The following is a 71,115-nucleotide window of genomic DNA, read 5'->3' on the forward strand; positions in this document are numbered from 1 at the left end:
CATCTTTTCATTTCATGGCTGCAGTCACCATCTGCAGTGATTCTGGAGCCCAAAAAAATACAGTCAGCCACTGCTTCCCCATCTATTTCCCATGAGGTGATGGGACCGGATGCCATGATCTTCATTTTCTGAATGTTGAGCTTTAAGCCAAATTTTCACTCTCCTCTTTCACTTTCATCAAGAGGCTCTTTAGTTCTTCACTTTCTGCCATAAGGGTGGTGTCATCTGCATATCTGAGGTTGTTGATATTTCTCCTGCAATCTTGATTCCAGCTTGTTTCTTCCAGTCCAGCGTTTCTCATGATGTACTCTGCATAGAAGTTAAACAAGCAGGGTGACAATATACAGCCTTGACATACTCCTTTTCCTATTTGGAACGCCTGTTGTTCCATGTGGAGTTCTAACTGTTGCTTCCTGACCTGCATACAGGTTTCTCAAGAGGCAGGTCAGGTGGTCTGGCATTCCCATCTCTTTCAGAATGTTCCACAGTTTGTTGTGATCCACAGAGTCAAAACCTTTGGCATAGTCAATAAAGCAGAAGTAGATATTTTTCTGAAACTCTTGCTTTTTCGATGATCCAGCGGATGTTGGCAATTTGATCTCTGGTTCTTCTGCCTTTTCTAAAATCAGCTTGAACATCTGGAAGTTCACAGTTCACGTATTGCTGAAGCCTGGCTTGGAGAATTACTTTACTAGCGTGTGAGATGAGTGCAATTGTGCACTAGTTAGAGCATTATTTAGCATTGCCTTTCTTTGGGGCTGGAATGAAAACTGACCTTTTCCAGTCCCGTGGCCACTGCTGAGTGTTCCAAATGTGCTGGCATATTGAGTGCAGCGCTTTCACAGCATCATCTTTCAGGATTAGAAAGAGCTCTACTGGAATTCCATCACTTCCACTAGCTTTGTTAGTAGTGATGCTTCCTAAGGCCCACTTGACTTCCACATTCCAGGATGTCTGGCTCTAGGTGAGTGATCACACCATTCTGATTATCTGGGTCATGAAGATCTTCTATGTACAATTCTTCTGTGTATTTTTGCCACCTCTTCTTAATATCTTCTGCTTCTTTTAGGTACATGCCGTTTCTGTCTGTTATTGAGCCCATCTTTGCATGAAATGTTCCCTTGGTATCTCTAATTTTCTTGAAGAGATCTCTAGTCTTTCCCATTCTACTGTTTTCCTCTATTTCTTTGCACTGATCAATGAGGAAGGCTTTCTTCTCTCTCCTTGGTATTCTTTGGCACTCTGCATTCAAATGGGTGTATCTTTCCTTTTCTCCTTTGCTTTTCGCTTCTCTTCTTTTCACAACTCTTGTAAGGCCTCCTCAGACAGCCAGTTTGCTTTTTTGCATTTCTTTTTCTTGGGGATGGTCCTGCTCCCTGTCTCCTGTACAATGTCATGAACCTCTGTCCATAGTTCTTCAGGCACTCTGTCTACCAGATCTAATCCCTTGAATCCATGTGTCACTTCCACTGTATAATCGTAAGGGATTTCATTTAGGTCATACCTGAATGGTCTAGTGGTTTTCCCTACTTTCTTCAATTTAAGTCTGAATTTGGCAAGAAGGACTTCATGATCTGAGCCACAGTCAGCTCCTGGTCTTGTTTTTGCTGACTGTATAGAGCTTCTCCATCTTTGGCTGCAAAGAATATAATCAATCTGATTTCGGTGTTGACCATTTGGTGATGTCCATGTGTAGAGTCTTCTCTTGTGTTGTTGGAAGAGGATGTTTGCTATGACCAGTGCATTCTCTTTGCAAAACTCTATTAGTCTTTGTCCTGCTTCATTCTGTACTCCAAGGTCAAATTTGCCTGTTTCTTCAGGTGTTTCTGGACTTCCTACTTTTGCATTCCAGTCCCCTATAATGAAAAGGACATCTTTTTTGGGTGTTAGTTCTAAAAAGTCTTGTAGGTCTTCATAGAATTGTTCAGCCTCTTCAGCATTACCGGTTGGGACATAAGACTTGGATTATCATGATACTGAATGGTTTTCCATGGAAATGAAGAGATCATTCTGTCTTTTTTGAGACTGCATCTAAGTACTGCATTTTGGACTCTTGTTAACTATGATGGCTACTCCATTTCTTCCAACGGAAGTAGTATATATAATGGTCATCTGAGTTAAATTCACCCAGTCAAGTCCATTTTAGTTTGCTGATTCCTAAAATGTTGACATTTACTCTTGCCATCTCCTGTTTGACCACTTCCAATTTGCCTTGATTCATGGACTTACCATGCCAGGTTCCTATGCAATATTGCTCTTTACAGCATCAGACCTTGCTTCCATCACCAGTCACATCCACAGCTGGGTGTTGTTTTTGCTTTGGCTCCATCTATTCATTCTTTTTGGAGTCATTTCTCCACTGATCTCCGGTAGCATATTGGGCACCTACTGACCTGGGGAGTTCATCCTTCCGTGTTCTATCTTTTTGCCTTTTCATACTGTTCTCAAGGCAAGAATGCTGAAGTGGTTTGCCATTCCCTTCTCCAGTGATATATGTATCACCTCCCTGTTGAGCTTCCCTCCCCTCCCCAGTCCCACCCTCTGGGTCATCAGAGAACCAGACTGGGCTCCCTGTGTTCTGGAGCAACTTCTCACTGATGCTCATGATAGTGCACATATGTTGATGCCACTTTCTCCATTCGTCCCACTCTCTCCTTCCCCCACTGTGTCCACAAGTCCATCTCTGTATCTGCGTTTCCATTCCTTCCCGGCAAATAGGTTCACCAGTACCACTTTTCCAGATTCTGTATGTATGCATTAATATACAACGTTTGCTTCTATTTTTCTGACTCACTTCACTCTGTGTAAGTCTGCAGGTTCTTCCCACCTCACTGGAATGGAGTGAGCTCTTTTTATGGCTGAGTAATATTCCGTTGTGCGTGTGCGCCACACCCTCTTGACTCATCCATCTGTTGGTGGACATTCGGGTTTCTTCTGTGTCTTGGCTATCGTGAACAGTGCTGCTACCAACACAGGGGGACACATTTTTAACCTTACTCAGTGGTCTCAGACTGAGAAGAGTTGCTGGACCCAGTTCCAATGACTGCGTGTGGAGGCTTCTCCTGACCAAGCAGCTCTCTGTGGCAGTAAGGAGTCCGTGAATCCCACTCAGTCTTGATGCTATCAACCCAGAGACAGAATCAGATCCCACCCTCCACTTCTGACAACACCCAACCCAGGGCCAGGTTGCTGCCTGTGCCTCTGACTGACTGACTGTCAACCAGAGGCACCCAAGAGCCTACCCTCTGGTCACTCCCTCAAGTGGACAGAATGGCTAGCAGAGTTCAGGGGACACTGCATTCACTCACTAGTTTAGTGAGTTACTATTAACAAAATTGAAGGATATGAATTAAGAAGAAGATGCACATACCTGCAGGGCAAAGTCCTGAACAAAGGCCTTCTTTTTTTGTGGAGCTGGGGGCCCAGCACGCTGGCACGTAGAGCCTTCCTGGTTCCCTGACTTGGGAATTCTCAAAAAAGGTAAGAAAGCACTCCTTTTTTTTTTCAAATGGGAGGATTCATTATACAGTCATGACTGACCAAGTCACTCACCAGGAGTCGGGGGGCGGGCCTGAAAGCCCCAGCTCTTCATTATACAGTCCTGACTGACTAAGTCCCTGGCCAATAGTGATTGACTCACCAGGAATCGGGGTCGGGCCTGGAAGCCTCAGCTCTCCAATAGCCTGGCTGGGTCTCCGAGCGACAAGCCTCCACTCTGGTTGCTGTTCAGTCGCTCAGTCACGTCTGACTCTTTGTGACCTCGCGGACTGCACGCTTCCCTGTCCTTTACTATCTCCTGGAGTTTGCTCAAACTCAAGTCCATTGAGTCGGTGATGCCAACCAAGCTTCTCATCCTCTGTTGCCCCTTCTCCTCCTGTCTTCAATTTTTCCCAGCATCAGGGTCTTTTCCAATGAGTCAGCAATTCAAGTCAGGTGGCCAAAGTATCGGAGCTTCAGCATCAGTCCTTCCAATGAATATTCAGCACTGAGTCCTTTATTTTTCTTTAAAATGGTATATTAACATGCAATAGGGGCTTCCCTGGTGGTTCAGATGGTAAACAATCTGCCTGCAATGTGGGAGACCCAGGTTCGATCCCTGGGTTGGGAAGAGCCCCTGGAGAAGGGAATAGCAACCCACTCCAGTATTCTTGCCTGGAGAATTCCATGGACAGAGGAGCCTGGTGGGCTAGCGTACTTGGTGTTGCAAATGATTTATATCTTCATTTTTAATTGAATATATTTATTTTAAATGTCTTAGTTTTAATTTTAAATGCCATAAATGCTGACAGATATAGCCCACATAAACCCAAGCTTCTGGGACCCCTGGTGGCTCCTGGATCATAAAGGCCCTGATCTCTGCAAGGTGGCCCTGGCAGCACGTGAGCCTCGTCCCACAGAATCCCTGGACACTAACATACCTGGAAACTTTGTATACTTCAATTTAAACACATATATTCAGGTAACTTATCCAGAGGAAATTAAAAGCTCAGAAGTTCCCGGAGTGATTGACAACAGGGAGATATGATGCATATCCAAACCAAGTCTTTTAAACTACTTACTGCTCAATCTAAATTCAAGTACAGTAATCAAAGAAATTGAAGCTATTCATCAACCTTATAGAATTCACATCTTTTTTTAAAAGAATAATCTTGCATTTAGACAGATATCCTTCATGACACAAACCCATGAAGTAAACAAAAGAGTTTAAAAATATATAATTTTCCCAGTGTCTTAACAGTTCCGTCTAAGCCTTTGTGTTGGTTTGGTCCATGGCTGTGAAGAATATACAGAGAGCAGCTGTGACGAGTAGACGCATTCCCTCATAGAGAAGTTTTGGAGAAAACACACTCCATATAAATAAGTGGTAACGCAGGGATGTCACCATAACGATATACACAGAAGCTGGAACAGAACAGACGAGCGCGTAGCAGAAGCACGCACGCCTCAGCGCCGAGCCGCTGCCAACAGAAAGGGAGACGTGCGTTACGGCACGGCACTCTGGTCGCGCAGGCCGTGAGCGCACGCGCAGCCGCCAGAGCACGAGCCCTGGGGGGAGTGCTCAAGCCCAGCCTCGTGTCCCACTTGGGACCCAGTCCCTCAGGCAGGGGTTCTGGGAGAGCTGGGCCTGAGGCAGCACCTCCTCCCCTCCTGGGGCCTCGGCTCCAACACCCAGTGCAGGAAACTCCTGGGGATGGGCCTGGTGGACGGGCCTCGGCTCCGCTGCCCTCCTGGAGTGCCAGAGCATCTGTGCTCAGAGGAAGCCTGCCGACCCCACGGCCCTCTCGACCAGACAAGGAGGTAGGCAAACTCAGGACACTGCCTTGCTTGGGTTTCAATGTCATGTGAGTGGGGCACGTGACCCGTTTGAAAGACTCTGACTGGGTTCCTTCCATAGTGACAGCCCCAGTGAGGAGGCAGTTCCTGTAACCTTAGCATAAGGTAATTTGCAATCGAGGGGATGAACGGAGGCCCTGCAACCAGGCTGTCCGTCCCCACTGCTGAGCTCCAGAGCAGATGCCAGCTCCTCAGAAGAGAGGCACGGTCTACCCAGGGCCGAGGTTTTGAGCCACTGGAGATGCGTTTTCAGAGCTTGCTTGGTGGCCCAGTGGTTGAGAACATAGACTTCCAATGTAGGGGACATGGCTCAGATCCCTGGTTGGGGAACTAAAATCCTTCCTGCTGCAGGGCAGGAAGACCCCGTGCCTCAGCTGGAGAGCCTGCTTGCAGGAAACCACAGAGCCCACGTGCCACAGTCAGTGAGAGGTCCGCAGGCTGCAATGAAGAGCTCATGCACCTCAGCTAAGGCCAGACACAGCCGGAAATAAAAAAAAATAAAAAATTTAGAAAAATCATCTCCCTCGTAAAAAAAAAAAAAAAAAGTGTTAGCTGCTCAGTTGTGACCAATTCTTTGCGACCCTATGGACAGCAGCCCCCCAGGATCCTCTGTCCATGTGATTCTCCAGGCAAGAATACTGGAGTGGGCTGCCATTCCCTTCTCCAGGGGATCTTTCCGACCCAGGGATCAAAAAAGAAAAGAAATTTTTTTCTCCTACCACTTTAGTCTGGTTATAGTTTTCTGATTTTACTGGAAAAATAAAAACAGAAACAATGAGCGAAGCGACTGAAAATGAAGGAGGAAAACCTTTTCTAAAGTAAAAGAGGAACACTTCTTAATTAGGGAAAACATCAGACAACACTCCCCAACTGACTAAAATGCTCTCAACTCACCTAAAAACCATGCTAACATCTTTTTTCTCCCCAATACAAGTGTAACAGATGTCAAGTGCCAGGAAAGTCAAGCCGTGATCTCAGCACCAGGGAAGCTGCTCTCCACAGAAGACTGGGCTCTACGGCCCGGCCTTCACCTGTTCTGTCCACCTGCTCAGCTGGCCTGCAGTCACAGACGTGGTGCGCGCCGAGCCGGTCCCACAGCAGGCAGCCCTCCAGGGCAGGGAGCACACACCTCACCTGCTCATGGCCCACATCTGTGAAGGGACCTGCCAGCTTCCTTTCCCAACCAAACCCACAGCACAGAATGTGAGGTGGTGGGAACTCCGTGGAGTAAACGGGGAGGGGAAGGATGGACGGATGGACGTGCTGGGCAGGACAGCATGGTGGGCTGTCCCGGCAGTCTGATAGGAAGGAGCCTTTGGGGCTGGTGACTGCCGGCTTCCGTGGGGGCAGGACAGGCTGACAGAGTCACAAGCCCACAGGGCCCACAAGCCCCTTGGGACCGTCCAGGCCACCCCCCCTCTCCAGCAGGGATCCTGGAGGTGAGAACTAGCTCCTGTGAGAGTGAGAGCCTCCTGCTCTCTGGCCCCCAGTGGACACCTGCTCCCTGGGCCCCAACCAGGTCTCCAGCAGCTAGATGGGATGAGAAGGGGCTTTCCATCCTGTCCAACTGGAGATCCCACTTGGTATGATCTAGAAGCAGCCAGCAGGGAGGTCTGAGCTGTCCCTTCACAGACCAGCCCCACACCCCACACGCCACGCACTGTGGACTGTTCATTCTTATTTAAGGAAAAGAAAACTGATGAAAAAGACCTCTGAGTTATTGGGAGCAGGAGTTAACCCACCATCAGATTAAAGATGAGGAGCCTCACCTGCTGGCTTCTGAGGTCAGGAAGTTCACCAGGTGGCTGGCCCACAGCACAGGCCCTGAGTATGTCGCAAATGCTGTCAGGAACATGGCTGGGATCTCCACGTAGGCATCCAGGCCCACGAAGCCTGCTGAGATGTCCACAGTGGCGATGCTGTTGGAGTTTCCCTGGACGAGGGCAGAAGCAGTGCTGATGCGGCTGGTCCTGTACCATGGCCACGAGAGACCACGAGAGCCGGTCGCGGGGACTTGGCCCCAGCAGCCCGGCTGGCCGTTCACTCCCGGCTCCGGGGCTGACCCCGGATGACGGCCCTGCACCTGCTCGCCTCGCTCCCAGGCTTGGGGAGCAAGTGGAGTGTTTTTTACCTTTAGGAAACTATACAATGAAAGTCTGCTGATGGAAGTGAAAAGCCCCGAACTTCTGTCAACTTCAGGCAGACATGCCAACCTCTCTCCTCCCTCCTTGGGGACCCTGTCTGAGGGGCTAAGGGCGGTGGTGCCACATGGCTTACGGGAGCGGCAGGACACGGCCGTCAGGGAGTACAGGCAGTGTCAGGCCCAGGATCCTGGCCGCTAAGAGGACAGCTCGTCCCACCAGGCAGTGGGGAGTCTGAACCCAAGTGCGGGTCTCCCGAGGTGTGGCCCCCACCTTTCAGTCTTCACTGACGCTGGCGGCCTTTTCTCAGACACTCGTGCTGTTTGCAGGCCTGACAGCGCAAGTGTCTGTCCCAGCACAGTGCAGGCCCTTCCCAGGAACTTTTCACCCATGGCCCAAGGACACGGGTCCAAGCTGGGTGAAGCCCACCGCCTCCTCCCCTGGCTGTGTGCCATTCTGGGCCATCGCTGGGTGGTGGCACCGACCCAAGCATCTCAGGCCACGCCCATTCCCCGTGTGCTCGCTGTGCACCGCTGGCCCATCCCTGACAACCTCCTTCGTGCAGCCTCCCCACGGCCCTCTCTTCTCACGTCCGTCTGGGCTTTCCCCGACTGTATGATTCCCTCCCTAGAGACCTCGGAGCTGCTGAGAGGAGGAGAAGGAAGAACAAGAACCTCAAACGCCATGGCAAGGGGAGGCAGGCTGACGACAGAAGAGTGGCTCTGAGCCCAGGCGGTCGCTGGCGGTGCTGCCAAAGCCGACTCGGCAGTCAGGGAGGGCTGGCCTAAGGTGTGGCCCGCGCGCCCTGGGGCTTCCCTGTGTTCGGTCACTAGGTCCTCAACAGTGCGCCGCTGTGTGTGTGGGTGGGGTGTGAAGGGGTGGCCTAGAGGCAGAGAGAGACTGAGGGGCCCATGGGGGCTGTGGGTGCCAACTGGGCCCCATGCTCCTGACCCTGTACCACGAGGAGTCGGTGAGCTGAGGGCTGGGGAGAGGGTCAGTGGTCTCCTGCCAGGAAGCCCAAGAGTGAGAAAAGGACGCCCCAAGGGAAGGGCTGCGGGAGGGGAGACGAGAGAGGCCCCGGGGGCCCACTGTGCTCCTAAGGCCACACCGCTGCCCGCTTGCCTGACGTGTCGTAGGGCCCGCCGTGGGAGGGCTGGCCAGTGCTGGTCTTGCCCTTTGGGGCCTGGAGCGTGTCGGACGATGCCTGCTGCAGGTGCCCCGTGGCTGTCAGACGCATGTGCGCTGGCTGCCTATGGGCAGTGCCCGAGATGTGACAACTTCACAGACTGCCACGGAAGCTCCATGTCCTGCTGTGGGATGAGGCCACGTGGCAGAGAAGCAGACTGAACGTGAGACTGTCTCCTTGCTTGGGGGCGCGGCCTGCAGTCAGTCTACCTGACAGTGAGGCCTCAGCGTTGGGCAGAGCTGCTCAGTTCGCAGGGAGCCTACGGGCACCTCCCTGATCAGGCGGCAGGTCTGCTGTGCCGCCAGGGGCAAGCGGGAGACTCTGGTGAGCTGCACTCCGGGTACGGGGAACAGGTCAAGGGCAGGGCTGAAGGCTGAGGTGGAACTCGGTCCCTCCAGGGCCAGGAGCTGGATGCTCTGTGCACCTGTCCAGTGCTGTCCTGAGTACACAGCTGCACCCTGAGGTCTATCCTGAAGGTGGCTGGGTCTGCCTCGATGGGCTCTTCAACACTGAAGAGGAGATGCAACAAGCACGGGTCCCAAGAGAGTAACAGCCAAGCAGGAGCCCCAGCAGCGCCCAGAGCTGACAGCCAGGGAGCAGGGAGAGCAGTCACCAGCCGAGCTGGCAGAGCTAAGCCCTCCACTCCCCTGACCGCCCAGGGGAGGCAGACCCGCACAGCAGCTGCGCGCTGCCACCCAGCACGCCTGTCTTAGATAACTAACTGCACTCTATCTTATAAATATGTGCATGACTTAAGCATAATTCACCTTGCCATGCCAACAGTCCCTTCACTAAACTACCCGGCTTATGGTAAGATTTTCTTAAAGAAAAACTAAAAGATAAACAACTCTAAAAATTAATAGTCTCCTGCCCACGATAATGATGAACCCTACCTGAAAATAGAAGAATGCTTGACCAAACCAGTAATGCATCACAGTGACCGCGGCTGCGCCGTGCCTCAGGGGCCTCCAGATGAACTGAGTCATGACAGTCTGGACCGCGAGGCTCAGCACCAAGACGGGCAGGTTGTGGGGTCTGAGGAGCAGTGCTGCCAGGAGGACTAGGCCGCTGTGTATCTCCCAGAGGCCCACAGTCCTGGCCGTGAAGTCTGCAGCGATGATTTGAGATTTAAGCAAGTCTTTGGTGCCCGTGAACAGAATGCCAAGGACAAAGACATAAACAAAACGCGCCTCAGTAATGCCCCTGAAGGAAGCAAAACAAGTCAGGTTCATTAGCACCAGCTACGAAAAAATCTAATACGTATTTTCCCACAAAAACCATGTGTCTCCTGAGCTGAGGTGACAATGCAAGCTTCGGGACCCACTCACTGCGGGGGGCTCTGTGGAAGTAGGGGTGTCTGCCCATGCACATCAGACCCCCAGGACCCCCAGAGGCCGGCAGGCCTGTCCTTTATGTGTGCACTTCTCTGACAGAGCCGGCTGACAGGGAATCGTGCTCATGAGGCCAAGGGTCACCTGGGTGAAAGATCAGAGCCATCACGTGTGGCCAAAAGATCGGTCCACCTGCTTTGCATAGATAATTTGAAAAACTGCTGCAGTAGGATAAGGTCAAAGAGGGAGAAATCCGCAAAGGCCCAAGTAATCAGAGACGTTTCAGGAAGAAAGGGGCTGGGACTCGTATCAAGGAGGACACTGGGCAGGCTGACAGTGAACAGGAAAGAGCAGCACTGATGTCTTTAAGGGTCCCCCTCTTGCCCTGACCACCCAGCTGTGCTGGATGTCCAGAACCACTGAAACCAGGCCTTCCACCCCAGCCAGGTCGGGGCTTCAGAGTGGAGAAGGAAGTCAGGAGTTAAATGTAGAGGATTCCAGAACACCGATGGACAGGCGCACCTGCGGCACTGAAAGGAGAGAACAGCTTTTAGGGAGATCTAGAATCGGGGCAGCTTTAGAATCACGGCAGACACAGAACCAGGAGGGAGTCTAGAATCAGGATGGATCTGGAACCAGGATAAACGGGGTGGGGAGTGGAAGCATTTCACAGGAAGAATGGGAACCAGGCAGTGCAGGCTGATGAAAGGGTGCACTGGTCTATGTTTTGGACGCCAATAAGGTACATACTGTTGTCTCCATGAAAGGTGAGGAAGTGATCCATATCTTGACGTGAGTGATGCTGAAATAAGGTGCATCCGAGAGGAAAGAGGAATTTACTCATGTATCACCCTTTAATTTGTAAATAAGCTCATTTGTATTATTTTTTAGATCCTACATATAAGCAACATACACTCTGAGATTTAAACAAACAGCCCTGAGTTGGATGCCCTCACATGTGACATTCAGTCTTAACATCTGCACAGAACTCTGAGGTAAACAGCCTTTAAGGCGTCTCTCCACCACGCCCACCCCACCTGACCTTCCTTCCGCAGGTTAAGGCCTGCCACTTGGCTGTCACCTCAGCCAGGCCCTCAGCATCATCTTGATTCCCCCACACCGGTTGACAGGCCCTGTTCCCAGGAGTGCCCCCTGTGCCTCTCGGTCACCCAGACAATCTGGCCACAGCTCTCAGAACTCACCCTGACATGCTTTCAGAGAGGGCAACACTTGCTTTTCTTTCTTTGACTAGCAAAGCAACACCAAACATTTAGAGAAAACCTATCCTTCCCAAACTATTCCAAAAAACTGCAGAGGAAGGAATGCTTCCAAACTCACATTATGAGGCAAGCATAACCCTGATATCAAAACCAGACAAAGATACTGCACACAAAAAATTATAAGCCAACATCACTGATGAACACAGATAATAAATCATCAACAAAATAGTAGCAAACCAAATTCAACCAACATTAAAAGGATCATACATCGTGATGAGGTGGGATTTATCCCAGGGACGCAAAGATGGTTCAATACCCCAAAATCAATCAAAGTTATACACCAAGCTAACAAACTGAAGAATAAAAACCACATGTCCTCCTCAACAGATGGTGGAAAAAGCTTCTGACAAAATTCAACATCCATTCAGGATTTAAAACATTCTCCAGAAAGCGGGTATGGAGGGAGCACACCTCAGCATGATAAAGGCCATGTGTGCTGAGCCCACAGCCAGCCTCATACTCAGCGGTGAAAAGATCCAGACTGAGAACGCGACAAGGATGGCCACTCGCCACTTCCATTCAGCCTGGAATTGGGAGTCCTGGCCGCAACAGTCAGGTAAGAAAGAGAACTGAAAGGGCGCCAAACTGGAAAGGAAGAAATGCAACCGTCGCTGTGTGCAGATGCCATGACGGGATACATAGAAAATCCAAAATACCACTAGAGCTCATCAATGAATTCAGTACAGCTGAAAAATACAAAGTTAATGTGCAGAAATATTTCTCATTTCTATAGCTATCAACAAACTGTCATAAATAAAAAGTAAGAAAACAATCCCAATGACAACCACATCAAAGTAATAAAACACTTAGAAATGAATCTAAGAAGGAGATAAAAGAACTGTACTCAGAAAACTGTAAGACACTCATGAAAGGAACTGAAGACAGCACAAACTGACGTAAAGGCACGTTTAGGCACACCATGTTCCTGGATTGGAAAGATTAACACTGTTGGAACGATCGTCTACCCAAGGCAATCTGCATATTCATGCAATCCTTCTCAAAATACAAATGGCATTTTTCACAGAACAGGAACAGGTTATTCTAAAATTTTAAAACTTGTAAGGAAACACAAAAGGTTCCAACCACCAATACAATCTTAAGAAAGAACAAAGCTGGAGGTATCACAAGCCTTAACTTTAAACCATAGTATACAGCTACACTAATCAAACCAGTATGGCACAGGCACACACACACACACGTCACACACACACACGTCACACACACACATCACACACACACGTCACACACACACACGTCACACACACACACGTCACACACACACATCACACACACACGTCACACACACGTCACACACACGTCACACACACACACGTCACACACACACATCACACACACGTCACACACACACACGTCACACACACACACGTCACACACACGTCACACACACACGTCACACACACACGTCACACACACGTCACACACACACACGTCACACACACACATGTCACACACACACATCGAGACTGGCGGAATGGACTGTGGAGCCAAGGTGAGCCCACACTTGTGTGGGGAGTCAGCTGACGACACAGGAGGCAACAATATACAGTGGAGGAAAGACAGTCTGTTCAATAAGTGGCGTCAGGAAAACCAGAAAGCCACATGCAAATGAAGCGAACTGGACAGCTCTGTCACACCACACACACAGACACACACACACAGACACACACCCAAAACGGACTAGAGACCTGGAACCATAGACCTCAGGACTCATCCACACACACACACACACACACAAATTCAAAACAGCCTAGAGACCTGGAATCATACACACCCACACACACCCCCACCCCCACCGCCCCCCCCCCCACACACCTAAAACAGACTAGAGACCTGGAACCACAGACCTCAGGATTCATCCACACACACACACACACACACACACACAAATTCAAAACGGACTAGAGACCTGGAACCATACACACCCACACACCTAAAACAGACTAGAGACCTGGAACCATAGACCTCAGGACTTATCCACACACAGAAATTCAAAATGGACCAGAGACCTGGAGCCATATACACCCCCACACACCACCACCCCCCCCCCCCCACACACACAAAATGGACTAGAGACCTGGAACCACAGACCTCAGGACTCATACACACACACACACACAAATTCAAAAGGGACTGGAGACCTGAAGCCATAGACCTCAGGACTCATCCACACACAAATCCAAAACAGATTTGAGACCTGGAACCACAGAACTCAGAGACTCATCCACAACTGCTGGCCAATCACCTCGTTTTTTACTATGTGCAACCGTAAGTAATGCTTCAGAGAACACACCCATATCCCAGTCTCTTGCTTCATGTCTGGTTGTATCTTGAGATGAATTCTGCAAGAGCACACCCAAGTCAGAGGGTTGGACAAAATCAAGATTCTTAACACATTTTATAAACAGCCTTCCAAAATAGGGTCTGTTCGCCCCAACCCTGTGACTGTTAAAAACAGAGAAAGCCCTGTGACGTGCAGAAAGTGGTATTGACAATTTGCAGGAGCCAGCTGTGGGAGCTCATGGAAATCATGGGAAAATTGGGCTTTCTGCCATGCTTCACCCCCAACTGCTAGGAGTATCCACTCATTATTATCCTCATTACTAGTTACTTCTTAGTGGAGCAAAATGAAATCCTTTAAATTCTTTATTTTTAAACAATCCCTTAATAAAAAAAAAAAACAAAACCTAAGTGACCTTACTTGCAAGTTATTTGTCTCTCTCCTACCAAAAAAAGAGGCTAACAGAACTGGCTCACTGAGGTGTTCTCAGTAACTGTTGTCACAATTCACAAAACCCCAACTCCAATGTTCTCCAGACTGCATGGCATTTTTAGTACGTAAAACATTACAAAAGGTCTGAAAACAAGTGCTTGTGTCTGCTAGTACACTTACTTTGAAATGTCTTTGTTGTCTTGTTGCCATGGGAACAGCACATTTCCAATGGCTGCCCGGTAGCAATAGATGCCCAGCAGGCCAAACGCCATGGCCACTTTTGATGTGAGGGAGCACCTCTTCTGAACCAACACAAAAATCATGGTGAGGGAAAGCGCGGCCAGAACAGAGAGTTCAGCCTTATGATCAGAGCTGGAATGAAATGCAAGATGCCAGAAATTACTACAAGGACAACTAGCGATGTCACCGATCTACACATGCGGCTTTCTAAGAATGGAACAAACGAAAGGGCTGTGAACCCGAACTCTCATTGCTCAGTCACAACCGGTCCCCACCATCAGCTCTGCACGGGTCAGGGCAACACTGCCTGCTGGCTCTCCTTCCTGGGGCTGCCTCGCTTTCCCCAACCACAGGTGAGGAGGTTCTGGGCAAAGGAGACATGTCCTGGCACCATCCTCTTCCATTCACTTGTCAGTGCAGAGGGCATCACTCGGGAGAGTCTGCCCCCTGCAGGTGCCCCAGCAGAGAGGCTGGCACACGGCCGTCACAGCTGTCTCTCTGCCTGGCCTTCGCCCGTGCCCCCTGCTGCCTTGGTGAGCCGTCCTGGGTGGCAGGGCTTTCCCGTTTTGGTCACTGCAGCTCATGGTCACGAAGCCCAAACACTCAGCACCTGTGAAGTGGGTGAGTCAAGATACACACACACCACACGGAGAAACTACTAGGGAAGACGCAGGGGACAGGAGGCCGGCGTCAGGCGGGCCCCGGGGATGGCGGCAGGGTCTCACTGGGGGCCCCACTGCTGCTCTGCAAGCTGCGCCGCATGCAGCCCCCGGGTCACCGTCACAGATGGAAGGCAGAGCACAGAGGAGGCAACTCTGGGTGTCTCTGGGTGCCTCCTGAAGGCGCTTAGAGCAGGAACCACTGAAACTGCAGCCTCCTCACAAGTGGGACCGGGAGAGTCATGCCCCGATGGGAAGGCGCAGGGGGCCAGTGTGCTGAGGGAGGGTCCCGACTGAGGCGTGGGCACAGCCTGGAGAGGGGACGGGGTGGTGGGGGTGCCCTTGCAAGCACGCCTGTTAGTGCGTCTGGGGGTGGAAACCACCAAGCCCCCCTGCAGTGTCCCGGGAGAATCAGAAAGTCACTGCGCTGCTCCGGCGCTCTCGCCCTCACACGCTCGGGCTCTGCCTGGCACGCCTCAGCTCCCCTCTGCTTCCGCACTCCAAACGGGGACAGGCCAGCACACTCTCTTCAAGGCTGCTGTGACAATGGAATGAGTGGGCACACAGCAGGCACCTGAAAATTGCTACCTGGGGTTACTGCGGTTGCCAGAGACTTGCTGTTATCACTGGGGAGAAATTTACCGTAAGAATGGTTTGCCCAGAGGAATGAATAACCTACAGCCTCTGGCATCCAGTTCCAGAAGGACTTATCCGAAAGGGCTGTGCCAGTATGTGGCCCCAGGATGCTCTGGTGCGCGCCAAGCCCTCACCAGGTGTAAAACTGCACTTTGTGATTTGATGCTCCCGAACCACCAGTGGGAGTGCGCCTTTCCCCGCCTTTCCTCTGGGCCTCCCTCCCTTAGCGGTGTGTCGACTACAGCTGCGAGTCTTGCGCTCTGCCACAGCGCTAAAGACGCTCTCCCCAGTGGTGCGACGGTGGCTCCTGCTGGTCTCCCTTGGGAACATTTTTCCATCTTGCCGTGCTCTTCCTTCAGTTGTTTCTCAGGCTCTGCTGGCAGTGAAATGCACGACAGAGCCAAACCCTGGCCTCCTCTATCCTAGCTTTCTCTCTGCACTGCGGTCCTCTGCACTTGCCATGCTTTCCACTGGGCTACCAGCCACCAGTGAGAGGCCTCAGGAGCAGCTGAAGCCACGCCTCCAGGCTCCAGCCAACGCAGCTGCCCCTCTGGGGATGGGGGTGGGGTGGGGGAGGCAGGGGGACAGAGAGGGGCGGGGGCACAGGGCTCCCGGTCAGCCTGTCACCCCAGCCCCGCACCATGGGGGACAGGGCAGCGAGTGATGAACTACATCCTGCTGCAACGATCATTATAAAACTCACTGGTTTTCAAACAGGAACACTTACAGTGATTCGGCAATGAAAAACCAAACTACCAGGCTAGCCTCAAATAAATTCGCCTTTGAACTCAATTCACGGGTTAGTCTCTTCAGATTTCAAATACTATTTCTATCCTGAGTAGGAAAAACAGGTCTTTGGAGAGTCTGGCCCAAGGCCACAACTCACGCCCTCACCTGGTGAGCCAGTGCCCCAGGTCGGGCCGGTGGGCCCACTGCACACCAGTCTGGTTCAGGGATCGCAGAAGCCGGCAGCAGGCCAGAACCAGCCAGGGGCTCGCCAGCACCATCCACCGCTCAGGGCCTCTGAGGGCGTCCAGGGAGGAGGGGTCCTTGGGCGCATGGCTGAGCTCCCACCCCTCAGGGCCAGCATGCTTGCCCTGCAGGGCCACTGCGACCCCGTCAAACTCCTCTCCCGTGTGTGGGCAACGCTGCGGGGCACAGTCGTCTCCCAGAAAGCAGTGTCTGTAGATTTGGTGGCACAGAGCTAAACACAGTGTGTTGACGAGGAAGTACCAGGTCTGGTGCTCCTCTTCGATGAAGCTGCTTGCGCCCAGACTCAACACATGGCCCACGGTTCCCAGGAAGCTGAGAAGATCTAACTCTGACCACCTTGAGGTGGACTGAGGTGGAGTCTGTGAAAAGGAAAATGCATTTTGTAAGAAAGAATCTGAACAGTTCACCTTCTTGCTGCACGAGCGCACAGTGCTCACTCACAGAAGATAACTTGCTGCTCCTCACGCCCCGCATCCACTTCACCCCGTCCCCCCGGGGGAACCAGAGGATGTGGGGATGGCAAGGCGACCCTGCCCTGGACGGCAAGCCGGCAGCTGAGGCACAAGGAGGCTGAGGACGCCTGGACCCCCTTCTCGGCCGTGCCAGAGCTCTCAGCCCGTCCTTCACCCCCCGTCCTTGCCTCTCACAGCCACGGCCCACCACTCGAGACCAAAGAACCCCAAGGGCATACTCCACCAAACCAGACATCTAGCTTCTCCGTGAACTTGCCGGAAATCCAGTTTCCATTACAGTGGTAGGGCATCACAGTACTAGCCCTTAGATACACTAAGATAAAGCATTTTAAGTTAAGATGAGGACCCATGGCTCTCATCTAACACTAGTTGGTATTCATTCTATTGCCTGTGGGCACCTAGTACATGATGGTGACGTGGTGACCCAGTCAAGCCCCGGAGGATCCACTCCTCTGGGGAGCCCCACGCTTGAGCAGGCATGGAAATGTGTGGGAAATGACAGCAGCACGTGAGGAGGGGTGGGTGTCCACGGCCCCTTGACCAGGAGCTGCCCTCTGGGGCCTGAAGTCATTGCCCTGGGTCCCTCAGGCCCTGGGCACTGTGAACGAACCAGGACTGCCTGTGTCTCTCTCACCAGCCCGCCACCACAACCAGCTGATGAAAGAAGGTGTCAGAGGCCAAAGGCTGCAAGGAAGTCTAGGACAGGAAACTGCATTTTCCGAGGCAGAATGAGGATGAGGGCTGAGTTTCCTCTCGATCCCCGTCAGTCAGCTGCTTGCTCCTCTCTGCAGCCACCCTAGAGAGGCCCCTGGTCACAGTTCCAGGGACCCCGTCTTCCCGACTGAGAGAGAAGGCATGAGGCCTGACAACACAGGTGAGTGTGTGAAGCTGGGATGGCCAGGGGCCTGGGGGGCTCGCCGCTGGGAGTGTGTCCCGTCAGCTCCCACGGAGCGTGGGCCCTTTCCTCAGCTCCCACCAGCACCGTGCCTGCTACACACTAGGGGTCTAACCCACATCTCATCAGTGGAGCAACAAGAGCAGCCCACCTGGAAAGCCAGTCCTACCTGAGTCAGACACTGCCCACCGGCAAAAATCCTGGTGAGAGCAGACATGCCGGCACAGAGCAGCGCGGCGGTCAGCGCCATCACTCCGCCCGCAGCCAGCCACGGGAGGCCGCACAGGTAGCACGAGCTGTCGGCGGCAGTGCACACGACGACGTGGAGCGCCGCGAGAGCCAGGAGCAGCAGGCCGAAGAGCAGAGAGGACACGGGCGACAGCAGGGGGACGTCCAGCTCAGCCCTGCTGCTCAGCGCCTGCGGGACGCCGAGCAGGAGCAGGGCGAGGGCCTGGAACGGGAACAGCGTGTGTCCACGACTGGGCCAACAGGGCGCGCTCCTGTCCCCTTCCAGAAACACCGAATCTCCACGTCCTTTAACTACCAAGCGCTGGCGGAGCTGTCCGCCCGGCGACGCAGTGACCCTGCCCGGGGACCCGTACCTCCAGGACCAGGACGGTCCCCACTGCCATGGAGTAGACGTCGTACTGGGCAGCTCGTCTGGTCAGCGACAGCCTCAGCATCCTCAGTGCGTCCAGGTACTGCCTGCGAACCTTGGCCCCCAGGTTGAAAAGGGCTTCTTCTGAGTTATTTCCCTCCAAGCGCAACCTGACCCAGTTTCTGTGCAGTCTTTCCGACACTTTAAACTGCTCAAATCCAGGCTCTAGGGAGAAAGGGCCACACGCACACGTCACCGACACGCACACACGTGCAACCCGAGTCCAGTACCGATGGCACGTGGCAGAGCCTGACACTCGTCAAGACGAACTCCCGGGAAGGGTGGCCGCCCCCCAGGAAACCCCGACCGCGGTGACGCCGGCCTGTGCCCGCCCCGTCCTTCCTCCCACTGCCCCACTCGCGTGGACGGAAGCCCCTCCTCCTCGGCCTCCTGCTTGCTGCCCCCTCCCTCTCCTCTCTCTCCACCCCCCTTCCCCACGGTGCGAGAGTGGGACGGCCGCGAAGCCAGAGCACTGAGCGGCCCTCAGTTCTACAGAAGCCCCAACCCTCAGGCTCTGTGTGATGACGGGGCAGGAAGGGCCCCAAGGCCAGTGGGCGCCCCCACTTTTCGCTGTCAGCGGCCCCTTTCACTTGCTTCCCTTCTTCACAGACCCCCTCTGGGAAGGGATGCAGTCTCTCAGCCCCTCCTGTCCCAAGGCTGACGTGCCCCGCCTGCTAGATGACCCATGGCTGATGCAAAGCCAGGGCAGCGAGACGGCCCGTCAGTGGGGCCCAGCCCTGGCTGCGGCGGGCTCCACCGGGACGGTGGTGGCAGGCTGCCCAAGGCTGGGGGCTGCCCGCTTCCTTTCAGGGCTGAACCAGACTCAGTCGTGACTCGACTGGCCGGCAGAGCAAGAACTTCTTTTCTGAGGCTCCCTGGTACTTAACGTGCTTTTCCAACTTAAAGCAGAGCTGTTTCAAGGTGGTCTGGGCCATGCCTTTCAGGAGCCTTGGCCCAAACCACCAGCAGCGGGCCCACTCCAGCCTTCCCCGACCATAGGCTGGCACCCTTGCTGCACAGCCCGAGCGTGGGCTCAGATGTCCACAGCCCCACCACCTCCACTGGAGCCAGGGGACCTGCACCAAGCGCTGGGGGCAGGCATGACCCCAAGCCCACTCGGTCCTCCCCAGGACCAGTGGGACTGGGATGACTACATGCCCATTTCAGAGAGGCACCTCAGACACCAGCTCACGGGCTGGCAGTGAGAGCTGGGCAAGCTGTCTCCCTTACTTGCTACCCTCGACCACCCCGAAGTCACAGACATGGGTGTGTCTGTGTCGGCTCCCTGCTGCCTGGAGTCACAGGGAAACGGGGGCCTATGCACGCACCCAGACGGGAACCGAACACTGACTACACGCTAGGCGTGTCGGGTTCAGGCCCTGCCAGTGTGGGCCTGTGGTCCAGCCGGGTCGTCACATGAGCGCAAAACCACACACAGTGAGAAATGCTGTGGAGGGAAAGCAGAGGGGCTAGCGAGAGGCCCTGGTGACACAGCGGGCACTGGCAGAAGAGGAGGCCAAGCGTGGGGGCCAGGGGCGGTCTGCCAGTGAAGCGGAAACGTGAAGGACGCCCGGGAGCCACCCCGGTGAGCAGGGAGAGCAGTGCCCACAGGGATGGTGCGCACGAAGGTCCTGCGGCGAGCGAGACCCCGCTGCAACCGTGACAGCCCGGTGGGTGCACCGCTCCCCTCTGGGGAGCTCTGTTTCAGGACACGCTGTCACTGACGGTGCAGATGGCGGGTGTCCTGGAGGCTGAGGCCTGGGGCGCCTCCTCACTCTGGGGACTGGCCTCCGCTCGTCTCAGGCTCGTTACGGCCACATCCACTGCAGCGCTCAGTTCCGTATCCTGTTTTTGGTTCCCTCTTTATTACTTCTTGGTATACGAGAAGGGCCGCACGGTGCCAGCAGCGACCCATCTGCAAGTTCCTTGCTTCTGGCCCAGACTGAAATAGGCATGCAGCTGGGCCTCAGCCCTGACAGAGCTCCCCAGAGGGAGGCCGCAGCTCTGACAGAGCTCCCCACAGGGAGGCCTCACGATCTTAGTGCTGGTGCTCCCCACAGGAAGGCCTCACGATCTGAGTGCTCGTGCTCCCCACAGGGAGGCCTCACGATCTGAGTGCTGGTGCTCCCCAAGTCCTCTTGCCATTCAGGATGCCTGGTGCCCAACCACTCCCTGCTGGCAGGTGTGTCTTCCACGCCCAGCCCAAGATCAGATTGTATCTCAGCACAAACTCATGGCACTCACTCTGCTTGGCAGTGCCCCACAACTTCAAGTAGGAAAACACGCCCACATCCCATTGAATGTTGCCTCAAACTGGGAAGTGATCTTCTCGGCATCCAAACAAGCCCAGCCCCAGCATTGAACACCAGCCTTGACACACCTGGATGGGCCAGAATGAACTCTCTAAAGCCATGACCCTCCTGTTCTGTGTCATCTCTCAGATCAGGTCAGTTGCTCAGTTGTGTCCGACTCTTTGCAACCCCATGGACTGTAGCACCAGGCCTTCCTGTCCATCACCAACTCCCAGAGCTTGTACAAACTCATGTCTATCCAGTCGGTGTCATCCCTACCAAGCTGTAAATACCTTGTTCTTCCTCCCAGCTCAAAAACAAGAACACCCCCTTCTTGGCCCCTATTCAGCTCAGACGACAGCCCGTATCCTGTTCCCGTGAGACCCGGCGCACCTGCTGCACCCACGCCAGCCAGGCATGTGACCCCCTCTGTCAACAAAGCTGCTGAGATCTCACCTGCCAGAGAAGTGGTCAGTTCTCAATTCCTCATTTTACTCTTGCCCATGCCCTGCGGCTTGCAAGATCTTAGTTCCCCGATAAGGGATCCGACCCGTGCCCCCGCAGTGGAAGTGAGGGGTCCTAGCCACTGGAGTGCCGGGGAATTCTCCTCAGTTCCTGACTTTATTTCACCTTGAACCCTATTCAACACATCTACTCGCTCCCTCCTTCTTGAAGTTCCTTCTTTGCTTGGCTTTGCCAACACCGGTCCCACCCTGGCCCTCCAGCACACACACACGCGCCCTGCCTTACAAACTCGCTCTTGACACAGCCTCGCCCACCTCAGTGATGGTCACTGCTCCCTTACAGTGCTCAGCTGAAAACCAAAGTTGCTTTTTATGCCACTGGCTAGTCCTCTTTGCACTACCTTCAAAACAGACCCAGAAGCAACCCTGTCCTGGATTCCACTGCCTGGGCCCTCGCCCTCCGCTTGCACTGAGCACCTCACCCTCCTACAGAGGAGGATCTCACACCATCCACCTCACCGTCCTTCAAGTGCAGCTCAGAGCCCTCCTCACGGGCACCTGCGGTGGCCTCTGAAAATGCAAGGCGAAGACTGCAGGCTCTGCACGACACCCTGCAGGAGCTCTCCACTTACTCAGAAGGGAAGCAAGAGCCACTGGAACGCCTAGAAGGCCCTCAGCCCTCATCTCCTTCTGGCTCCCCTCGGTTCACAGTGCTCCAGCCACGCTGGCCCCTGGTCACTCCTTGACTGTGTGGGCACGTCCTCAACACAGGTCCCTGCCTGGCCACAAGGCTCCCTCCCAGGCCACGTGCCCCACGGCCCTCACTCATCTGCATGCCCACCCTTCCCTGGTTCAGCCTTTCCCTAAGGTGCCCATCACCACCCGGCACCCTTTCCTGGCCACCTTCCTCTCTCTTCGCCTCTGGATGAGAAGCTTCCTGAGGGCAGAGCCCTCCTCCTGCTGCGCTGCTGGTGCTCCCAACCACCCCTGGCTGAAGAGGACCACAGTGAGAAACTCAGCATTCACCAAATGAGTGAACTGCTGACTTTTTCATACTGTTCATGGGGTTCTCAAGGCAAGAATACTGAAGTGGTTTGACATTCTGTTCTCCAGTGGACTATGTTTTGTCAGAACTCTCCACTATGACCCATCTGTTTTGGGTGGCCTACACAGTGTGGCTCATAGTTTTATTGAGTTAGACAAGGGTGTGGTCCATGTGATCAGTTTGGTTCAGTTCAGTCACTCAGTCGTGTCTGACTCTTTGCGACCCCATGGACTGCAGCACGCCAGGCCTCCCTGTCCATCACCAACTCTTGGAGCTTGCTCAAACTCATGTCCATTGAGTCGGTGATGCCATCCATCCATCTCATCCTCTGTCATCACCTTCTCCTCCTGCCTTCAATCTTTCCCAGGATCACAGTGTTTTCCAATGAGTCAGTTCTTCGCATCAGGTGGCCAAAGTACTGGAGCTTCAGCTTCAGCATCAGTCCTTCCAATGAATATTCAGGACTGATTTCCTCTAGGATGGACTGGTTGGATCTCCTTGTAGTCCACGGGACTCTCACGAGTCTTCCCCAATAGCTTTGACTAGACGGTCCTTTGTCATGGCAAAGTAATGTTGGGTTAGTTTTCTGTGATTGTGGTTCTCATTCGTCTGCCTTCTAATGGATAATAATAAGAGGCTTACGGAAGCTTCCTGACAGCAGACACTGACTTTGGGGGAAACTGGGTCTTAGTAACAGGCAAATTTGGCCTTGGAATGCAGAATGAAGCAGGGCAAAGACTAATAGAGTTTTGCCAAGAAAATGCACTGGTCATAGCAAACACCCTCTTCCAACAACACAAGAGAAGACTCTACACATGGACATCACCAGATGGTCAACACCAAAATCAGATTGATTATATTCTTTGCAGCCAAAGATGGAGAAGCTCTATACAGTCAACAAACACAAGACCGGGAGCTGACTGTGGCTCAGATCATGAACTCCTTATTACCAAATTTAGACTCAAATTGAAGAAAGCAGGGAAAACCGCTAGACCATTCAGGTATGACCTACATCAAATCCCTTATGATTATACAGTGGAAGTGAGAAATAGATTTAAGGGCCTAGATCTGATAGATAGAGTGCCTGATGAACTATGGAATGAGGTTTGTGACATTGTACAGGAGACAGGGATCAAGACCATCCCCAAGGAAAAGAAATGCAAAAAAGCAAAATGGCTGTCTGGGGAGGGCTTACAAATAGCTGTGAAAAGAAGAGAGGCAAAAAACAAAGGAGAAAAGGAAAGATATAAGCATCTGAATGCAGAGTTCCAAAGAATAGCAAGAAGAGATAAGAAAGCCTTCTTCAGCGATCAGTGCAAAGAAATAGAGGAGAAGAACAGAATAGAAAAGACTAGAGATCTCTTCAAGAAAATCAGAGATACCAAGGGAACATTTCATGCAAAGATGGGCTCGATAAAGGACAGAAACAGAAGCAGAAGATATTAAGAAAAGGTGGCAAGAATACATAGAAGAACTGCACAAAAAAGATCTTCATGACCCAGATAATCATGATGGTGTGATCACTCATCTAGAGCCAGACACCCTGGAATGTGAAGTCAAGTGGGCCTTAGAAAGCATCACTAAAAACAAAGCTAGTGGAGGTGATGGCATTCCAGTTAAGCTATTTCAAATCCTGAAAGATGATGCTGTGCAAGTGCTGCACTCAATATGCCAGCACATTTGGAACACTCAGCAGTGGCCACAGGACTGGAAAAGATCAGTTTTCCTTCCAATCCCAAAGAAAGGCAATGCCAAAGAATGGTCAAACTACTGCACAATTGCACTCATCTCACACGCTAGTAAAGTAATGCTCAAAATTCTCCAAGCCAGGCTTTAGCAGTACGTGAACTGTGAACTTCCTGATGTTCAAGCTGGTTTTAGAAAAGGCAGAGAAACCAGAGATCAAATTGCCAACATCTGCTGGATCATGGAAAAAGCAAGAGAGTTCCAGAAAAACATCTATTTCTGCTTTATTGACTATGCCAAAGCCTTTGACTGTGTGGATCACAACAAACTGTGGAAAATTCTGAAAGAGATGGGAATACCAGACCACCTGACCTGCCTCTTGAGAAATCTGTATGCAGGTCAGGAAGCCACAGTTAGAACTGGACATGGAACAACAGACTGGTTCCAAATAGGAAAAGGAGTATGTCAAGGCTGTATATTGTCACCCTGCTTATTTAACTTATATGCAGAGTACATCATGAGAAATGCTGGACTGGAAGAAACACAAGCTGGAATCAAGATTGCCGGGAGAACTATCAATAACCTCAGATATGCAGATGACACCACCCTTATGGCAGAAAGTGAAGAGGAGCTAAAAAGCCTCTTGATGAAAGTGAAAGTGGAGAGTCAAAAAGTTGGCTTAAAGCTCAACATTCAGAAAACGAAGATCATGGCATCTGGTCCCACCACTTCATGGGAAATAGATGGGGAAACAGTAAAAACAGTGTCAGACTTTATTTTTTTGGGCTTCAAAATCACTGCAGATGGTGACTGCAGCCATGAAATTAAAAGATGCTTACTCGTTGGAAGAAAAGTTATGACCAACCTAGACAGCATATTCAAAAGCAGAGACATTACTTTGCTGACTAAGGTCCGTCTAGTCAAGGCTATGGTTTTTCCTGTGGTCATGTATGGATGTAACAGTTGGGACTGTTAAGAAGGCTGAGTGCCGAAGAATTGATGCGTTTGAAGTGTGGTGTTGGAGAAGACTCTTGAGAGTCCCTTGGACTGCAAGGAGATCCAACCAGTCCATTCTGAAGGAGTTCAGCCCTGGGATTTCTTTGGAGGGAATGATGCTGAAGCTGAAACTCCAGTACTTTGGCCACCTCATGCCAAGAGTTGACTCACTGGAAAAGACTCTGATGCTGGGAGGGATTGGGGGCAGGAGGAGAAGGGGACGACTGAGGATGAGATGGTTGGATGGCATCACTGACTTGATGGACCCAAGTCTGAGTGAACTTCGGGAGTTGGTGATGGACAGGGAGGCCTGGCGTGCTGTGATTCATGGGGTCGCAAAGAGTTGGACACGACTGAATGACTGAACTGAATTGGGTCTTGTTCTGATGGGCGGGGCTATGCTCAGTAAATCTTTAATCCAATTTTCTGTTGATGGGCGGGCTGTGTTCCCTCCCTGTTGTTTGGCCTCAGGCCAAACTACGGTAGGGGTAATGAACAGTGTCAGACTTTATTATTTTGGCTCCAAAATCACTGCAGATGGTGACTGCAGCCATGAAATAAAAAAACACTTGCTCCTTGGAAGAAAAGTTATGACCAAGCTAGACAGTATTTTAAAAAACAGAGACGTTACTTTGCCAACAAAGGTCTGTCTAGTCAAGGCTATGGTTTTTCCAGTGGTCATGTATGGATGTGAGAGTTGGACTCTAAAGAAAGCTGAGCACCGAAGAACTGATGCCTTTGAACTGTGATGCTGGAGAAGACTCTTGAGAGTCCCTTGTACTGCAAGGAGATCCAACCAGTCCATCCTAAAGGAAATCAGTCTTGAATGTTTACTGGAAGGACTGGTGCTGAAACTCCAATACTTTGGCCACCAGATGAGCTGCCTCATTGGAAAAGACCGTGATGCTGGGAAAGACTGAAGGCAAGAGGAGAAGGGGACAACAGAGGATGAGATGGCTGGATGGCATCACCGACTCGATGGACCTGAGTGTGAGTAAACTCTGGGAGTTGGTGATGGACAGGAAGGCGTGGCGTGCTGCAGTCCATGGGGTCGCAAAGAGTTGGACATGACTGAGCGACTGACCTGAACTGAACTGACTGACTGAAGATAATTAAGACCTCCTTCAAAAGGATTCCTGCACCACTGCTGTATTCAGTGCCCTGACCCGGCAGCAGAGCAGGCCTCCGCCGGAGACTCCTGCACACTCGCAGGTAGGGCTGGCTCAGTCTCTTGTGGGGACACTGTTCCTTTGTCCTGGCTCCTGGTACACACAAGGTTTTGTTCGTGCCAAGAGTCAGTCTCCCCAGTCCTGTGCAAGTTCTGTAATCGAACTGCACTGGCTTTCAAGGTCAAATTCCCTGGGGGTTCTCAGTCCCTTTGCCAGATCCCCGGGTTGGGAAACCTGTTGTAGGTCCTAGAACTTTCTTACCAGTGCGAGCATTTCTTTGGTATAACTGTTGGCAGCTGTGGGTCGTCCGCTCGGGAGCTCTGTAGTGGGGCCGATGGCGCCCTCCTCCGACAGGGCTCAGGCCACATGCTGCACGGCCCACGCCTGCTGTGGGCAGAGCCCGTGCCCCTGCGGCCGGCCCCTGCGGACCCATGCCTCCACAGGAGACGCGCCCACACTCAGAAGCAGGTCTGGCTCAGTCTCTGTGGGGTCTCTCGGTCCTGGTGCACCCAAGGTTTTGTTTGAGCCCTCCAAGCGCCTCTGGCAGATATGGGGTTTGATTCTAAATGTGATTTTGCCCCTTGCTCCTTGGAAGAAAATCTATGACCAAGCTAGACAGCATATTAAAAAGCAGAGACATCACTTTGCCAACAAAGGTCCATCTAGTCAAAGCTGCTGGTTTTCCACTAGCCATGTATGAATGACAGAGTTGGACCATAAAGAAGGCTGAGCACCGAAGAATGGTGCTTCCGAACTGTGGTGCTGGAGAAGACGCTTGAGAGTCCCCTGGACTGCAAGCAGATCCAACCAGCAAATCTTAAAGGAAATCAGTCCTGAACATCCATTGGAAGGAATGATGCTGAAGCTGAAGCTCCAATACTTTGGCCACCTGATGCGAAGAGCTGACGCATTAAAAAGCAGCGCACAAGGACCACTGCAGCGCCCGGCACGACGGAAGCACACAGCATGACGGGCATGTCAGCGCTGCTGACTGGCTTACCTTTTTTATACGATGGAACGTTCTTCTGCAACAACTTGCTAAGCTGTACTGTATTTAAATGTAGAAACCTCAGCTGTTCCCGCATTGGTCTTCGTTCTACAACTCGGAACATAAGACTGCCAGTGTTGCTCTTCGGAATCGGCAGACCCAGGCCTATTGAGAGTGTTGCAGCCAGATCAGTCTGTTGAACGTGCATTGGATGTCTGACATCACCTAGAAAAAAGAAATGGTTTAGGTGACAGGCCCTAGGACATGTGTGATGGTGAAGGTAGTCATTCTTAAATCTGACCTTCTACAAGTAATGTTAAATCAAATCACCCTGTGTGCTTCCTACTAACCACAACCTGGCCTAAAACAATCAAAACCACAGGATCTAAATCTACTCGTGCCTCCAGGTCAGACGGGATTTACCAGGTGAATAGAGGACATGTTAACAGACCATGCAGAAAGAGACTCCACAGGACAACTAACCAAACTCTTTAACAATCACGATAAAACAGGATGGGGATGGAGACTTGTAAGTTAAAGGAGACCTAGAGACAAGTCAACAACAACTGAAATTATTTTAAGAAGAATGTGAGCAATTCAAGCCTAAGGGTGCTCTTGAAAACTATGGAGGTTTTGGAGCTAAGTAACTAAGAGGAAGCTGGCAGCTTCTTGAGAGCAACAAGCTGAACCACAGGTCAGTTCCAAATGTATAAGCCAAGACGGGCTCCTCTGGTATCAGAACAACCTTAAAGACTGGCCTTAGAAAGACTCTTGCAAAGTTGCCCCAATGTGATGAGACTGGACCATGGAGAACACTGCTTATCAGCTGTCAGAAGTGAGGGTGCGGTCAGCCTGCAGTGAGTGGGGCCAGCAGCTGGGTGGGCCTGCCAGCAAGAAAGGCAGCAGTTCAGAGCCACCGTGGGAGGGACCATCACAGAGCTCTGCCTGGCTCCGCCAGTTCCCAGGCTGCAGCGCCCTCACAGGGATGACGGCAGAGATTTCATGTGTGGGGGTCAAGGTTTCATTGCAGTGGTCTAGTCAAAGTACTCAATAAATCAACCAAGCTAGGCTTCAACAGTACATGAACCAAGAACTTCCAGATGTTCAGGCTGGATTTAGAAAAGGCAGAGGAACCCGAGATCAAATTGCCAACATCTGCTGGATCATAGAAAAAGCAAGAGAATTCCAGAAAAAAAAATCTGCTTCATTGATTATGCCAAAGTCCTTGACTGTATGGATCACAACAAACTGTGGAAAATTCTTGAAGAGACGAGAATACCTCCTGCCTCCCGAGAAACCCGTATGCAGGTCAAGAGACAACAGTTAGAACCAGACATGGAACAGCAGACTGGTTCCTAATTGGGAAAGGAATACATCAAGTCTATATATTGTCACCTTGCTTATTTAACTTATATGCTGGGCTGATTAAGTACAACCTGGAATCAAGATTGTCGGGACAAATGTCAGTAATCTCAGATACGAAGATGACACCACCCTTACGGCAGAAAGCGAAAGTGAAAGTGAAGTCGCTCAGTCGTGTGCGACTCTTTGTGACCCCGCGGACTGTAGCCAACCAGCATCCTCCGTCCATGGGATTCTCCAGGTGAGAATACTGGAGTGGGTTGCCATTTCCTTCTCCAGGGGATCTTCCCGACCCAGGGATCGAACCTGCCTTGCAGGCAGACACTTAAACCTCTGAGCCACCAGGCAAGCCCTAAGAGCCTCTTGATGAGGGTGACAGAGAAGCGTGAAAACGCTGGTTTAAAACTCAACATTCAAAACACTAAGGTCATGGCATCTGGTCCCATCACTTCATGGCAAACAGATGGGGAGAAAATGGAAACAGTGAGAGACTTTATCTTTTGGGGCTTCAAAATCACTGCAGATGGTAACTGCAGCCACGAAATTAAAAGACGTTTGCTCCTAGGAAGAAAAGCTATGACAAACCTAGACAGCATATTAAAAGGCAGAGACATTATTATGCCCACAAAGGTCCGCCTAGTCAAAGCTATGGTTTTTCCAGTAGTCATGTATGGATGCGAGAGTTGGACTATAAAGAAAGCTGAGTGCAGAAGAATTGATGCCTTTGAACTATGGTGTTGGAGAACACTCTTGACAGCCCCTTGAACTACAAGGAGATCAAACCAGTCAATCCTAAAGGAAATCAGCCCTGAATATTCATTGGAAGGGCTGATACTAAAGCTGAAGCTCCAATACTCTGGCCACCTAATGCAAAGAGCTGACTCCTTAGAAAAGACCCTGAAGTTGAGAGGTTGAAGGCAGGAGGAGAAGGCGACGACAGAGGATGACATGAGTTTGAGCAATCTCCGGAAGATGGTGAAGGACAGGGAAGCCTGGCGTGCTGCGGTCCATGGGGTCACAAAGACTCAGACACGACTGAGCAACTGAACAACAAAAATAAAACAATGACAACAGGCCCTGCGAGGAGGGCTAGAGTTACTGCGATATAGCATTTAATGTTCGGTTTTCATCAAAAACGACATGCAATTATGCAAAGAAACAGGAGAGTATAGCTGAAAGAGACAGAAAAGAAAGCAGGCTGTACAAGCGTCTTGGGAAGGGTCCTTATGCCAGAGTTAATAGACAAAGTCTTCCAAGCAGTCACTGTAAATATGGGCAAAGAACTAAAGAAAACCAGGCAGATCTCCTTGCCTAGGAAGGCAGTAAAGGCAGATAGGATGACAGGGTCCCACCTTCAGAGATCATCAATAAAGGGTTGGGGGTAGATGGAAAGTCTGACGGCGAGAAGTGTAACTGAAATGAAAGCTTTACTATGAGGGCTCAACAGCAGATTTTCAACTGGCAGAAGAATCAGCAGAGACAGATCGGTAAAAATCTAATAGTTACACAATAAACAACTATACAATCTGAGACAGAAAGTCTCCCAAATTTGATGAGAAACATTAATTTACACATCCAAGAAGCTCAATGAACTCCAAGTTGGACAAATACAAACTACAAGGAGTGAAGCAAAACTAATTAGATTAATGGTTGATTTCTCATCAGAACCACAGAGGCCAGAAGGCAGCAGGACAGCATGTGCAAAGAGCTGAAAGAACCAGAATGCTATATCCAGCAAAACTACCTTTCAAAAAATCAAGGGGAAATGAAGACATCCTGAGACTAAAAAAGCAAAAGAGACAATTCATTATTAACAAACTCAGGACTCAAGAAACTAAGATCATGGCATATGGTCCCTTCACTTCATGGTAAATAGATGAGGAAAAAGTGGATTTTATTTTCTTGGGCTCTAAAATCACTGTGGATGGTGACTGCAGCCATGAAATTAAAAAGATGCTTACTCCTCAGAAGGAAAGCTATGACAAACCTAGACAGTGTATTAAAAAGCAAAGACATCACTTTGCCTCAGACTGTAAGGAGATCAAATCAGTGAATCCTACAAGAAATCAACCTTGAACATTCATTGGAAGGACTGATGCTGAAGCTCCAACACTGGCTACCTGATGCAAAGAGCCAACTCATTAGAAAAGACCTTGATGTTTGGAAAGATTGAAGGCAAAAGGAGAAGAGGGCAGCAGAGGATTAGATGGTTGCATGGCATCACCGAATCAATGGACGTGAGTTTGAGCAAACTTGGGGAGACACTGAACAGCAGGGAAGCCTGGTGTACTGCAGTCTGCTGCTGCTGCTGTTAGGTCGCTTCGGTCGTGTCCATCTCTGTGCGACCCTGTAGAGGGCAGCCCACCAGGCTCCTGTTCCTGGGATTCTCAAGGCAAGAGCACTGGAGTGGGTTGCCATTTCCTTCTCCGTACTGCAGTCTATGGGGTCACAAAGAGTGGGACACGACTTAGCGACTGAACAACAATCAACCTGCCTTACAAGAAAGACTAAAGGAAGTTCTTCACCCTGAAAGCTACTGACTCCAGGGTAATCTGGATCCACTTAAAAAAAAGGTAAAGAGCATCAGTGCAGGTAACTAGTTATGCTGCTGCTACTGCTAAGTCGCTTCAGTCGTCTCTGACTCTGTGCAACCCCATAGATGGCAGCCCACCAGGCTCCCCCGTCCCTGGGATTCTCCAGGCAAGAACGCTGGAGTGGGTTGCCATTTCCTTCTCCAGTGCATGAAAGTGAAAAGGTTCATATAGTTTATAATTATATAGTTATAAAAGATAGCATAAAATGTATTTTTCTCTTAAATTCCATAACAATCATATAAAACTATATGTATGTATGTATCAAACCGTGTATATATATATTGTCAGCCTACAACATATAGAAATGGCAGGTATCTGACAAACAGCAGAGCAGAGGTGAGTAGAAGGAAAGTTCTAGCGGAGAAAGAAATGGCATGGTAAGAAAATACACGTCCACACAAAAACTTGTTCAGAATCATTCACAGTGGAACGGAATGTTTCCAAAAAGTGGAAACAACCCACACATCTATCAGTTGATGGATGGAAAAACAAATGTGGAATATATATATAATGGAATGTTATTCAGCAGAAGGAAGGCATGAAGTCCTGACACCTGCTACAGGATGAATGAACCCTGAAAACATCACCCCAGTAGAAGAAATTGGTCGCACAAAACCATTTACTGTTGTTTTGTTCAGTTGCCAAGGAGTGTCCGACTCTTTGCGACCCCATGGACTGCAGCACACCAGGCTTACCTGTCCCTCACCATCTCCCGGAGTTTACCCAAGTTCATGTCCATTGAATCGGTGATGCCATCAAACCATCTCATCCTCTGTTGCACCTTTCTCCTGCCCTCAATCTTTCCCAGCATCAGGGTCTTTTCCAGTGAGCTGGCTCTTCGCATCAGGTGACCAAAGTATTGGAGCTTCAGCATCAGTCCTTCCAATGAATATTCAGGGTTGATTTCCTTTAAGACTGACTGGTTTGATCTTCTTGTAGTCCAAGGGACTCTCAAGAGTCTTCTGCAGCACCACGGTCACATAAGACCATTTGTTACAGGGCTCTATTTGTAGGGAACGCCCAGAAAAGGCAAATCTGTGGAGACAGGAAGATCAGTGTTTTCTGGTGCCTGAGGATGGGGATGATACTGGGTTGGAGGGAGCGGAGGTGACCAGTAAAGAGGTGATGCTATATCCCAAAATGGACACTAACGATGGCTAACCAACTCTGAATGAACTAAACGGCAGGTGTGGAGTGCTGGCTCAAAAAATAAGTTTGATAAGAACACAGACTATAACTACTCTCAAAGCAAACAAACAAGCCAACAAAACAAGGAAGAGCTTAGTGTGGGCACTGAGGTCAGCCATGTGAGTAGCCCATGCAGGCAGTCCCTAGGCACAGCCGCCCGGGCCCTTCCTAAACACGTCAGGCCTCCCAGGGAGGATATCCTTAAATGCCCATCTGAGCCATGAAACATCAGCAGTTAAGTTAAAAATAACCCTAAGATTCCTACAATATTAATGACAACAGGCCGGCCTCGCTGTCCCTGCTCTTCCTCAGACCATAAGCTCCGTCTACAGCGCCAGCACAGCGCCGAGCTGACTGCGGGTGCTCAGTGTCGTCTGCGGGATGGGTGGAGAGACGGATGCAGAGGGTGCATCTGGCCAGGGGCTCTCACTGAGGTAGACGAGCCCCACGGGACCCTGCCCGGCGTGTGCATGTGTCGGAGGCCAGTGCTCCCGTGCGTGCCGTGCACACTCACTGGAAGGCAGGCTCCAGCTGGGCACCCAGTAAAGGCTCAGGGGAGCCAATACCTGATGCCTTTGGAGTCAGACGTCTAAGAGGAGGTAGTGCTGTAAACAGACAAAAGGAAACAGGTGGAGCTTCTTCCCCAGCCAGTCCCTGCTCAAGTGGAAGATTCATTCATTCAGTATTTTCAGTACCCATTAAACACCAGGCAATGCTGAGGCCCAAGGCATATGGTGCTGCATTAAACAGACCTGGCCCTGCCCCACTCTAGCTCACAGTGAGAAGGCAGATGTACACAAACTGCACAGTTCACTCTGCGGTTATAAACCACGGTAAGGATGATGGTGGAGTGGATGGGTGCTGTGAGAGACGACCTCAGGGAAGGTGAGACCAAGGACGAGCGCATGAGCAAGCTGAGGGGCTGAGGAGGACGGGTCAGGGCGTATGAGGAAGAGCGTAACACCTGGAGGATGTGTGGGAGAGGCCAGGATACGATGAGGAATAGGGATGTGCCTCCAGACAAGGCTGTGAGGGAGGCGAGAAGCCTCACGTGGGGTCTTTACTTTATCCGAGGTTCAGCTTCTGAAAGGTGGTATGTATGGGAGCCTGGAACAGTCTGGCACAGGTGAGGAGCAGGGAGGGGGCAGACCGAGGCAGACGCCCAGGTTTCCAACCTGAAGAACTGTGTGAACGGCACCATCCGCTGACAGGGACACAGGGAGGGCTGACTGCAGGGGCGGTCATCTCATTTGCTCTCCCTGTGGGGGATCCGAGGGCGTCAGTAGGCAGTGGGGCTGACAGTTTGGAGGGTGAGGAAGAGGCACAGCTGGAGGATAAATCCAACAGGTGTGAGCCCACTCACGGCCCGTAAAGCCATGGAAGCGCGCGCGATCACCTCAGGGGAAAATGCAGAAGCAAACGGGAAGTCCAAAACAGAGGCCAGGGCGAGGGTGCCGAGCCAGCCAAGAGGGCTGCACAGCGGAGTGAGAGGTGGAGGGGACCCAACAGGCGGGAGCTCCCAGGACCAGGGGTCAGCAGAGCCAGTGGTACTGAAAAGTATCAGAGTGTCCACGGTGGAAGCAGCCGCGAGCTGATGGCTTGCACGTCCTAAAGGGAGGAGGCAGGGGTCTTGTGCAGGCCTGTGCTGAGTGAGGGGCCCGGCGTGCCTGGGTTGGAGAGCGGAGGTGTGTCTCAGTGCTGACAGTGGGCTCAGACAGTCCTGCTCTGAGTGGCCTTATGACTCTAGTTGACATCGCTATCTATTCAAGATAGTCTCAAATAATAGATTCTTTCTCTTAAGTTAGATTTTTTATGTTTCTCTCAATTCATACATGCAGTTCCGATGTCCCCGAGCCTCTGGCACTTTTTATCATTTAGGTTTCCAGGCGGTGACATTCATACCACACAATTCCCAAAAGGAACATCTGTATTTTAAGAATCAGGGCAAGAAACATAAACTCCAAATCCTGCCTGGTCCTGCCCCATTAATTTTCATTCTCATTATTCAGGGTTTTTCAAACTTACACAGCTTCTAACAATGTTTTTTAAAATTAAAATCAAAGTATAGAAAACAAAGAAATAAAGTACAGGCTTAAACTGTTAAGCATCCAAATCTCACCAGGTTTCCGTTCAAATGCAGAGCTGATTAGGACCAGGGCAGTGTTTACTTCCTCCATGGAAGAGGCTCCATGGCCCCCAGCTTCAGACATGCCATGATCACCACAGAGGGCCAGCAGACTGGGCAGCAGAGCCCCTCTCTCCTGTGAGGCGAAGGGAAAGCATTTCAGTTGTGCCCAGACTGGGGCGATCACATGATCTTGTTAAGAAAACTACTCCAGACGTCAGCTATGCTTTGCAAATAGTAGCTCTTTCTAAATGAGTTATTTTTATTATTTTTTCTAACCTATGAACTTACAGCCAGATTAAAGGGTCAAGGTCAAGTAATGTCATAAATGGGGACTTCAAAGCAGTCCAGGGGCTTCCCCGAGGGCTCAGCTGGTAAAGGACCCTCCCGCAATGCAGGAGACCTGGGTTCGATCCCTGGGTGGGAAGATCCCCTGGAGAAGGGAAAGGCTACCCACTCCAGTATTCTGGCCTGGAGAATTCTGTGCACTGAACAGTCCATGGGGTCGCAGAGTTGGCCATGACTAGGCGACTCTCACTTTCACTTTCTGGCAGTCCAGTGGTTAGGACTCTGCCCTTCCACTGCAGGGGGCTTGGGTATGATATGCGGTCAGGTAACTAAGATGCCACGCACAGCCAGAAAAACCCCCCAAACTAACAACAGTGACGTCCTAAGTCAGACAAGCGGGATTAAACGGAGGTCACGGAGCACAGGACAGTCTTCTTATCTGTCGCACACAGCTGCCCTCTGCCCCGAGGGCTCTGGCCAGTGGCCCCTGCGGCCCCGGGACGGACCTGCAGGCTCCAAGCTGCCCGTGCTGCATCCTTGCCTGGACACACCTTCATGCGTGGCTTGTTGGCCCTCCCACCCGCTTCCAGCCTCTGCTCACCACTCATGTGTCCTCAGAGCCTGCTCCGATCACGCCCTTCAGCATTTTGGCTTTTTTCTCACTTGTGCGCTCCCCCTGCCCTCTGTTCTGCTCGGTATTGACTACTGTCCAGGGTCCCTCTGACTCACTGATTATGCTCCCCGGTTCCCTCCTGGGTAGAGGCCAAGCTCAAGTGTCTATAGGCACAGGGACAGAAGGCATCCAGGAGAAATTATCTGGATGAACAGGTGGAGATACTAAGAGCCACTCTTTGGCAGGGCCGCTGGGTACCGTGCCCAGCACACGGCAGGTGCTACTGTACGTGAAGGGTGCCTGAATGCTGGTGGGCACGAAGCTCACGCAAGGTCCCCTGAGTTCACTTCAGAGGCTACACTTCCTCCAGGAAACACTGGCCTTGACATGCTCACCTCTGACAGCAGTGAGGTGTGGATCTTCATCAGGATGCCGTCCATCTCACTGAGCTTGGGCCCAATCAGGGGGCTGCTGGGGCCAGACGTGTGGCCGATGTGGTCCAGCCCGAGGTAGTGCAGGACTAACACATCCCAATCCTGCCTTTTTAGCACTTTATCCAAATGCCTTGTGACATTATCATCCACCTTTAAAGGGGGAAAGCACATATCAATAGCTTCCCTGATTTCCCTTGTGTTCACTCTTCAACGAAAAGTTATACGGTTATTTTCAAATCTAGTGGTCTTTTTTTAGGTACTCAGATTCATGGGAGTTTGCAAAGACCACAAAACAGAACAAACCTCCAAAATAAAAACTGTCTTAAAAAATGTTTGCATTAGATCAAGCTTTCATTAATATTTTTATGTCTCTAAGTTATGAACAGAACATATTATAATTTAAATGCACAAGGGTTGTTCTGACAACAATTCTGTAAGATCACTACTGGAGCATAAACTAAAGCTGACCAGATGACCAAGTTCCACAGGTACCCGGTTGTTATGAGGCAACTAAAGGCTAAGGGCAGTTGGGTAAGAGAGACCAGTACCCAGAGTTCAAGAAACCAGTGGAAGAAAGCTAAGGGCATATGTGTCCTATTAGAACGCTATTCAGGGAGGAAAGAGACACTCAGTGGTTCCCAGTCAAACAGCCCCCGACAGACCCATTAGCCTGGAGAGCCCTGACTCCTCAGATGGCCCTCCTCCCCTCCACTGGAGAATCTACCATGAAGAGAAGTACTTCTGAGTGGTCATACACAGGAAGGGCACTAACTGTTGTGTCGATACAGGTCACCTTCAGTGAAGCAGGGGGCCGAGCAAGTGGACCCAGCCGCGCCAGCTCAGACTTGTGGTGCCTCTGCCCCATGGGCCAGCTTTCTCACTGTGGGTCTAATTATGCTATTTTCCTCTTTGGAGGCTGCACACCCAGCACAGGGTCGATGCCTCTTGGGGCCAGGCTCACCCAGCACACTCATGCTGCCAACCCCATAAAACAGCTGTGAGGCAGGAGTCCTGGCAGACCACGGAGACCTCGGGCTCCGCCGTGCAGATGCTGTCAGAGCTCAGGCTGAGGGACTCCTCCTGGGAAGCCCTTCCTGACTGTTGGTACCCATCGACAGGCATCTATCTGGGCTTTAGGGTCAGAGAACTAAGCTCACACCTGTGTCAGGGTTTATGCTTCTGGCTTGGAGCTAATAATGGGAAGGAATAAGGTGTTTACTCTCCATACTATTCTTAATGTATTAATAAAAGCCACATACAACACAATGTTGCCCCTTGCTAAGAACAGGGTACCAGGCTGTCTCATTGGATATGTTTTTCTTAAAAACTGACCTCTGTATAATCTGATACAAAAAAAGAGGTTGTTCCGTCGTATTCCACGAAGTGCTTTGGAAATAATTTCACCCATGTTTCATCTCCATAAAAGATGATTCTTTTCCCAGCAGCTTTGGCTCGTGTGATCACATTGTCTTCCAGCAACGTAGGGGAATTGAGGTTCCTGACGACATCGATGAAGCCAGGGAGGCTCCCTGTCAGCAACGCCTGTAGGAGGGAGCACTCAGGAGTCAGTCCAGGGAATCTCCCCATGGTGTCCAGGTGTGGTGTGGTGATCAGGGACGGAAATGACTTGATGACTGAAGGAGGCAAGCATAAAGCTAAAGTGACCCCAGTACTGAAGGCTGGGTCAGTATTAGGACAAAGCAGGGCACAGATTCTGGGCAAAACCAGCAAACTAAGTAGTGAAGAACTGACCATATTTCAGTTAATGAGGATAGAGGCGGCGGCTGTGGGGTAGCCAGATGATAGCTGTGGTCAGAAAGGCAGCGATGGACTTTAAGAACTGAAGCAGGTGGCAAAGGGTGGCAAGAACGCTGTATATCCAAACTCACTGACTGGTCCTCACCTAAGCTTCAGATCTGACCCATGCAGCAAGCAAACTCCTGACCCTAACATCTAGCAATTCTATTGTCCACCCCTGAGAAAGAATAGCTTCCCACTCACCCAGGGAGGAAAGCAGCTTCTAAACAAGAATTCTCAGGAATTCTCACAGTAAACTGGCCCAGGGATGCTGGTAGGACACATTTCCCACCCCGTCCCCACCCCTCCCCCCCCGCCAACCGCTGCCAACACACCGTAATTCTTGAAAAAGTGGGTGGGTGTAACATGTCCTCACAACTTTCTGATACAGAGTTAAGTCAATCACTCCCCCAACCCCACCCCTGCACTTGAGCAGTCTAAATGGGTCACGGGTCTTTGGGATCTGGAGTGAGCTTGCAACCCAGAACACTGGCATCCAGGGACCTGTGTGATAAAAATAAATAGGAATCTGGACAATGTGAACAGTGTAACAATTCTGCCAAGACCTCTCTATCAGCAAATTAACAAAAATGAATTAATCTTGGACTTGGAGAGTGAGGAACTTGGCAAATCCTCTCCCCCAAGAGCAACGATAAATCTGGATACAACTGTCAAAAACAACCACGACAGGACTTTGAAAACTCAGTAAGGATATACACACTGAAACGTTCTTATTCAAAACAAACTTTCAAATTCCAGTAGAAGCTGTGAGTACTTGTGGTGTTTTATCATGGGCAGAGGTGACAGAATTCCAGCTGAGCTATTTAAAATCCTAAAAGATGATGTTGTTAAAGTGCTGCACTCAATATGCCTGCAAATTCGGAAAACTCAGCAGTGGCCATAGGACTAGAAAGGGTCAGTTTTCATTCCAATCTCAAAGAAGGGCAATGCCAAAGAATGCTCAAACTACTGTACAACCGTGTTCATTTCACATGCTGCGGCTGCTGCTAAGTCACTTCAGTCGTGTCCGACTCTGTGCGACCCCATAGATGGCAACCCACCAGGCTCCCCCGTCCCTGGGATTCTCCAAGCAAGAACACTGGAGTGGGCTGCCATTTCCTTCTCCAATGCATGAAAGTGAAAAGTGAAAGTGAAGTTGCTCAGTCATGTCCGACTCTTAGCGACCCCATGAACTAGCAAGGTTATACTCACAACCCTTCAAGCTAGCCTTCAGCAGTACATGAACTGAGAACTTCCAGATGTACAGGCTGGGTTTAGAAAAGGCAGAGGAACCAGAGATCAAATTGCCAGCAATCACTGCATCATGGAGAAAAGCAAGGGAATTCCGAAAACAAACAAACGGATAAACAAAAACACGCACACAAAACCCATCTACTCTTTTACTGAGTACACAAAAGACTTTGACTGCGTGGATCACAAAACACTGTGGAAAATTCTTAAAGAGATGAGAGTACCACCTTACCCACCTCCTGAGAAACCTGGACTGGTTCAAAATTGGGAAAGGAGTATGCCAAGGCTATATGTTGTCACCTGCTTATTTAACTTCTATGTAGATTACATCACGAGAAATGCCCGACTAGATGAATCACAAGCTGGAATCAAGACTGTCAGGAGAAATATCAATAATGGCAGAAAGTGAAGAGGAACTAAAAAGCCTCTTGATGAGGGTGAAAGAGAGTGAAAAAGCTGGCTTGAAATTCAACAGTAAAAAAACTAAAATCATGGCATCCAGTCCCATCACTTTATGGCAAATAGAAGGGGAAAAACTGTACACAGTGGTAGATTTTATTTTCTTGGGGTCCAAAATCACTGCAGACAGTGACTTTGCCAACAAAGGTTCATATAGTCAGAGCTATGATTTTTCCAGTAGTCCTGTATGGATATGAGAGTTGGACCATAAAGAAGACTGAGAGCCGAAGAATTGATGCTTTCGAACTGTAGTGCTGGAGAAGACTTCTGAGAGTCCCTTGGACAGCAAGGAGATCAGACCAGTCAATCCTAAAGGAAATCAACCTGAATATTCGCTGGAAGGACTGATGCTGAATCTCCAATACTTTGGCCACCTGATGCAAAGAGCCAACTCGATTAGAAAAGACTCTGGGATGCTGGGAAAGATTGAAGGCAAAAAGAGAAGGGGGCAGCAGAGGACGAGACGGTTAGATAGCAACACTGACTCAACAGACATGAATCTGAGCAAACCCTGGGAAACGGTCAAGGACAGATGAACCTGGTGCGTTGCAGTCCATGGGGTTGAAGAGTTGGGCATGACTTACTGACTGAAAAACACGTTCCCCTCTCGCATACTGAGCCATGAGTACCAGGAGGGGCCCATCTAATTTGGCGCTCCATCGAAAAGTCCCATGCCAGGTACAAACTGAAAATGGGGAAGGCCAGCGTCATGGCTCTCTGAGGCTTCAATGCTGGTTGTAGAAACACGGAACAGAAAACTTAGAAATGGAGTCTGGGGCATGGGATGATTGCTGCAGACCTCTGTGAGCTCCCACACATTCCTGGAATCTGGAAGGCTACGTGCATACATGGGATGAGTGTACACCCAGGAGAGAACAGAGAACTGTCTGGATAAGAGAGAGAGCTGTCTGTTCCTTCCAGCTGTTTGAGACTTGCTCAGACAGTAAGAGTTAGGGAGATGCATTAACTGCCTGAAGATGAGTGTGTGGCCCAAACCACACACAGGTCCCTTTGCCGAGGGCAGAGGCCACATCACGTGTGTGTTTAAGCATACCCTCTGACCAGGCATTGGGTCACTGCTCAGCCATGTTCACCTGGCTGCCCCTCAGGAAGACTAGCTTTAAACAAACAAACAAGAGCAGAGACCTCAGTGAGTGTACATCTCAGGATCTCATGAGAAACAGACTCTAGAACTAGCTTCAGCAAGCCAACAAAACAACAGTGGCGACCACCACCACTCCTGGGATGGGGATCAGAGCCCAGGGTTGCAGCGGAGTCACACGGATGTAGACGGCTGTTAAATCTCATCAAGTTACACTATACTGTGCTATATGAGAATTCCATCTCGATGAGGCTATTTTTCAAAACTTGACCTTTTCATCCTGGGATGGGGATCAGAGCCCAGGGTTGCGGCAGGAGTCACATGGATGTAGACGGCTGTTAAATCTCATCAAGCTATATTATACTGTACTATGTGAAAATTCTGTCTCAAAGAGGCTTTTTTTAAAAATTTGGCCTTTCCATCCTAAAAGTCTGCTCTCTAAAGGCAACCAGGTGCTTCAGATGAGCAACTTTTCACCCTTTGGTTCTGTGTGTGTGTGATCACAAATATATAAAGTACACATTTTATCAAAACGGTAACTATATAAATAATTCTGCAACTTGCTTTTTTCACTTAATCTTTCTAGAGAAAGCATACAGGTATTTCACTTTTTTTAAACAGCTACAGTACTCCAGAGTTTGGATGTACAGTATATTTATCCAAGACTGATTTAATGACCACTGCTTTAAAAAGCTTCCAGTTTGGACGTGCCATTGGAGCTGCGGTGTGAAGGCATAGTGTCGTCTAGGTGAGGCAAAGTGGGGCTTTCCAGAGTGAAACACGGCAAACTGTGAAAACCCCACTGTGAAAGGGGGTGGCACACGTGGGGAACGTGTGATCTGCTGGATAAAAGACACAGGATGGGGAAACGGGCTTTGATGAGGGTGAAGAGAGAACAAGGGAGGACCATGCACCCTGAGGCCTGAGTTAGGAGGCAGAGTGTGAGCCGCTGGGGGCTGTTGGGAGTAGAGCAGAGTGACCTATCTGTTCGGACAGGTTCTGGGTGAGAAGAGGTGCTGGCAAGGGTTTTACAGGCTGAGATCATAGCAGACTGGACGAGGGTGGCAGTAGTCCAGGCTGAGTCTAATTCAGTACAGTGTAATTCTGTACACGAACCGTGTACAGAGATCTGCTCACCGCATTTCTCGTGAAGAGTGTTATCATCAGCCTTTCAGTGTTTACAGTGTGCTGGACAGACTGTTTGGGTGCCTTCGATCTGATACTAGCAGAGGTAAGACTCTTTCATGTGCTCACAGCATTCCAGTCTCTTCCTGCGGATTCTTCACACCCTTTGTCCAGCTGCCACCACGCTGTTGCCTCTGACCAGACCTTCCTACGTGCTATGGGATTCACATCCTGTTTGCTGTGTAAACTGTACATAACTTCCCTCACTTATCGTCAGTTGACTTTTGTGTATAATGTCTTCCACCACTTAGGGCCGAGTCTGTCCATCTCTTCCTCTGGGCTTTCATAAGACACTTCCCTCCTCCTCCCACTAGCCTGAGCTCACATTTACATTTTCAAGAAGGGCAGGGACTAGCTGGCATCCCCTTCAGCCCAGGACACATGCAGGCAGCAAGCGAGTTACTGCTGAGAGCCTATGACTGTGAGGGAGTGCCCGGCTTCGGCTCCCTGGAGGCTTTCCTGGGGCTGCTGCGGTCTTGGGAGCAGCAGTGTCTTGTCTTCTGAGAATTGAGCAGGGCTCTGCAGAGGCTGCTGAGAGAGATTCTGGCCCGGGTACCTCACTCTTCAGTGTCACTGTGGACACACGTGGCCAGCAGAGGCTCTGGACACAGACACACACAGGCTTAGGCTCAGTTCCTGTGTCAGCTGTGAGATTTTCACCACCTCAAGGCTGCTTCCCCATCCGGGAAACGAAGAGAGTTGCGCCAACATCACGGAGCCTCGTCCGTGGGTTGTGGTCAGAGGGCAGAAAACAGTGCCTGTACCACGGGCACGCTGCAGCCAGTGGTAACTGCTCATTATTACAACTATAAGTTCCCCCAAAAGGAAAGGCATTCATAAGTTAGTTACAATGTTATACAAGTTACTGTATAACCTTGGCTTCCCTCATAGTTCAGTTCGTAAAGAATCCACCTGCAGTGCAGGAGATCGTGGTTTGATTCCCGAGTTGGAAAGATCCCCTGGAGAAGGGAAAGGCTACCCACTTGAGTATTCTGGCCTAGAGAATTCCATGGACTGTATGGTCCATGGAGTCACAAAGAGTCGGACACGACTGAGCTACTTTTACTTTCACTTACTGTATAATCTTAACACAGAATAGAATTTGAACATGCTACTAGGAACGTGCCTGGTGGCTCAGACGGTAAAGCGTCTGCCTGCAAGGCGGAACACCTGGGTTCAATCCCTGGGTCAGGAAGATCCCCTGGAGAAGTAAACGGCAACCCACTCCAGTACTCTTGCCTGGAAAATCCCATGGACAGAGGAGCCTGGTAGGCTACAGTCCATGGGGTCGCAAAGAGTCGGACACGACTGAGCGACTTCACTTTCACTTTTCACTAGAGACATCAGTCTTGAAATGTTAAAACTGTGTTTCATGACAATTGTATCAGCACCTCCAGATGAACTAAGTGGAAGCAGGGCAGGGTACACACTCTTTAGCGTGTGCCTTACCTGATCCTATCAATTCCAGAGCTGTAAACTGACTCCAGGATGGAGTTCCTGTCTACTATTTCCTCACTGGTGAAAAACGAGGACAAGAACCTCCAAGGGCCCACAACAAAACACTGGTTTGGTGAAATGAAACAAAGTGGAGATAGGAGGACCACACTGGTCAATGTGAAGGACTGAACAGAACCTAGAGCAGGAATGCTCATATACTTTTTTTTACAAAACCACCCAGATTTCTAGTAACACTTTTCCTATCAAAATGACAGAGGAATGAGATCTTTCCACACTTCTGCTGACAGGACAGACAGAGAATCAATGATCCTGATGGTCATGAGCCTGGATGCCTTTCTTTCAGCTTCCACAGGACTCTTCAGCAGAATGACTGCTCGCTGAGAAGCTGTTCCTGAGCAACCTAACTAGAGGGGGCCTCTACCACTGCCCATCACTCTCTTCATGTTCTCCTCCTCAATTTCTTCTGTAGCACTTACCACTTACTGAAACTGTTCTGACTATTTGTATACTTACATATTTTCTGTCCCCTCAATTATAAACTAAGCTTCATGAGTATAGGATAGTTGCTGTCTTGTTCTTCACTGAATCCCATGAAGGCAGAGATACTATTTTAAGAAAAAAGTTTTTGAGCCAATAAATAAAGCTTTACCTTTTGCTTTCTCTATAGTTCTTGAGTAAAGCACCAAGCATGTCAAGTCTCGCCCACTAGGCTGAATACCTGTAGGTGGTTTATACAGTAAAAGCAGACATATCTGCTGAGGCCAGGGCATGTTGATTTGGTCACTATATATACTAAAATACTGGATGAGTCATTTATTTCAGTTTGCTTCCTCATCCATAAAATCAAGAGGTTGAACTATATAACCCTAGAGGCTCCTCTCAGAATTCTAACTGACTCACTGATGATTAAAAACAGCAGGCTAGCAAAGAAGATGGTATCTCCTGGACCAGACTGGCCGAGAAGATCTGGCTCTAAATCTGTCATGCTTCCCATGAAGCATGAGCTCTGGCGACCTGACAGAGGGCATAAACCCTGAGTCTTAGTTCCAGTCTATCTGGAAGGCTTTGTCAGCATTCTATTGCCCCAGCCAGGAGGACAGCACCAAAGTAGTTTCCACTTAGCTAAAACTGGGACTCCAAGTAAAAGACAACAGAACATTCTTCTAAAGCTCTGAAGGAGCCAAACCATGATCTATAATATATTAAGCCAAACTGTTTACCTTGATTCGAGGCATAGTAACTGTAGGTGGCTTTGCTTCAGCCACAAAACTGAGAGACGATCCTTTTTCCACCAGATAAGTTGTGTAGGGCATAAATTTCACACCCTTTGATCCAAACACAAAATCATCTCTCAAGGCATCTATCAGCATAATAACAACTTTACTGAAGAGAGGTGGTGGAAGCTCGGTCCAGTTGGAACTGGCTCCTAAAGTGTTTGAAAAAGAAAAAGGAGATTGAATTTTACGTTCGTTTTTAGTATCCAGGGACTTTACGATCTGCTTTCTCCCTGGTTCTCCAGCACATGCGCCGTCACACCTACACATTCTGACCCAAAGGAAAGGGCCTGTTCTTGGAAAACAGCGCTGAGGTCAGAGGGTGGGTGCCAAGTAAGCTCAGGAGCCCCCATATTGAGGAGAGAGTTGTCCTTAGCATTGCGGGGTGTACTGACACTGGGGAGTTCCTTCTTGCAAGTCCCACAATGGGATATCAGGGAGCTTGATATAAACAGTGCTGCAGGAAACGGACGGGCGAGCATTTACAAACTGTCTTTCCATAGTTATTAGCTAGCCTTGTGTTGATTTTTTCCAAAACGCGAGTTCTTTTACCTACTTTTATTGCTGGGTATTTGAGGGCTCTACGCAGGGAGGTCTTTACTGGAAAAAACAGGCTCTTGGAGGAAAGCCACAGAAGACAACACGAGAGGTCGCAGGAATCTTACCTGCTGTGTCTTCCTGAGCAAAAAGCATGCCTGGAACAGGGAGTGACCCAAACATCTGCTCAGGGAAGGGGGTTGCAGTTCACTGGATGAGTACAGCTGGGGAGAGTCTTATTTTTTACGGGTACAGAGAGCTTACTTTGCGGTGATCAGGGACGAAGATCTTAGTGGGTCTGGTAGTTGTCCTGGCCACAAAGTTGTAGGATACAGAAAAGGAGGCTGGAGCGGCAAGAACGGTATCCTAAGAGGTTGGGATCAGAATGGAAGAGGCCCTCCCCGGGAGCCCCGGGAAGAAGACGAAGAGGGGAGGCTCGTAAGGGCAAAGTAGGGCCCCGGGAGCAGAGACGCTGGCGGGAGGGGGGGCGCAGTCGTACCAGCAGAGGGTTCGGGCGCCGGGGACTCTGCTTGCCGCTCCGTTCCGGAAAAGACGGGAGCCGGGAAGAAGCCCCGGAGGAAGAGCGCGACGCCGAGCACCTCGATCACGACGCAGCCGGCAGCGAAGGTCCCGGAGCCCAGCCGCATCGTGCCCACCCTCCGCGCCGAGATCCGGACTCCCGGGCACCGGGTCGCTTCTCGCCCAGAAGCAGAGGCTCTCGCCTCCACCGCCGCCGAGCGGGCGAGAGCCGGAGCGCCCGACAGTCCCTGCGTCCTTTCCGCGTCCGCCGTCGCGCCGGAAATACGCACCAGGGGTCAGCCGCTTCAGGAGAGGCGGCCCCGGGCTCAGACTGTACTTCCGGTGCGCTCCAAGTTGATGCTGTGAAAGAGCTGCGCTCAGCGTGCCAGCAAATGTGGAGAACTCAGCAGTGCCCACAGCGTTGGAAAAGGTCAGTTTTCATCTAAGAAGGGCTATGCCAAAGAATGTTTAAACTATCGCACGATTGCCCTCATTTCACATGCTGGCAAGGTAATGCTCAAAAATCCTTCAAGCTAGGCTTCAACAGTATGTGAACCGAGGACTTCCAGATGTACAAGTTGGATTTGGAGAAGGCAGAGGAACCAGAGATAATATTGCCGACATCCGTTGGATCATAGAAAAAGCAAGGGAACACATCTGCTTCACTGACTACAGTAAAGCCTTTGACTGTGTGGAGCAGACAAACTGCGGAAAATCCTTAAAGAGATGGGACTATCAGACCACCTTACCTGCCTCCTGAGAAATCTGTATGCAAATAAAGAAGGAACAGTTAGAACCAGACATGGAACAGTGAACTGGTTCCAAATTGGGAAAGTGCAGTTCAGTTCAGTCGCTCAGTCGTGTCTGAGTCTTTGTGACCCCATGGACTGCAGCATCCCAGGCTTCCCTGTCCATCACCAAATCCCAGAGCTTGCTTGAACTCATGTCCATTGAGTCGGTGATGCCATCCAACCATCTTATCCTTTGTCATCCCCTTCTCCTCCTGCCTTCAGTCTTTCCCAGCATCAGGGTCTTTTCCCAATGAGTCAGTTCTTCGCATCAAGTGGCCAAAGTATTGGCACTTCAGCATCAGTCCTTCCAGTGAATATTCAGAGTTGATTTCCTTTAAGATTGGTTTGATCTTCTTATAGTCCAAGGGACTGTCAAGAGTCTTCCCCAACACCACAGTTCAAAAGCATCAATTCTTCAGTGCTCAGCTTTCTTTATAGTCCAACTCTCACATTCGTACATGACTACTGGAAATACCGTCGGTTCAGTTCAGTCTGTCAGTCATGTCCGACTCTTTGCGACCCCATGAATCGCAGCACGCCAGGCCTCCCTGTCCATCACCAACTCCTGGAATTCACTCAGACTTGGGTCCATCGAGTCAGTGATGCCATCCAGCCATCTCATCCTCGGTCGTCCCCTTCTCCTCCTGCCCCCAATCCCTCCCAGCATCAAAGTCTTTTCCAATGAGTCAACTCTTGGCATGAGGTGGCCAAAGTACTGGAGCTTCAGCTTTAGCATCATTCCTTCCAAAGAAATCCCAGGGCTGATCTTCAGAATGGACTGGTTGGATCTTCTTGCAGTCCAAGGGAGCTTTGTTGGCAAAGCAATGTCTCTGCTTTTAATATGACGTCTAGATTTGTCATAGCTTTTCTTCCAAGGAGAAAGTGTCTTTTGCCCTTCCTATTGTTTTGTTGGGGCTTCTCCATTGCCCTTGAATGTGGGGTATCTTTTTTTTTTTTTTTGGTGGGATCCAACATTCTTCTTCTGATGGTGGTTCAGCAGTGAGTTGCAATTTTGGAGTTCTCCCAGGAGAAGATGAGCGCTTGTCTTTCTACTGTGTCATCTTTATATCATGCCAAATCAGGAAAGGAGTATGTCAAGGGTGTATATTGTCACCTGTTTATTTAACTTACATGTAGAGTACATCATGCGAAGTGCTGGGCTGGATGAAGCACAAGCTGAAATCAAGGTTTCTGGGAGAAATATCAACAACCTCAGATATGCAGATGATAGCAGATGATAGCTAATGGCAGAAAGCAAAGGGGAATTAAAGAGCCTCTTGATGAAGGTCAAAGAGGAGTGTGAAAAAGCTGACTTAAAACTCAACATTAAAAAAACTAAGATCATGGCATCCTGTCCCATCACTTCATGGCAAACAGATGGGGAAACAATGGAAACAGTGAGAAACTTAATTTTTTTAGGCTCCAAAATCACTGCAGATGGTGATTGCAGCCATGAAATTAAAAGATGGTTGTTCCTTGGAAGAGAAGCTGTGACGAACCTAGACAGCATATTAAAAAGCAGAGACATTCCTTTGCTGACAAAGATCTGTATGGTCAATGCTATGGTTTTCCCACTGGTCATGTATGGATGTGAAAGCTGGACAATAAAAAAGGCTGAGTGCTGAAGAATGATGCCTTCAAACTGTGGTGTTGGAAGGCTCTTAAGAATCCCATAGACAGCAAGGAGATCAAGCCAGTCCCTTGGACAGCAAGGAGGTCAAATCCTAAACATTCACTGGGAAGATTGATGCTGAAGCTGAAGTTACACCACTTTGGCCATCAATGCCAAGAACTGACTCATTGTAAAAGAGCTTGATGCTGGGAAAGATTGAAGGCAGGAGGAGAAGGGGACAACAGGGGATGAGATGGTTGGATGGCATCATTGCCTTGATGGACATGAGTTTGAGCAAGCTCCGGGAGATAGTGAAGGATAGGGAAGCCTGGTGTGCTGCAGTCCATGTGGTCACAAAAAGCTACAGAGATGGGCCAAGGGACCTGCTGGCTTCTCCCAGCCAAGGGCTGTGTCTGTGGCAGGAGGTCCTGGGCAGTCACTCTCCTTCCCAGATCAGGCAGGACTGTTAGGAGGCATGCTCAGCTCCACAGGACCTCAGTTTCCTGGCAGGCTGATGAGTCTACCCCTAGACACCACCAAGGCCTTTCCCCCTGAAGGCAACACAGGGACCAGCCTTTAAAGGAGCCCATGTCTGGTCACCTTCCTAGGAGCATACAGAGGCCACCACACATCCACCCCTGAGTGACCCACACGTTATAGACGAGGCTGCCTGCCTCCGACGTCCCCGTCTTGCAGGCTCCTGCCTGGCCCTCTTGAGATCCCTCATTCCCAGAGGGCTGTGGCTACTGCCCCTTGGTCTCTCCCACCTCTGCCTGCCCATCTGTCTTCCCCGAATCAGGACATTGCTCCCCCGCACAGTGCTCCTGGATCCCTGCCCTGGAGCTTGCCCCTGTGAACTGTGTTGACCGTGAGCATTTGTCACCCCGAGAGGCCCCCAGGAAGATGAATGAGCCTCGTGTACAGGTGGGTCACTGCTGAGCTGTCTGGGTTGAGATGAGGTCACTTGAGCCGTGTTCAGTGTGTGTGTGTGTGTATGTGGGGGGAGGTCCTCACAAGGGGGTTTGGACACAGATACATGGGGGACAAAGTGATGTGACAGCAGCAGTGGAGATGGGGTGATGGAACCCCAGGAGCTGGGAGGAGCATGGAACTGACCATCCTGAGAACCTGCGGGAGGAGTGGGCCCCCTACACTTTGACCTCAGGCTCCAAGACTAAGAGTAAGCGTGTCATGTTCCAGCCCCTCATCTAGTACAATGTGGGGTCCTGGGGTGGGCGAGTGGGGCCTGTGCTTGTTGAAATCCAGGATCATCTCTGGCCGCCTCCTTTTTGAGCACAAGCCCCACTCTTCCCTGGGGAGAGAAACCCAGGACCCAAGGTTCCTGCACCTTGCACACCCCTGGCATTGCCAGCTGCCCCCATCAGCCCCATCCCCAGGGCATTCCAGGCCCCATCTCGGAGCCGCAGTGTGAGTGGCTGTGGGCCAACCCCTATCCTACCCCTGGACTTGAGTGCAGTCACCTGAGAATTGATTCACCATTCTCCACACGCACCCCATATCACAGGACAGGTCATTGTTCCTAGTTTGGGGGTGTTGAGTGTGGTCCTTGAATCTGGACAAAGAAAACCCTCCCCAAGAGACAAGGGCACAGCTGGGCCAGGACGTCAACACTGCTCCCTCCCATCCTCCATGGAGTGAGGTCAGAGCCCCAGTGATGCCCAGGAAAGGGTGCGAGAGCCAGAGGAGTAGAGCATCCTGGGACTGCAGCCCAGTCACCAGCTCACTCCCCCAGAGAGAGCAGTGTTTTCACCAGCTGGGAACCAGCCAGGTGGAAACCCCATTCCAGTGTATCCGGTATTTATAGGCCCAGCCTTGGGGTGGGGGGATAGTCCAGCTTGAAGGAAGATGGATGTGCTCCAGTTCTGGACACTTGCTGTCCAAGCCCATGCATCGCTGTCCCTGCCCCATGCTCAGCCCCCATCCATCTGTGACCCTGTCCATCCCTGACCCTGCCCATCCTTGTCCCTGCCCATCCTTGTCCTCATCCATCCCCGACCCTGTCCATCCATGTCCCCGTCCATCCCTGCCCCTGTCCATCCCTGCCCCCATCCCATGCCCAGCCCCCATCCGTCTGTGACCCTGCCCATCCCTGACCCCGTCCATCCCTGCCCCCATCCATCCCTGCCCCTCACCCACCCCTGCCCCTGTCCATCCCTGACCCCACCCACCCCTACTCCCGTCCATCCCTGACCCTGTCCATCCCTGCCCCCATCCCATGCCCAGCCCCCATCCGTCTGTGACCCTGTCCATCCCTGCCCCCATCCATCCCTGCCCCCATCCATCCCTGCCCTCGTCCATCCTTGTCTGTCCCTTCTATGGTCTTGTTCCCCTCAGGAAACCCTCTAGGCTCCAAATGTCCACTTTCCCACCTCAACCGCATCCCTCTGTCCACTTAAATGTGCAGGATTCTTGCCGCAGTGAAGACAGGGCAAATGCCCCACATGGGTGTTTTTAGCAGTGACTTGGCTTCCCTACTCTTCTCGGCTGGGGTCTGGCTGGATCTGATTTGGTTTCCAGCTGCCCTGGGGGTGGAACCAGGCGCCTCCTCACCACCATCACCCCTAACTCCACACCTCTCGTCCAGCCTCAGGGCTGACGCAGACCTCCCTGGACTCCCCCACTTGCTCCCCCTCCATCCAGTCCTCCGTCCACTTGTGCTGACAGGTGAGGGCTCCCTCCAGATGCTCCCAAGTGCTTCCCCCCAACATCCTCCTGGGGTTGGCCCCTGGTCGTGCAGGGATGGCCACTCACGCCGATCCCCACCTTCAGGGCTGGAGTGGGCATCAGACACGCTGCATGCAATGGGTGAACCTGCCTCAGGACTTGGGAAGGAGCAGCGATGCCCCGGGACGTGGGGAGGTGTGACCGACCACGGGGTGGACGTCGCCACCTGTCCACCAGGCGAGGGCAGCTGCACTCTCCCTTCTCGGAGACTTTCTCACCCAGACTGATGTGACCTGGCCTTGTTCCCACACCCTGTTTCGCCTCCACTGGCCATGCTCTTGTCATGGACAGAGCAAGACAATGTGGTCAGTGGCTGTGGGCTGAGGCACATGGACACTGGCTGACCCTCCTTTGCGCGTGCTGACTGGCCTCTGTTTCTGGCTCCGGGAGGCCACCTGAGTCTGATGGGAGTGTCCGTGCTCCCTGGGCCTCGGTCCATGTTGGTCTGTGCTGATGGCTTGATGCACAGTGGGGCTTTTGGAGACCTGAGCAGAGGCTGAGGTCAAAGGTCAGCCATGACTCAGGCTACCCTGAGTGGTCACATCCAGTAGACGCCCAGCCCTACTTCTGACCTGTGCCCTCAGTTGATTTTCTCTGTGTCCTTTCACCTGAGTATACAGCTCAGTAAGCCTTGGGATCCTCCAGGAAAACCCCCAGGATGGTGTTGGGCCCCAACCTCACAGTCAGGTTCAGAAGTAGGGATCTCCAGGCCCTGAAATCTGCAGGGCCCCATGCCAGAGAAGGGGTAGGAGACCTCAGTTGTAGTTAAGCTGGGTCCAGGGCCCTCCTGCATATGGGCATCCTAGCCATATATCAGGAAGGGGCCAGCTCCTCCCCTCTGGCCTGGTCTCTGGCTTCTGTGAAACGGTCTGGGAGTGCCAGTGCTGGAGACGCCCCGGGGCTGTGGGCTCCTCAGGTTCCAGGGACACTCAGGGCACACAGGGGGGCCACAGTGCTCCCACAGTGTTAAAGCCCTTTCCTAGGATTAGCCTGTAGATGAGAAACTCCATCCCAAGGAGGGGCAGGGGAGCTGGAAGATCACCCAAGGATGGGCTCTCCCTGCTGTGACATCCAGGCAAGCCCAAACTTCAGGCAGAGGTGGACCCCTCCAGTTGGAGCTCTTGTGGCTCAGAACACTCATGTCCTGGGCTTTGGGGGGACTAATACCCTGGCAACAGTGGTCCTTGCCTATATCTGCTGTGGACACTTCCGTCCCATTAACCCCCAAGTGTCCACAGCAGGATTGGAGAGTCTATAGTGGAGGCCACTGGAGGCTACACTGTAGGCAGGACAGTTCCCATCGGTCTCACCCTTCTAAGCATCATGGTTGTAGGCCCGCACACAGTGGATATTTCAGTGTGGTAGAAGGTGCCGTGATCCGGGGATTGGTCCAGTCCACTGGGGACGCCCAGTCCATGTAGACATCAGCGTGGAGTGCATGGGGAGCCCTGGCCGTGCTCCCGCACTCCCAGGAGGACCCCTTGGTGTGATCCCTGGAAAGACCAGAAAGTCAACCAGCAGTATCCCCTCCCACTCCTCACAGCCAAGTTGCAACGAGAAATATAAGGCGCCTTGCGGGGGTGTGCAGGAGGAAGCTGGTGCAGGGGTGGCCTGGTGCCTCCCTGTGGCGTGCCGTGACCCAGCTCAGCTGTGAGCGCACAAGGCTGTGCTGAGAATCAGGGGTTTCCATAGCAGTGTCTGTAGGCAACTCTGCATTTGCACCCATGTTTACATCTTCCACGTAAACACACAGCCTTCCTTGACCTTATGCCTCCTCATCCATAAGGGGATGGTGGTTTCTGCTCATGGGGTGGGTGGAGGGCACACCTGTGGCCACAGCACTGGCTCCATGGACAGCAGGGCCCTTTGTGGGCCTGGACCCCACACGACCGACACCACCTGGCACACAGTCATGACTCAGTGACACTGGCTGCCAGGCGCTCAGTCAGGAGGGACCCAGAAGCAGCACCTAGCGATAGATCAGATATGCTTTTGCACAGGCAGTGGCTGTACTGGTTATTAGTCCAGTTCAGTGTCCGACTCTTTGCAACCTCACAGGCTGCAGCATGCCAGGCTTCCCTGTCCACCACCAACTCCTGGAGCTTGTGCAAACTCATGTCCATCGAGTCGGTGATGCCATCCAACCATCTCATCCTCTGTCATCCCCTTCTTCTGCCTTCAATCTTTCCCTGCATCAGGGTCTTTTCAAGTGAATCAGCTCTTCGCATCAGGTGGCCAAAGTATTGGAGCTTCAGCTTCAGCATCAGTCCTTCTAATGAATATTTAGGACTGATTTCCTTTAGGATGGACTGGTTGGATCTGCTTGCAGTCCAAGGGACTCTCAAGAGTCTTCTCCAACACCACAGTTTAGAAACATCAATTCTTCGGCACTCAGCTTTCTTTATAGTCCAACTTTTACATCCATACGTGACTACTGGAAAAACCATAGCGTTGACTAGATGGAACTTTGTTGACAAAGTTATGTATCTGCTTTTTAATATACTGTATATGTTGGTCATAACTTTTCTTCCAAGGAGCAAGCATCTTTTGATTTCATGGCTGCAGTCACCATCTGCAGTGACTTTGGAGCCCCAGAAAATAAAGCCCCTTACTGTTTCCATTGTTTCCTCATCTATTTGCCATGAAGCAGTGGAACGGGATGCCATGATCTTAGTTTGCTGAATGTTGAGTTTTAAGCCAGCGTTTTCACTCTCCTCTTTCACTTTCAAGAGGCTTTTCAGTTCCTCTTTGGTTTCTGCCATAAGGGTGGTGTCATCTGCATATTTGAGGTTATTGGTGTTTCTCCCAGCAATCTTGATTCCAGCATGTGCTTCACCCAGCCTGGCATTTCACATGATGTACTCTGCATGTGAGTTAAATAAACAGGGTGACAATATAGAGCCTTGATGTACTCCTTTCCCAATTTGGAACCAGTCTGTTTTTCCATGTCTGGTTCTAACTGTTGCTTCTTGATCTGCATACAGATTTCTCAGGAGGTAGGTAAGGTGGTCTGGTATTCCCATCTCTTTAAGAATTTTCCACAGTTTGTTCTGATCCATATAGTCAAAGGCTTTAGTGTAGTCAATGAAGCAGAAGTAGATGTTTTTCTGGAATTTTCTTGCTTTTTCTATGATCCAACGGATGTTGGCAATTTGATCTCTGGTTCTTCTGCCATTTCTAAATCCAGCTTGAACTTCTGGAAGTTCTCAGTTCATGTACTATTGAAGCTTGGCTTGGAGAATTTTGAGCATTACTTTGCAAGTGTGTGAGATGAGTGCAATTGTGCGGTAGTTTGAGCATTCTTTGGCATTGTCTTTCTTTGGGATTTGAGTGAAAACTGACCTTTTCCAGTTCTGTGGCCACTGCTGAGTGTTCCAAATTTGCTGGCATATTGAGTGCAGCACTTTGATAGGATCATCTTTCAGGATTTGAAATAGCTCAACTGGAATTCTATCACCTCCACTAGCTTTGTTCATAGTGATGCTTCCTAAGGCCCACTTGACTTCAGACTCCAGAATGTCTGGCTCTAGGTGAGTGATCATACCGTCATGGTTATCTGGGTCATTAAAATCTTTTTTGCATAGTTCTTCTGTGTATTCTTTCCACCTCTTCTTAATATCTTCTGCTTCTGTTAGGTCCATACCATTTCTGTTCTTTATTGAGCCCATCTTTGCATGATATGCTCCCTTGGTATCTCTAATTTCCTTGAAGAGATCTCTGGTCTTTCCCATTCTATTGTTTTCCTCTATTTCTTTGCACTGATCACTGAGGAAGACTCTTTTTTTTTTTTAATCTCTCCTTGCTACTCTTTCAAACTCTGCATTAAATGGGTATATCTTTCATTTTCTCCTTTGCTTTTCACTTCTCTTCTTTTCACAGCTATTTGTAAGCCCTCCTCAGACAGCCAGTTTGCTTTTTTGCATTTCTTTTTCTTGGGGATGGTCTTGCTCCCTGTCTCCTGTACAATGTCGTGAACCTCCGTCCATAGTTCTTCAGGCACTCTATCTACCAGATCTAATCCCTTGAATCTATGTGTCACTTCCACTGTATAATCATAAGGGATTTGATTTAGGTCATACCTGAATGGTCTAGCGGTTTTCCCTACTTTCTTCAATTTAAGTCTGAATCTGGCAATCAAGAGTTCATGATCTGAGCCACAGTCAGCTCCTGGTCTTGTTTTTGCTGACTGTATAGAGCTTCTCCATCTTTGGCTGGGAAGAATATAATCACTTTGATTTCGGTGTTGGCCATCTGGTGATGTCCATGTGCAGAGTCTTCTTTTGTGTTGGTTAGGTGTGTCATGTTATTTTATTATTTTTAAAATTCATTTCTAATTGGAGGGTAATTGGTTTACAGTGTAGTGCTGTTTTCTGCCAGTCAGCATCGTGAATCAGCTGCAAGTTTGCGTGCGTCTCCTGCCTCTTGACCCTCCTTCCCACCCCGGGTTTTATATGTATTTGTTAGCGTAATTTACTCCTAACCTCCTTATTTACTTCTTTGTCCCACTGTTTTCGTTTGGTCAGCACAAGTTTATTTCCTAAGACTATGTGTTTATTTAAAATATAAATGAGCCCATCTGGATTGATTTCCCCTTCCTACTGATAAGTGATACTGTGTGATACATCTATTGATATTATCTTGTGATATTTTGCCCTGTTTTACATTTTCTGTTAGTTACACCTGGAATTTCTTTGGAGAGCAGGTATCATTTAGAGCCCAGCAATCTTTGTGAATATTAAGTGTGTGCTGAATCGCTTAGTCGTGTCTGACTCTTCATGACCCTATGGTCTGTAGCCCACCAGCTCCTCTGTCCCTGGGATTCTCCAGGCAAGAACACTGGAGTGGGCTGCCATGCCCTCCTCCGGGGAACCTTCCCAACCCAGGGATGGAACCCGCATCTCTTATGTCTCCTGCATTGGCAGGTGAGTTCTTTACCACTAGCACCACCTGGGAAGCTGCACTATCAAGTACTCATAAGCAATAAATTTCAGGTGGCTGTTGCAGGGAATAGCCACAGGCAGCAGGATGCTCTCATAGATAACTGTTGGTGCTCCTGCAACAGAGGCCCTGTTGAAGGTCTGTCAGGGGCTCAGTTGCTGGCACAGCCTTGGTCCCCGGGATAGTGCTGCTCAGGTTCCTGAGATGTGGCCCCTGCCCAGGCGACTGACGCCTGAGGGGAACCTAGTAAGTGTTTCATTTTATTTGTCAGTTTAGTAGTTATTTTATCCTGGAGCATAGTTCATTTGCAATGTTGTGTTTGTTGCTGGTATACAGCCACAAGAGTAAGGTTGACAAAGACCCATATCCAGTCTATTGTGGAGTCTTGGCCCCTATGTATTATTTCAGAGTGTTGATTAGGGTCCCCACTGTTTACAGTAGGCCATGGGGGCAATCTATTCTTCTAGACTTAAGTGTGTATATGTTAGTCTCAACCTGCTTTATCCCTCACCCTAGATATTTCGCCTACAAAAAGATAGAAGTATCTCCATACATAAAGTTTTATTGACTATGCCAAAGCCTTTGACTGTGTGGATCACAATAAACTGGAAAATTCTGAAAGAGATGGGAATACCAGACCACCTGACCTGCCTCTTGAGAAACTTATATGCAGGTCAGGAAGCAACAGTTAGAACTGGACATGGAACAACAGACTGGTTCCAAATAGGAAAAGGAGTATGTCAAGGCTGTATATTGTCACCCTGCTTGTTTAACTTGCATGCAGAGTACATCATGAGAAACGCTGGGCTGGAAGAAGCACAAGCTGAAATCAAGATTTCTGGGAGAAATATCAATAACCTCAGATATGCAGATGACACCACCCTTATGGCAGAAAGTGAAGAGGAACTAAAAAGCCTCTTGATGAAAGTGAAAGAGGAGAGTGAGAAAGTTGGCTTAAAGGTCAACATTCAGAAAACGAAGATCATGGCATCCGGTCCCATCACTTCATGGCAAATAGACTGGGAAACAGTGGAAACAGTGTCAGACTTAACTTTTTTGGGCTCCAAAATCACTGCAGATGGTGACTGCAGCCATGAAATTAAAAGACGCTTACTCCTCGGAAGGAAAGTTATGACCAACCTAGACAGCATATTAAAAAACAGAGACATTACTTTGCCAACAAAGGTCCATCTTGTCAAGGCTATGGTTTTTCCAGTGGTCATGTATGGATGTGAGAGTTGGACTGTGAAGAAAGCTGAACCCCAAAGAATTGATGCTTTTGAACTGTGGTGTTGGAGAAGACTCTTGAGAGTCCCTTGGACTGCAAGGAGATCCAACCAGCCCACCCTAAAGGAGATTGGTCCTGGGTGTTCATTGGAAGGACTGATGCTGAAGCTGAAGCTCCAATACTTTGGCCACCTCATGTGAAGAGTTGACTGATTGGAAAAGACCCTGATGCTGGGAGGGATTGGGGGCAGGAGGGGAACGAGACGGCAGAGGATGAGATGGCTGGATGTCATCACTGACTCGATGGATATGAGTTTGGGTAAACTCCAGGAGTTGGTGATGAATGTAGAGGCCTGGTGTGCTGTGATTCATGGGGTCGCAAAGAGTCAGACATGACTGAGGGACTGAACTGAATTGATACATAAAGATATAAATATCTCTATATTGTTGTTTTGTTGCTAAGTTATGTCTGAATCTTTTGTGACCCCATGGCCTGTAGCCCACCAGGTTCCTCTGTCCATGGGATTTCCCAGTTAAGAATACTAGAGTAAGCTGCCATTTCCTTCTCTAAGGGATCTTCCCAACCCAGGGATTGAAATTGCATCTGCTGCATTGCAGGTGAATTCTTCACTGCTGAGCCACCCAGAAAAGCTCTAAATATCTCTAAACATTTAACTATAAATATCTATTTACATATAGACATAAATGTGTCAACTGCCTCAAGACTTTTAATCATCATTCATTTTGCTGGAGGTCTGGTTACATATTGCAAAATTCAAGTGACAGTCTTATAAAATAGATAACATATCTTACAGCTAGTAACAATAATAAAACCATGCTTTGAGAGAGAGATAGAAAGCATTAAAAATTTTAAAACAAGGAGAACAAATCAAAACAATGATTCGTATAATTTCTTGAAATCTGGTCACAATAAACCATCAAACCTGTAGAGGAGCCAACTGGAGAAGCCAAGTTCTGGAAGTATCAGATATAGAGAAAAAGATAAAAGCTTCATCTTTGTTTACACTTTACCAGCTTGTTGCTATCTACTTAAGTATGTATCAGCCTGTACATACTCATGTAGCCTCTTTCAGGAGGAGAAGAGGATGACAGAGGTTGAGATGGTTGGATGGCATCACTGACTCAGTGGACATGAGTTTGAGCAACCTCCAGGAGTTTGGTGATGGACAGGGAAGCCTGGTGTGCTGCAACCCATGGGGTCACAAAGAGTTGAACACAACTGAGCAACTGAACTTAACTGAAAAGGTGCTAGAAGTTCTCAGTTTAATTTTTTAAGAGGGTCTAGAAATCATTTAAAATCACAACCATTCTTCTTGCTTCATCGTGTTCTAATTCTTGGAGATGAGAAAAGTTTTTGCAGGAATGTTTAATATAATTGTAACTTACCAGATATTTATTATTTGGCATAAGTGCAGATCTGAGAGATAGAATTTGAGGGGCACAAAAAGAAAAATCTTGACTGCAGGGACATTACTAGAAATTGGGAGAGGATGTGACTAGCGCTGTTTTTGGGTTCTGTGTTCTGTTCCTTGGGCCCCTGTGTCCGTTTTTGCGCAGATTCCACTTTTTTTGGTAAACTAGCTGCGTCCTGTCAGGTGAAGTCTGCGAGGGAGAGGCCTCCAGTCTGCTCTCTTTTCTCAATGCCTTTGGCTATTCAGCGTCCTTTGTGTTTCTACACAAGTGTTCAGAATGTTTGTTCTATTTCTGTGGAAAATGCCATTGGAGCTTTGACCAAGCTTGCTTTGCATCTGAATACTTCTTTGGGTCCCTGACCTGTTTGTTGAGAAACCTGTGTGCAGGTAAAGAAGCAACAGTTAGAACTGGCCATGGAACAACAGACTGGTTCCAAATCAGGAAAGGAGTATGTCAGGGCTGTATATTGTCACCCTGCTTATTTAACTTATATGCAGAGTACATTATGTGAAATGCTGGGCTGGATGAAGCACAAGCTGGAATCAAGATTGTTGGGAGAAACATCAATAACCTGAGATATGCAGATGACACCACCCTTATGTCAGAAGGTGAAAAGGAATTGAAGAGCCTCTTGATGAAAGTGAAAGAGGAAAGTGAGAAAGTTGACTTAAAACTCAACATTCTGAAAACTAAGATCATGGCATCTGGTCCCATCATTTCATGGCAAATAGATGGGGAAACAATGGAAACAGTGAGAGACTTTATTTTCTTGGGCTCCAGAATCACTGCAGATGGTGACTGCAGCCATAAAATTAAAAGATGCTTGCTCCTTGGAAGAAAAGTTATGACCAATTTAGACAGCGTGTTAAAAGGCAGAGACATTACTTTGCCAACAAAGGTCTGTCTAGTCAAAGCTATCGTTTTTCCAATAGTCATGTATGGATGTGAGAGTTGGACTCTAAAGGAAGCTGAGTCCTGAAAAATTGATGCTTTTGAACTGTGGTGTTGGAGAAGACTCTTGAGCATCCCTTGGACTGCAAGCAGATCCAACCAGTCCATCCTAAAGGAGATCAGTCCTGAGTATTCATTGGAAGGACTGATGCTGAAGCTGAATCTCTGATACTTTGGCCACCTGATGCGAAAAACTGACTCATTTGAAAAGACCCTGATGCTGGGAAAGATTGAAGGTGGGAGGAGAAGGGGACGACAGAGGATGAGATGGTTGGATGGCATTACTGACTCGATGGACGTGAGTTTGAGTGGGCTCCCGGAACTGGTGATGGACAGGGAAGTCTGGCGTGTTGCAGCCCACGTAGTCGCAAAGAGTCGGACATGACTGAGCAACTGAACTTGGGTTCCTGACAATATTTTAACAATATTCTTTGAGTCCCTAAGCACAGGATAATTTTTTGTTTATTTGTTTTAGTTTCTTTCATCCCTGTGTTAGAGCTTTCAGTGTGCTTTCACAGCCTCAGTTAAAGTTATTTATTTATTTTTAAAAAGCCTTCTTCCCAGCCTGGAGGCTCTGCGGGTTTTGAGGGTTTTTTGAATATTTATTTTTATTTATTTATTTGGCTGCACTGGGTCTTCATTGCAGCATGTGGGACCTAGTTTCCTGACCAGGGGTGGAAGCCAGGTCCTCTGCATTGGAAGCATGGAGTGTCAGCCACTAGGCCATGAGGCAAGCCCTCTTAGGTAAATTGATTCCAGGGGATTTTTCGATACAATTGTAAATAGGATTGTTTTCCTAGTTTCTTTTGGAACGTTCTGTGTGTCTGTTGGCCGTGCTGGGCTCTGTGTGCATGCGCTCTCTAGCTGTGTGAGGGGCGCACTCAAGGTGAGAAGCCTGTGCTCCAGAGTGCAGCTGCGAGTATTTCTGGCACAGGCGCTTCACTGCCCTGTGATGCGTGGAGCCTTCCCAGGCATCGGTAGGCGGATTCTCAGCCACTGAACCACCAGGGAGTGCTTAATTTCTCTTTCTAATGGCACCTTATTAGCGTATAGAAAGACAACAGGTTTTTGTGTGTTGATTTTTGTACCTGGCAGAGTTACTGAATTCATGTATTCTAACAGTTGTTTGGTGGCTCGATGTGGAAAACTAGATTCCAGATATCCCAGTTTCCACTATGACCAAGTCTTCCACAGCGCCCAAGACATAGTGACCCCCGTGATAAACTTGTGGATTAAAAGCACACAGGATGATTATGACCTGGTTGGCCTTTTCTGTGACTCACTTGACCTAATGTCTTCAGTGTTCATCCATGCTGTAACCTGTATTATTGCTTCTTTCATTTTTCATTCCAATTAAAAATAGGCAACACTGAGCATCGAATCCATTTCCCGTGTACGGTCCTATGGCACTAACTGCAATCACGTGGTCATACACACATTCTCGCCGTCCACCTCGACTTCTCACGTGCTTGTTGACCATTTGTATGTCTTATTTGGAGAAGGGTCTACCCAAGTCCTTTTCCCATTTAAAACCTTGAGCTGTTTGCAGGGGCTTGCAGCGCCCCTGGCCCAAGCCAGGTCCACCAGGCAGTCCTCTTGGCGGCATTGGCCTTGGTGAGTCCAGCCTGGCCTGGTCTCCTTGCACCAGGAGTTGGGGAACGGGGCCATCGCTAGCTGCATTGCAGGGGCACCATTTTCTCCCTGGCGCTTGCAGGAGAGGGGCCTCTGAGCCCCAAGCACCCTGGCCCTCGAGTGCGGGGCTGGATTTGCTTGGCACTGGCTGTGGCTCACCGGAGTGCAGCAGCGAGGCCTGGTGCCTCTTCCGGAAGTGGGCGTCAGGGCGGAGCGCACCTGGCGCGCTCCTGCGCGCCTCTTCCCAGCTCTTAGCTTGGGTCCCACGTGCTGGCAGGGGTCTCGGGAGCCTGCGCCAGGCGGCTGGGAGTGCCCCTTTTGTGCGCGGAGCGGGGCGGGTGCGGACCACAGATAAGGGGACCGCAGGTAAGCGGAGGGTGGAGCAGGGAGACACGTATTACACCCTCCCTTGGCACAGTCCCGAAGCTTCCTAACCCTAACCTTAACCCTAACCTGGCGGTCGCGGGAAGGGCTCGCCTTTGGGATAAAGGCTTTGAGGACATTCCCAAGCTTACCCCATCGCAACAAGCTCAGTCTCTCACGGTTTTCCCAAGCCACCTACCGCACCCAGCGAGGTCTCTGCAAGCAGAACCTGAGAGCGGTTGGTCTGAGTCACCTTTGGCCTGTGTGAAGTCTGAGGGAATGATCCTGCATGGTGCTGTCACCTGCTGGGACTCCCAAGCCCCATTCTGCCCGGCTGGCCCAGCCCTGCCTCCTGCACCTTTGCTGTCCTGCCGGCCCTTGGCCACCTGATGGAATGGGAAAGGGACGGGTTGCACCTTAGCGTGGCATGGATTAGAAAACCTGGTTACCCAGGCATAAGGGAGGGGAGGAGGGCACTTTGCTGCTCTTTCATTGTGGAATCAGTGGCTGTCCTGCTGAGAGGGTCCTTTCCATGGGGAGACTCTGTGCAATGAGTTTGGTGTCTTGGAACTGAATAATTCGAACGTTTAAAAATTCTAAATTATGCGGTCCTTTAATTAAAAAAAACAACCCTAGAACTTCTCAGTTTTTTGTAAGTTGAGGTCTAAAAATTGAAGGCCTATTTGCCGACCACGGTGGCATTCTAGGAAGAAGTGTGCGTTTTTCGAGAAAAGAGTCAGAAAAGGGGAGGAAGCAGAGAACCCAGAGGTGGCCCTGCAGTTTGCCAAAGGCCCTGGGAGGCCAGTTGTAAATGCCGAGCTGCTGGGAGCCTGCAGCCAGTCTCTTCCTGTGTCTGATGGGCACAGACCTCTGCAGGGTTGTCCTTTACATGGGATACTCTTCTTTGTGGAAATCCAGTTCAGAGCCGTGCCTTGCTGTGTAAGAATTTCCCAGACTAGGTCCCCAGACGAATTCTGCAAGGCCAGGGGCTGCTTCCTTCATTATACCTGTCTGTTTGACTGAAAACCAGCAATGACATGTTTTTGTTTCAATCTGGTCTGTAATCTAGGCCTTAGAGTAGGCCTGGGGGATATTTCCCCTCCCCATCAAGAGGCTTGGGTTCCAGAAATGAATTATCAGGATCTTTCCTGATCCTGACTGAGTCCCTTCTCTTAACTGGGCTTCCCTGATCTCCACTGGGCAGCTTTGCCCTGGGTGGCGCTAGTGGTGGAAACGTACCTGCTGAAGCAGAAGAAGTAAGAGTTTGATCCCTGGGTTGGGACGATCCCCTGGAGGAGGGCATGGCAGCCCACTCCAGTATTCTTGTTTGGATGGTGCCCTGTGCAGAGGAGCCTGGTGGGCTACAGTCGATAGGGTCACAAAGCGTCAGACACAACTGAAGCTACCTAGCACACACACACAGGACCTTTGCACTATAGACTCATGTGATTGTTTGGCTCTTTGGAGTCCCTTTTAATTCCACATGTATGTTAGGGTCAGCTTGTGTATTTCTTCCTAAAGGCCTTTTTAAATTCATAGTGAATCTTTATATTGAATCTTCGTTTCAGACTGAAGATGCATTACACATTATTGCCATCTTAAGTGTTTCATCACTGGAATATCTTTACATTTATTTGGGATTTTTTTCAGCAATGGTGTATAATTTCCAGTGTGCCAGTCTTGGCATCCTATTAAATCTATTCAAAATTATTTTATGAATGTTGACATTATTGAAAGGGAATTGGTTTTTAAATTCCTTTTCAAATTATTAATTGCTGGTGTATATAGACAGAACTGTGTGACCATTTATTTTCGTCAGCTTGGAAGACTTGACGGTCCCTTTGAGCTTCTGGTGGCCGTCCAGCTCTGCATCAGGTTGCTTAGTGTGTTCTTGTGTTGGCTTTTGAGGGCTACTCGCATTGCCTCTTGTTTTCATTTGACATTTCTCTTTGTGGATTTCTTTGCTTTGTATTTCTTTACTTTCTCATACTTTAAGATTATTCTGGCTCATATAGTTACTGTCTTAGTCCTAGTCTCAGTCATTTCTTCAAAGAGCTTCTGTTCTTTTTTTAAAGAAGTTAATTTATTTTTGACTACGCTGAGTGTTTGTTGCTGCATTCGGGGTTTCTCGAGCTGCAGGGAGCACAGGCTGCTCTCTCTTCACTGTGCCTGGGCTTCTCATCGCAATGGCTTCTCTTGCTCTGGAGCTTGGGCTCTGGAGCCTGCAGGCTTCAGCAGCTGTGGCGTCTGGGCTTAGTTGCCCCTGGGCATGTGGAATCTTCTTAGACAAGGGGTTGAACCCATGTTCCCTGCATTGGTAGGCAGATTCTTTACCACTGGACCACCAGGGAATTTTCCTGCTCCCCTTTTATTAGAGAATGATATTAAAACCAGATCTGTAGGACCTGATGTACTCAGCTAACATTTAAACCTAATGGAAATATATACATGCCTTCCAGCTTATCATTAAAAGTATTCAGCTAAAGGTAGTTTATGGTGATGTCTCCAGCCTGGTCCATTGTGCCATGGGTGTTGTAATCTTTCTTTTTATCTGTAACTTCCTGTTCCAGTGGTAAGAAGCCTGGCTCCCACTGCTTGTCACACACTGTATTCAGCGCTTGTTCCATGTGATTGTTGGTGCAGTAGTTTATGGTGATGTCTCCAAGCCGGTCCATTGTGCCATGGGTGTTGTAAGCTTTCTTTTTACCTGTAACTTCCTGTCCCAGTGGTAAGAAGCCTGGCTCCCACCACTTGTCAGGCACTGTATTCAGCGCTTGTTCCATGTGATCGTTGGTGCAGTAGTTTCGGTGCCGTTAGCTCCTGTTTCCCTTGGGAAAGAATTTAGAGTGCACTGTTTATCTACGGTATAGATTGCCTTTGACCAGCAGATTATGTTCATTTCCAAAGTTTACTTTTGTCAGCCTATGCCGTCCTTGCCACCAACAAAGAGTGACTTTCTCCCACGCATTTCTAAGTCGTTTAGACTCTGCTGCTTTCTGTGCTCCATCCTGTGACACTCTTGTGCCCTAAATAACTACATTTGAATAGATGATGATTTACTAAGTGAGGTCTGAAGATCTGTGGCTTTACACAAGTGCACAGTGGTAGATACTCACCTGTCATGTCAGTTTAGTTCAGTCGCTCAGGCGTGTCTGACTGTTTGCGACCCCATGGACTGCAGCCCGCCAAGCTTCCTTGTCCATCACCAACTCCCGGAGCTTACTCAAACTCGCGTCCATGGAGTCGGTGATGCCATCCAGCCATCTCATCTGCGATGTATCAGATGGAATGTTGAACCTCCTACCTCATAGTCTTTTTCTAAGTCTGTCTTGCCTTTTTCAGAATGTCGTATAAATGGGGTCACTAGTGTGTAGACTGGATTCTTTCACTTAGCAATATACATGTAAGATTCATCCATGGTTTTCGCTTGGTTTGACGGTTCATTCCGTTATATTTCTGAATACTATGCATGTGTATTGGAGGAAAAACAATGTTCCCTTTATATCTCTCTCTTCGTCATTGAGACCTTCCCCCGCAATGAAGGGCAGATGAACTGGAGGAAAACAGAAGCTTATTACCATGCATACCCCCTATATGCTTGTAAGGTACCTAGGAAAACCTGAAATGGCCCAAGCCTGTCATTTATGTGCTATCTTTAGCTAAGAACAAAAGAAAGATATTGGGTTGGGGGTGGGGGGATGGAACGATTTGGGAGGTTTGGAGGCAAAGCACAGTAAACAAGGGTCTGGATATTATGCAGAATTACATCCAGGCCATCTCCATGGACTGGCTTCTCTGAAGACTCAGTTATCTTTCCATTTCCGGTACACAGGTGGAGACAGCCTTACAAGTGGAGATTTCCCTAATAAATGTAAACTTAGCTCCTAAAAGGGCATTTTCAAACATTCTCCTGGATCTGCTGTTTTTTAAATGTCAGTCCAGAATGATCCTGACGTCAAGAAGACACAGCTTGGGGTGGCGTATTCTGCTCCCCTTGATGTACATGTGCCGTAATTTGCTTATGAATTCATTTACAGAAGACCATTCTGATGTCTTCCAGGTTTTAACCCATTTTTAACCCAGAATAGAGCTACTGTGCATTATTTTATGCTAATTTTTGTTTGAACACAGTTTTTTAAAGCTTTTGTCTAAATACAAGAGGTGTAGTATTGCATCCTAGATGAGTCTACTTAGCTTTGGAAAACACTGTCAGACTGTCCTCCAAAGGTGGCTGTGCACGCGTCCCAACAGGATTCTGCGTATGTTGTTTTATGGTTGTTTGCTCTCAGTGTGCCCTCTGTGGCCAGGTGTTTCCCATGGTTGTTTACTGTCAGAGTACCCTCTGTGGCCAGGTGTCTCTTATGGTTGTTTGCTCTCAGAGTACCCTCATGGCCCGGTGTTTCCCATGGTTGTTTACTGTCAGTGTACTCTCTGTGTCCAGGTGTTTCTCATGGTTGTTTGCTCTCAGTGGACCCTCTGTTGACAGGTGTTTCTTATAGTTGTTTACTCTCAGATACCCTCTGTGGCCAGGTGTTTCCCATGGTTGTTTGCGCTCAGTGTACCCTCTGTGGCCAGGTGTTTCCCATGGTTGTTTACTATCAGTGGACCCTCTGTGGCCAGGTGTGTGTTATGGGTGTTTACTCTCAGAGTACCCTCTGTGGCCAGGTGTCTCTTATGGGTGTTTACTCTCAGATATCCTCTGTGGCCAGGTGTTTCCCATGGTTGTTTGCGCTCAGTGTACCCTCTGTGGCCAAGTGTCTGTTTCAGTATTTACTAATTATTAACTGGTTTGTTTGCTCTAGAGTTCTTGGTGTAATCTGAGTACGAATTGTTTATCAGATATGCTTTTTGTTTTTTTAATATTAACGTTTGGCTCTCCTGGGTCTTCGTTGTGTGGCTTTTGTCTAGTTGTGCCGAGCAGGGGCTGCACTAGTTGTGGTGTGAAGGCTTCTCACGGGTGGCGCCTGTTGTTGTGGGTCTTTGTTGTGTGGCTTTTGTCTAGTTGTGTTGAGCAGGGGCTGCACTAGTTGTGGTGTGAAGGCTTCTCACTGGTGGCGCCTGTTGTTGTTGGTCTTTGTTGTGTGACCTTTGTCTAGTTGTGCCCAGCAGGGGCTACGCTAGTTGTGGTGTGGGCTTCTCATGGGTGGTGCCTGTTGTTGTGTGGCTTTTGTCTAGTTGTGTTGAGCAGGGGCTGCGCTAGTTGTGGTGTGTGGGCTTCTCACGGGTGGCACCTGTTGTTGTGGGTCCTTGTTGTGTGGGCCTGTGTCTAGTTGTGGCGAGCAGGGGCTGTGCTAGTTGTGGTGTGGGCTTCTCACTGGTGGCGCCTGTTGTTGTGGGTCTTCGTTGTGTGGCTTTTGTCTAGTTGTGCCGAGCAGGGGCTGCGCTAGTTGTGGTGTGAAGGCTTCTCACTGGTGGCGCCTGTTGTGGGTCCTTGTTGTGTGGCTTTTGTCTAGTTGTGGCGAGCAGGGGCCACACTAGTTGTGGTGTGGGCTTCTCACAGGTGGATCCTGTTGTGGGTCCTTGTTGTGTGGGCCTGTGTCTAGTTGTGGTGAGCAGGGGCTGCGCTGGTTGTGGTGTGGGCTTCTCACGGGCGGTGCCTGTTGTTGTGGGTCCTTGTTGTGTGGGCCTTTGTCTAGTTGTGGCGAGCAGGGGCCACACTAGTTGTGGTGTGTGGGCTTCTCACTGGTGGCGCCTGTTGTTGTGGGTCACAGGCTCTGAGGCTCATGGGCTCAGCAGTTGCAGCTTCCGGCATCTGGAGCACAGGCTCAGTGGTTGTGCTGCGTGGGCTCAGCTGCTCCACAGCATGGACAGGGATCCAGCCTGCGTCTCCTGCATTGGCAGGAAGATTCTTTAATGCTCAGCCACCAGGGAAGCCCTCAGCCATGCTTTAGAGTCTGGTTTCCCACTCCCGTATCTGGTTAGAGAGGCCAGGGCCAAGAGGCCTGGGAGCTGGGGGTGCTCAGCCATGTTTAGTCTCTAGTTTCCACACCCGTATCTGGGGAGAGAGGCCAGTATTGAGAGGCCTGGTTCCCACACCCGTCTCTGGTGAGAGAGGCCAGGGCCAAGAGGCCTGGGAGCTGGGGGTGCTCAGCCACAGTTCTGGGTGTGCCATCGAAAGCTTCGGGGCCTCTGGTGAGCGCCTCAACTTTCCTGGACTGTTTCCTCTCTTCAGAAGTGCCCTGCGGTTGGACTGTAGCCCGCCAGGCTCCTCTGTGCATGGGATTGCCCAGACAAGAATACTGCAGCGGGTGCCATTTCCTTCTGCACAGATGCACATTTGGAAGATATTTTCTCCTGGTTTGTGCTTTTGATGCAGGAAGGAGGGACCCCTTCCATGGCCTGAGAGCAGGCTCTTGTCTGATACTTGGAATGAATTGTCCGAGGAGACGTGTGCTGTCAGAGCAAGAGATTTTATTGGGAAGGGCTGCCTGGGTGGAGGGCGGGAGGGTGAGGGAAGCTGAGAGAACTGCTCTGCCACATGGCTCAGAGTCTCAGGTTTTATGGGCATTGGGTTAGTTTCTGGTTTGTCTCTGGCCAGTCATTCTGAATTGGGGTCCTTCCTGGTGGATATACATCACTCATCCAAGGTGGATTCTGGCAAGGACGATCCTGGGAAGTTGGTAAGACCTACGGATTGGAGCCTCCTATCTCCTTTGACCTTTCCTTTCCTGGTTGGTGGTAGCTTGTTAGTTCCTTGTTCCTTACCAGGACCTCCTGTTGTAAGATGACTCCTGCAAGTGGTTTCTCTGGTGCCTGGCAAGGACGGGTGGGTGATTTTGATTAGTGGTTCCCCTAACACTTTGTCCTTTGGTTTTCTTGAGTAAGGGAGTGAATGTATACATTTTTAAGTCAGTGTTTTAATTAATTTATTTAAAATTTGTATATTGGCTTTTTTGTTGTGTTTCAGAACTCATCACCAGACTCAAGGCCATGTAGATCTTTAGTTGTTTTCTAAAATGTTGATAGTTTTTAATTGAAATGTGTCAGTTGCAAAGTTTGTGTTTATGTTCCTTTCATTCCGCATGGTTTTTAATCAGTTGTTCCCTGGCCGTGTGTTGAGCAGTGTCTTGGAGATTTTTGGCTCCGTTTCAGTTTGGGCTTCCAGTCTGAGTGCTCACTGCAGAGCTGCTTCTGGGTGAGCCCTCTGGGGTCTGTGAGCGCGGGGCTGCCCGCTCTTCTCTAGTGGCCCGCAGGGAGCGCCAACCCCGCTCTGACCCGCGGGCACAGGATGCTTTGCCTTCAGACTGGGCTCGGTGACCAGCTGGCGGGAGCTTTGTCTCCTCTGGGCCCTCAGGGCTCGGGCTCCTGGATAACGAGGCTGCGTCCAGGCTGAGAGGAGCAGGGTTTGCCTCAGTGCCCACCAGCAGCGAGGCGCTGCAAGAGCGAAAAATGAGGATGGAGTAGACGTTTCCTGTGTCCAGCTGAGTGCTGACCGGAGGTCCATCTCAGAGGACTCGGGGGGAAAGAGCTCCATGTGCAAAACGGTGGGTTTTTAGTTAGATTTCTGTGTGATCTAGAGGATGGCCAGTGGTGTTCTTCCGTGTAGGTGGCCAGTTTTCCTGCCACTGTTTCTTGAAAGGACTGTCCTTTCCTCTTCACACGTTCGTGGCTTGATTTTCATGAACTGTCCGCATACACGTGGCTTTATTCCTGGGCTCCCTGTTCTCTCCTCGAGCCCCTGTGCCTGTGTTTGTGCCAGGTCCTCACTGCTGTGTTCACTACAGCTCCGTGATGTAGTTTGAAGTCAGAGAGGAAGATGCCTCCAGGTTCATTCTTCTTTCTCAGAGTCTTTCTGGCTATTCAGGGTCATCAGTTGTTGCAGAATATTATTAGGAATATTCTATGAATATTTCTTTTCATTATGAAAAATGCCACTGGATATTATATTTTGATTGCAGTGCATTTGCTGATGGCCTTTGTTGGAATGGACATTTTAGTAACTCATTCTTCCAGAGCATGAGCATGGACTATTTGTGTTTTCTTTGGTTTCTTTATCAGTGCTTTCTGACTACTGGTCTTTTATGTCCTTGGTTAGGTTTTTTCTTAATTTTTGCTTCTGATTGTTATTAGTGTATAGAAACACAACTGATTTTCGTATGTTGATTCAGATTGTAAATTGCAGTATTTTATATGATTGCAAATTGATCCCAAATTATTCAACTTTACTGAATGTATTCTAACAACTTTTTGTGAAGTTATGTGGGAAATTTTATTTGTAAATTCCATGTGGACTCTTTCAAGGGCAATGAGCATCACAACTTCCCTTGAACTTCGTCTGGATGAGTATTGGCCTCTATAAGAAAGTTTCAAGCCTGTCTGATCTGATTTTCTTTTGTGGTATTGAATGGTTGTTTTGAAAAATAATTTACTTTTCATTAACTTAAAATGTGCAGGAAACTCTTAATAATGGTAAAAAAAAATACTCACACTTGCCACATCACCTGAAATACTCCATGTGTTTCATCCAAAATGGGTGCATTCTCCTGTGGAACCAGCACATAATCTCCCAAATCAGGAAATCATATGGTTTCACAGCCCCACTTCCACTTTCAGCAACTGTCCAATTGTATGAATGTATCTTTTTTCCCATCCTTATCCAATTTTTTTTTAGACTGTTACTGAGATTTTCAGACATTGGACAAACTTGGTGAGTGTAAAGCAGACATGGTGAATGTGGGATCCGGGTGGCCTTTTCTGTATGGATTTTCTCACTAAAGATGTGTGTAATGTTTATTCATGTTGTAACATGTATCAATACTACATTGTTTTCCCCACAGTAGTTAGAAATAAATAACATGCCATTTACCATTTGCATATTTGTAAGCATACAGTGCTGGAGTATGAACTACCTTTACTGGTTTTGCAAACCAGTTTGATAATGTGCACCTTGTGTGTGCTTTGGAGAAACTCGGGAAACTGAGTCAGTGACTGAAATGGCCCAAGATATCACCTTAGATACCGTCTTCACCTAAAAACAAAACAGGGGCTTCCTGGTGGTCCAGTGGCTACAACTGGACACTCCTTAAGAAGGAGGCCCAGGTTCCATCCCTGATCAGAGAATTAGATCTCCTGTGCCACAACGAAGAGTTTGCATGCTGTAGCTAAATTTCTGGCTTGCCTCAGTGAAGGTCGACCTGGCACAGCCAAATAAACAACAAATAAATATTAAAAAATGAAACTATAGGAAAGGAAGGGTATGGTTGTTGTACAGATTTACATCTTAGCTTTCCCTATTGATAAAAAAAAAAGAGTTTCACAAGACTGTCATCCTTCTATCTGATATATACAGGGAATTCCTTTGAAATGAGATTTCTCTGGTAAATGTGACTCACAGAAGAGCCATCTTGAACTTGGGTTTCAGAGATGATCATGTGTCCTCTTAAGAAAAAAAGTTAATTAAGTGCAACTAATTCCCATGCTGAAGGGGTCTATTCTGGGGTAACATTTGCTCCCCTTCACTTTGGATGTATCCCAGTTTGCTTACACAGTCATCTACCAAAGACATCCTGGTATTTGAAAGTTTTTAGCTATTAGAAGTAGAGCTCCTGTGTATAACTGTGTGATAATTTTTGTCTGGACATTTTTTCAAAGCTGTTTACTAAGTACTAAATGTGTAGTGTTCAGGTCACAGGTGAGCCTTGTTTAGCTGAGGAAAGATCCAGCTGAGTTTCTCCGTGGCATGTGGGATCTTCCTGGGTAAGGGAAGGAACTTGAGTGTCTTGCATGGTCAGGCAGACCCTTCACCGCTGAGCCACCGGAGAAGCCCCGCCCCCCTTTCTGAGTTCACTGGGTCTGACAGGTGTGCAGTGCTACCTCACTGTTGCTTTAGTTTGTAATTTCCTAGTGTAGGTGATTTTGAGTATTTTTGATATGCTGGTTTACTATCTTTATATTTTCTTTGGCCAGGTGTTCAGATTTATGCATTTTTAATGCGGTTGTTAGTTCCAGATTTATTGGTATAGTTGGAATACAGTCTAGAAGTAGATGTTTTTTGGGAACACCTTTGCTTCCTCCATGATTCAGTGAGTGTTGTCAGCTTG

The 71,115-nt window shown here is 49.6% G+C and overlaps 1 protein-coding gene across 4 annotated transcripts; it reads right to left on the reverse strand.

Annotated features, from left to right (window-relative positions):
- Window positions 1-4,266: 4,266 nt before the first annotated feature.
- Window positions 4,267-45,618, reverse strand: PIGG (phosphatidylinositol glycan anchor biosynthesis class G (EMM blood group)). Of its 4 annotated transcripts, none has more exons than XM_068975033.1 (13): window positions 45,363-45,618; window positions 44,273-44,478; window positions 37,133-37,342; window positions 35,762-35,950; window positions 34,460-34,601; window positions 27,209-27,421; window positions 18,526-18,722; window positions 18,069-18,350; window positions 16,433-16,890; window positions 14,184-14,375; window positions 9,555-9,864; window positions 7,104-7,267; window positions 4,267-4,958 (listed from the first exon to the last, which is right to left on the reverse strand). In XM_068975033.1, exons 1-13 carry the CDS (start codon window positions 45,508-45,510, stop codon window positions 4,745-4,747), a joined length of 2,925 nt encoding a protein of 974 aa, XP_068831134.1. In that variant the 5' UTR covers window positions 45,511-45,618; the 3' UTR covers window positions 4,267-4,744. The 4 variants fall into 4 exon arrangements, with proteins under 4 accessions (XP_068831134.1, XP_068831133.1, XP_068831135.1 ...); XM_068975032.1 differs by having other exon boundaries at window positions 18,502-18,722; XM_068975034.1 differs by lacking the exons at window positions 35,762-35,950; window positions 37,133-37,342 and having other exon boundaries at window positions 18,502-18,722.
- Between the last annotated feature and the right edge of the window lie 25,497 nt (window positions 45,619-71,115).

Source organism: Capricornis sumatraensis, chromosome 7 (assembly GCF_032405125.1).
Source record: "Capricornis sumatraensis isolate serow.1 chromosome 7, serow.2, whole genome shotgun sequence".
NCBI lineage: Eukaryota > Metazoa > Chordata > Mammalia > Artiodactyla > Bovidae > Capricornis > Capricornis sumatraensis.

What these genes read in the sequence shown, in the direction of transcription:
- PIGG (XM_068975032.1), bottom strand. Translation starts at nt 45,510, where the DNA reads ATGCGGCTGGGCTCCGGGACCTTCGCTGCCGGCTGCGTCGTGATCGAG. An exon ending in TTGTATCAGATTATACAGAG is followed by an intron (nt 35,951 to 37,132) that starts GTCAGTTTTTAA and finishes CCCCCTTTAAAG; the next exon opens with GTGGATGATAATGTCACAAG. An exon ending in CTGGGGCACTGGCTCACCAG is followed by an intron (nt 14,376 to 16,432) that starts GTGAGGGCGTGA and finishes ATTTCATTCCAG; the next exon opens with CTCTGATCATAAGGCTGAAC.